Below are 72,089 nucleotides of genomic sequence, written 5' to 3' on the forward strand. Positions count from 1 at the left end.
ATACTTTAATTTTGATCTCAGCTGTTTATAGTATTTCGGACATGACGGTTGCTTTCTAAGAAGTCCGGCTCCTTTTTTTCTATATCAGTGCTTTCAATTCGCGTAGATTCTATAACGTTGCATCTGCAAATTACGTATCGTTTTCTCGAATTATTTTACCTCTAGCATTCGACAGCTGTTTAAAATTCATATGAGATCGGATGCGTCCTATAGGAGATATTGCCCTAAAACGAGTAGCTGTTTCCCGCTCAATTGATTCAAGATCCCTTCCCTCCTTACAAGATGTTCCCCGTAATTCCGGTGATTTTTTTGCGGAAAGCATCCAATCTCACGGCCGTCGCACCCATTCCGAGCCTGATCACTCAATCGCTGTGCCTCCTACGGGCGACATGATGGCAGGCAACCAGCCTAAAATGTGGTGCACGTGGTGATGGTTCACCACAAGACTCAATCGGATTTTAATAAGAGTAAAATTATCATTGATAGATTAAATTACTCTTGATCCGCATATTAAAGAAAGAAAAAATATCGATGCTTTTCTCCGTCATCTGCTTCAAAAATGCTTATAAATTGCCTAATTGGTAAAAATCGTTATCGAATGATTATTGTTATGACATCCTTTTGTAAAAAAGTACATTAATTTCATAATTTCTTACTCACCTGCGTTACAAATGACTTTCGCCAGTCACTAAATACAGATTTTCTGAATACAAATAAAATTAGTGAAATCTTTGGTAGTCTCTGCCCTAAAAAAGTGTTCAAAAACGCCTCTTCTATTGCTTCAACTGCATCTGTGGCCAATTTAAATTTGTATTGAATCATTATGCTGCAGAATAAAATTCGTCTATTCGGCCGCTTCCGGCCTCGAGGAGCTTTGTTGATCTTTTGCATCACCAGCCTGGGCTAACATTTGGCTTCTGTCTTTTGTCCTTCGCCTGCTGCCTTTTTGTGAAAGAAACTCTGTTTATCGCAAGTTTGCTCTCATGTATCTCCTTCATTAGCTGCCTATTGTTGCCACCCTGATCGGCTTGCGTACAATGCAAGCCAACGCACTGCACCAAAACACAATTGAGTATGTGCATCAGCATGGTCAACTACTGCACTGACTTGGGAGATTTTTATCATCCTGATTATATTTATCGTTGCATAGTATATCACGTATGTATAGTTAAAAATAAACTTCTGAGTAGTTTTATTTATGGCAATATATAATAAGTGTACCTCCAACGACGTGAGGAAGATGATGAAGTATGAGGATTGAACTACTTAAAACTTTTTCTTCATTATTTATATACCAGTATAATTTAAGTCACTCAAAATCTTAAGTTTGCAATTTATTTTACTTTAGAGTTGATTTCACTACGAATTGCGATTGCGAAACAATTGAAACAATTATAAATCACAACAGTGTTACAGTCTACTTACAGATTTAAAAATTATATCAATAACGTATTTTACTTACCATCTTCGTCTTTTTATAGCACGGCTAATGTCCCACAACAATAACTGACTTCATATCAGTTCAAGTAATATGAACCAATATCCGGCGAGCCTGAAAACTAATATCAGTTCAACTAATATAATATCAGTTCAATTAATATGAACCAATATCCGCCGAGCCTGAAAACTAATATCAGTTTAACTAATATAATATCAGTTCAACTAATATGAACCAATATCCGCTGAGCCTGAAAACTAATATCAGTTCAACTAATATAATATCAGTTCAACTAATATGAACCAATATCCGCCGAGCCTGAAAACTAATATCAGTTCAACTAATATAATATCAGTTAGACTACTATAGATGAACCAATATCCGGCGAGCCTGAAAAGCACGATCATAAATCTGATTCTGGGCAATGCGTCGTGTCGGCAATGCTTCTAGCGAGCGGTAACGTTCAACTTGACAAATACGAGCTTGGCACGCAAGTTTTTTCCAATCTCAACAGATGGGAAGCAAAATTAAAAGTTAACTTCCTTTTACATTTAAGATTTTATGATGTACAATCAGTAAATGCAATAGCACTAAAAAAATATCGTCCCTCAGAACCCAAGTTTAGTGAGAAAATCATATGGAAAGTGATGAGGTTAACTTATATTTGAAGTTTATATATTCCACTTCCGTTGCAGAGCTCTAAATTTTAATAGTTTTTGGGTTCATTCCATGTTAGTGACTACAAATACACCAATATTATGAATGTGGAAACATTTCTCCTTCATTACCTGTTATGTTTTAAAATTTGACTGTTTATTATAATTTTTTATTGTGGCGTAAATTTTAGGTATAGTTTCAAGTTTTGTTTATACTTTGCACTTCTCTGTCCGGCACTAAACTCGAGGGTTGTTTTGATTGCGACCAAACTCCTATGTGCACAAACTTCATTCAGTCTTGGGGAAACCCAACACCCGAAGCTGATACAGTTTATTCATTTCCTTCGCATCATCTCATCATCGTCTGCGGAGGCTCTTCATCAAAGTTCGATCAAGCTAATAATAAGATGAAGTACAGAGCCATTGAAGAAATGATCAAAGTCGCCGCTGCTAACACGCAGCCAGGATAGCTTGTTGTCCTGACCATGTTTACGTTACTGCGCTTGTATTCACCATTGTCTGCACTCGCTTCAGAAAGTCATGTTTCTTTCAGTTCCGAATGTATTTCCGTCGTACAAAATGATGATGAAATCTTCGGCAACGAGTCGGAAATAAACAAATACTGCTTTGTATGTGCTTCGTGTATGGTAAAAGAAAGTGCGATCTAAACATTAATTTTAATTGTTGATTCTTTATATTATTATAAATATTCTGTTCGTTATAAAGTACTCCTGTAACTGTTGGCCATTAGCGAAACACGGGCAAATTTCCTGTTTCGTGTAAAAAGAAAAGTTTTCTCCACACGGAAGTTGAACATGTGTTTGCTCGCGGCTAATTTTACGAGCACTCGTCGGGAACTGTTTTTCAAGACGCTACCATTCAATGGCACTTGATTAAAGAATCATTGAGATTCTCTGAGCAGGTAAAATCTCATTATTCCTTCACGTAGCTGAACTCGCGCGCCTTGATCCTTGTTGCGGTCTGGTGCTGAGTGAAGCTTTGTGGCAAGATACAAAAGCTTCACTGTTAACTCCGAGACATGAACAGCTACAATGCAATTTTACTCACTTTCACTAATGCTTTGTCTGAATGTTAGTTGTTATTAGTGTATCAGTGATACCATTCACGACATACATTTTCGACGTAGTCGGTATCATTCACCAAGGATAGAAATTTATTGAAACTCGAGTCTCGCTGCCATATATCCAATGGACTTTCCGATATCACAAGTGAATAACTCCCCAGCGACTCATACGCAAAACGCAAATTTTTGCTCAACTCAACAGCCCATAATTTTCATAATTTGATCGTATATATGTGCATGAAATTCCGAACATATGTAATTATTAGTAATACGTCGCGATAGGAATTATTACAGATTTTCTAGTCAATGATTTTTTAAGTAAAAAGGAAAAACGCAATTTAGTGCAACTTAGCTGCGTACCACAACGCAATATTTTGAAGGAATTGTCTTTAAATTAAGAAAAAATATGTAGTTATTTGCAATACGCTGCGAAAAAGCTCGGCGTTCACATGCTATCTAAATTAAAATTAAAGCTCGGCTTCAATTGTATAAATATTATACATACTAAAGATGATCTGGTCAATGCTGTTTGACTAAAAAGTAAAAGCGCAATTTTTGCGCAAATTAACAGCTGATATTTACTCATATTTTATTTATTAAAACGAATCTTACAAAATTTTGTTAGGTTTGGTTAAAAAATGGTTTGGTTAGGATTGGTTGGGTTAGGCTGTTTATTATTACATCAAAATGATCTAACCTATCCTAGCTCAAACTATCCTAACCTAATTTTTTGAAAGTATCTTTTTAATAAAAAAGAAAGAGCGTAGAAATCCGTAGTAATTTTTATCTTGGCGCATTGCTGAGGCATTTATATTCTGAATATCATGCAGATCCGTTCAGAATACTGCCAGAATCTTGAGCCACCATTCATATAAAAGATGCCTTTTTTGGGCTTTAGTTCCAAACGAAATGTTCCAATTATCTGTAAAGATTTCTGTCGCGGCAGATTGCTAATAATTACTCATGTACGGAATTTCTTTCAGGTAAGTTCAGAATTGTAGGAATTATGAGCGGTTCAGTTGTGCAAAAGTTGCAATTTTCCTTTTAGGCCGTGGCGAGTTCGCGGGTGATTTTGCAGAAGTGTCGACTATATATGTATATGTCTGCCTTTTTTTATAGTTTCTTTGCAAATTTGACGCCTGTAAGTTAATTGGCTAACTCACTGTTCCTGAAAACTAGCCAGGAAAATAAAATATTTCGCAAAAACTTCCCTTCTTCCTATCACTCGTTCAAATAATTCGGTAGGCCTCTCAAATTTGTTTAATTAATTTTTCATTAGGAAATCAGGAGTCAATAATCTTTTACCAAACTCTATTAATTATATGAGGTGGAAGTAAATTTTAAATTTTGATTCAGTTTAAAATTCCTATTCAGTTATCTATTTGTCGACTAAAATTATTGTGCAAGCTTTATCAATTTAGCAATTCCTTTCCCTAAAACAATTTTTCACATCCCATATGAATTGAAAAAATCTCGAACATATTTAACACTCGATTAAGATTTTCTCCGTGCACATCATAAATCATGATATATTTGAGCGATTCCAAAGGCACCATCGTCCACCAACACGAATTGTTCAACCAAACAACACGGATAATCTGGCCAAAGCCCACCGTGAACACGGCTTTTTCAAAGGCGGAACACGGGTTCTTTTGTGCCCGATTGGACTCGCTTTAAAATTCATGAGAGTGAATGCAAAAAAGCTGAGCGGCTTCACAGAGATTAAGCTTCGTAGGATAAATGTTTAAAGTGACAATTTGTGAAGCTTTGGAGGGGGATGAGAGATGCTGGGGAAATGGAAGGGATGCCAAACAAAGAAGGAAATAAAGACTTACCCTCGGTTGAGGGTCTGATTACAAGCCTGCGATGGATAATTGACAGAAAATCTATGCAGTAGACTATATGCAACTCGAAATAAACAAGTCTACTGTTATTGCATTTAAATATGAACTTTATAATAAATAATATGGAATATTCAGAGGATTTAATGGGTACCTTAAAAATGCGAAATAATTAGGAAAACCAATGCTTAATTCGACCAAAATATGTAAGGTTCGAATATATTGAGTTTTAAAGCTACGCTACTGAGTCGTTATTAATATCATTCATAATAAAAGTCTTAGTATTCTTTATAAAAGAACATGAAGAAGATAGCACGAACTTTGAATAATATATTGCAATTTTTCATTTAACCTCCCCCATGCAGTTCTTACCCTAAAGGGAAACAGACGTAAAATTTTTCTCGTCATATGACGCACCCTTTCTGTATAAGGAAAGAGTGACAGGCGTGCAAGGTAGAAGGGACGGTACAATACTACGATGTGTCAGCGTATTTACACATCCGAGTGACACATCTGGTCACTTCCATCTGACTATCAACAATGAACTGGAACATTTTTCTTTTGCTACAGTATTCTGAGATTTTTGTTAAAGGATTATTCTTTGGCTTTCCGTCGATAAAAACAAGTTCAGGAAACAAGGCGAAAAAATGCAATCGAAATAATGTAAGTTGTGATTGATGGTGCCTTTTAATATAGCACGGTTTTTGAATATAACATATCACATAAAAGTTTGCAAGCAAGATTACTGAGCGCTAACAAAATCAATATCAAATCAAAATTAAACTCTTGTTCTGTGGCGAAAACAATATCAAGATAGCGCTTCATATTTCTAGGCCAGCTGATACAGAATAATTTGGGTATAATCCTGATAAGAAATGCCTGGCTTCCTTGTAGTGAAGTAAGGGAGGGCAGTCACAGTGAACAGTTTTTCAATCTTCATGCGGATCATGAATACGAATGATAATAAATATTCAATAAGTGAGTGTCTTGGCTGACTTCTGTTGTTTGGCAAAGTATTTTTTTAATGTATTTATCATCATAAAATAACGGCAATTTGAATGCGTGCTCATCTATGTTGGTTATAGTAAACGGAACAACGTGTGCAGCTTTGAGCTATTTGTTATTTTTGGAGTACTTGGGTTGTTTGAGAACTGGACTGTTTTGAGTATTTCAAATGATGAAATCTTTGAAGAGCTGTCGTGTACGATTTTGGTAAGGATGTAATTTCTTACCAATTGATCGATGCTTCTGAAAACTTCTCGCTAACGGGATGGAGCAATACGCTCCATTCATTTATTTTATCGTTTTCGCTTATACGATATTTATAGTTAATGAATCCTCTGAAACAACCAAGTGATGGGATTAAAGATGAATTTTTTAAATAATGTTTATTGTGTGTAAAAATACATGATTTTTTTGTTACAAGAATATAAAGCGGGTATTGAGCTCAGGGCCTTTCCCATTATTTAATTGTAGGAGTTTCAATTGCGAATAATGCACCAAACAAGCGACAGTCTGCAATAGGAAATTTTTATTAACATTTTATAACTAGTAAAGTTTCGTGATTTTTCTGATAATCGTCCTCCCTTAATTACAACTGGGTAATCAGTATAAATTTCATCAAACATAAGAAAACAATTATTAATGAACATTGAACTACAGGCCAAAACTTTGAAATTGGGAGCAGTAGTCTTGAAAAAGTATCTATGATAATCTAGAATTCCTTTACCGATCTAGAATTAATAAGTGGAATGTAAAGTTGAGATGCAAGGTGTTAGTATTCAAGATTTCTCGAAAAAAATTTTCTTCGAGTATAAATTTTATATCTTAACCCTATACCGCTGTGTGCCACTCTCCGGGACATAACTTTCAACTTAAATTATACGTAAGCTATTGAGTGTAGCAACCTGAGGATATTTGTATGCAAGAGAGAATATTTTAAAGTTGTCGTACGTGGCGGCAACCTTCAGTGCAAGTCATTTTGCGCTCACTAGAACATACCCTTTATAAAGGGTATGTAAGTATATAGGCTTGTGACAATATTGCTCCGGTTACTCGTGTCAGGCGGTAAGGGTTAAAATAAAACAAAAATTAAAGAGAATGGGAACATTGACATTAAATCTTAAAAATCAAAATCAATGGAAGTTGTTCCATCTGTGAAGAACATGATGAAAATTCATACAAAAATAAATTCCTCGTTGAATCTGCTAAAATAAAAGTTAAAACTGTTCAATGATTCAGTTAATCACGTGAAAGAATTGATGTCTTGACAAGAGTCTTGAGCAATTCGTTTCTTAAGGCTTCTGTTGGTTTCATCAGACTTATTAATTGCTAGAAATACTTATATAACTCCTAAATGTCACAGTCTTAATCTGCTTAAAATTTCAATTAACACTAATTAACGATGGCGATAATTGATTTGAGCTCATTCATGATATTCTCCGACGTTTCATTAATTTCTCCCTGTAAAACTTATATTATCAATTTAAATACGCTTAATTATCAAAATTTTCACTCCGCAATAATCTTGACAATTGTGACTTCTCAACAATTAAATCATCGCAAACTTTATGAAATTAAAAATGAATACTCATGCTTTCCGCTCCTGTAAGGTTTCTACTTTGTAGATCGAGATTGAAACGAAAATTGAAACATGCATTCATTACACTGCGGTTAGGACTTTCACAGCGGCTCCTGATGTAGACTAATTTTAGAGTTCTGAGTCCTGATATTAAACTAATTTTGCTCTACCGGGTCAACTTTGTGGGATACACTGATGATATATAAACATACCTGTACCTGACAAGCTATACATTTCCTAATTGCTGGGGCTCTAAGTTCTATAATATTTTTCATGATGAATATGTCGAATTAAAATGCTGAGATATGAACGGGACTTCTTAATTAATAGATCAATGGAAAATATTTGCAAGCAATTTTATTCGATTTAATGAAAATCATTGGACTTGATAAGGATGCGGGGGAAATGGAGAGTAGGTTGGTGGGTGGGTATTATATGTGGGTGGGGATGAAGTCATGGTCCCCCAGCCTGCCATCCCCTCTCGTGGGGAAGTAAACTCGCATGGTGTCTGGGGATGCAGGGGAGCGTTACTAACCATCCCAACATTCAAAGCAGCCCCCATCTCATGACACTGCGGTACTTCTTGCGTTCTGAAAGCCCCGTTAGTATTTGAAGGATGATAAAATCCTTGCATAGGGTTCATGTCTTGTCCGCTGGGACTCATTCCATTTGATAGAAAGCCCATGTGGAAAAACCCATTTGGATTATCCATGATACTGCCATTATGGAAGTTAGCGCTTGAAGGCAGTCGTGGACTACCACCCATTAGGTCGCAACTGCGCACCATTTCGCTCAGCGTCCATATGTAGTTGTAGGCGAACCGCAGCGTCTCGATCTTGGTGAGCTTTGTGTCGTCGGGGGGCGTGGGCAGTGTCAGACGCAGGCGTTCTAGGGCAGTGTTCAAAAGGTGCATCCTGTGGACACATCCAGTGGGTTGTTAGAATTTTAATTTCTTACTATAAAGATCAAACAGAAAGTTTAGGTTACAAAATTTAAATTAAAGGAAATTGATTGTCTTCCAATAAGCCATTGCCTGTAATAACAACAGATCGATCATTGGCAAAAATGGGAGAACTGTAGTTAAATCACTGGTGAGCTCAGCCAGCAAATTAATTAATGATTGGATACAGAAGATGTACTCGAAGCTTCATAATTTAAAAATTTCTATATGAAGTTTCAATCCGGATAGCTTCTGATCGACGGCTCGTATCCAAATTAATGCATTGGGCATCCTACTTCCGAAGAAGATCTGATCGTGAATTACAGAAAGCCATATGAATATAAATAAAGAAGAGATTAGTCGACTTACTCACAAATTGAGAAATGGTGAATAAAATATAAAACAAATTATCATCATACATAGTGTCAGTCATCATTCATCCTTACCTGTTTCTCTCTCTATCGTTGGCTTTCATCCTCCTGCATCTCTTCACTCTCGCGACTTGGGACGGACTCCGAGGTCGTTTTCTACTGCCACCAGAAGACTTATTACCGGCCTCACTACTGCCATTAATTATATTCTCGTCATTAACATCTTTATCCTCAGATTTAGATGTGGCGTTGCAAGATCCAGACTTCCGACTTCCAACAAACTGATGAGAATCTTGTGAGTTTTGCCCATCATCAGTCGAGAGCTCGAATTCTTCACATCCAGATTCACCGCTCCTGTCGCTGCCGTCGTCTTCACCTTCTTTCTTTACCAGCGAGTCTAAAAATGATGAGAATTTCGTGTCGTGGTGCGACATTTCTGCGCTGCAGCTGCTTGCGGGCCTCACTTTTGGTTGAGTTTCGGGCGCAGATGAAGAGGAATTTAATATTTTGGCTGACGGTGGTTCTGTTTGAGGAAGAGGATGCGTAGGAAGAGTAGCAGGATTCGTCATTGAATCATCGACTTTTTTGTGCTCGGTATTGGGAATGGAAGAGACTTTACTTGGAGAATTAGTTGCAGAGTTTGATCCAGACGACATTATTAATTTTGTCTGCGCATTTATATTTTTTTCTGCTGGTTCCTCAGGCTTAATTTTGATTGAAATTTTTTGCTGGTTTTGTGGTGCATTTATGCTCGGAGATTGCAAAACTTGTTCATTGTTGAAATTTTCATTGCCAGAAAATATTGGCTTGGGGAAAGATTGTGGGGAGGATAATTGAACGGGGAAGAAACGCGGGCTAGGATTGGGTATCGCATTATTAATGGAGTTGGAAAAATTTGCTCCGTTATTAGGGAAAGAAAAGTCCCCAGCGTTGGGGATAGGAGGAGGCTGGTGGACAACTTGGCCATATGGAGGGGGAGGAGGTCGTACGGGGTGATGGAGGAGCTGTTGGGGATCTGTGGGGGAGCCGTGGGTGGGGGTGTGGGGAAAAGGATAGAAGCGATGCGGTAGCGACGGGGAGTTTGGGGTCGAAGAGAGGTTCTGAACTGGCGACATTTTCAGAATATTCCACGACCTGAATAAAAAATATTAGATAATTTTTTCGAATTGAGCTATCAAATAATTTACAATGTTCATGTCGTGTATTGCTAGTATCTAAAATAAATTAAATACTCGTCTCAAACCCCGTAGACTTTTTGAACAAGCACATGCCCATTAGAATCACAAAGAAAGTAATTTTTTGATGGAGAATAACTATGAGTTTATTAAAAAAAGTTGCACATATTCATATTTCAGTGGTAAAAATTCAAAACGAAAATACAAATGCAACGGCTACATTTTTCGAAACACTGCAGAATATTAGCATTTAGAAACAATTAGAATATTGAGGATTTTGATGAGAGAAATTATACAAGGAAAACTTCCAAATGAAACAAAATCCTTAACACATTAAAACTATAAAAAAAGTAAATTCATGGCAATTCTATACTTTTCTAGAAAAAAACACAGTAATTAATAGTTACACGTTTCCCTGACGATTTTTGTCTGTTGTAAAAACGTGAAAATTATTCAAGCATAGAGTAATTTATGGACAAGATTAATTTTGTATAAATGTCGTTTTACTTCCATAGTTTAGATTGAATGCCGAGGTACTGCTTTAAGTTTCTTAGTCAGAGAGCATGGATTGGCTCATTAATTATCTTAATGGGCAATTCCAATAATTATTCTGATTTTTTCAGGTAATAATCCTCGTATCAGTTTGATTTTCATACTACATAGCAATTACTTAACATGTCCATTAGATAATAAATCGTAATGATCATAAATGAATTAACTTACTTCCTGAAAAACTCGCGATTTGTTCAGTTCATTATTCCCACAGGAAGTCACAGAGTTAAATAGCCGGCGTGAGAGTCAAATCCATGAAAAAGCCAATCCAGGTTTAAATGCCCCAGGAATTAAGTGATGCTGCACAGTACAGTAGCGACACAACCTGCCTCCTCAACGCCTCGTTACAAACTGGAGTCTGGAGTGGCGTGCGTGCCGTCATTCACGGCCTGGTGAGCCTACAACACGCGCACGTGCTCCGCCATACAGTTGCCAAGTACCAATTTATTTACACTAGCGACGAAAAATTTACTGTTCACAGACTGAAATCTTATCAATTAATTAATTAGATAACATATAAATTGGTTCCATTGGTTTCCGTAAAATGTAGGCTTTAGAGTAAAGTACACATTTTTAAAGTTTCTTGAGGAACAGGTATAGGACATTCTTGATTTAGTCAACTCACAAATGAACAATAAAGCAATATCTTAATAATAAAAAATTCGTCATACAATAAATTATTTCATTTCTCTTTCCACGATGGATCATTTGCTTTGAGTCTAATACACCTAAACTAACTAGTGAATTAAATCAGTTGAATTCTACAAAGCACCAGCGAATTTTCAGCGCAGCGGAGTTGTTGGCATCCAGCGGGTGACCCAGCGGAGCCCCGCCCGGCCCTAGCACCAGCAGCCAATAAGGGCTGCGCCATCTGGCACCTAGGACCAGGCTATACCAGTCCTGGGTTACAGACTTACAGCAGGGTCTACATTAAGGGAAAACTAATACTTTAATTGCATCAAGTTCTTCAATGAGTAATCATTCGTAATAAATACACGTGGTGGACAAGATTGATCGGCAGTTTTTTCAACTATGGGCTTCAGGGTTTACTATTTGAACTCTTCTGTAAATGGGTCTAAATATGAAGGGAAAACTAATAGTTCATTTGCTTCAGGGTTTAATATTCAAAATAAATGAAAAACGGTTATATTATTCGTACTGAAAACCTGTTATGGCTAGAAGAATTACGCGTGTTCTGATAGCGGCTACCCCTGGAAGCGGTTTATATTGTATACAAGATTTTACTGTCATTTACTGTCATTACATCTTCTAAATTCTTGAGAATAAAAATTTAATTAAGATCATATAGAGCAAAAAAATTTAGTTAAAGGATTTTAGTACTGTTGAACAGGTACCTCTCTCTTATTTAATTTTGAAGTTCCCAGCATATTTGCTCAGTGTTATACCTGAGCTCGATGATCGCTGCAATTTTATTATATTAGTATATATGCTGAATCCCGTTATACCTGGTTTCCTTTATAAAAAAAATGTCCTTAACGTGTTTATAAAATACATCTCATGCATTCCAATTAAAAAAAAACGTTAACCCAAACTTTCCATAAAAATCTCAATTGTCTCGTCTTTCAAAAAATGAAAGAAAAACTATTTGCGTGTTGCAAATTTGACTATATAGATACAGATTTTTAAATTCATTGCTAACTAATGGTCCAATCCTCTCCTCCCAGGTTCGCAATGCCTTACAATCATTGCAGTAAAAACAAATTTTTCAGTCCTGTTATATCCCGACACGATACTCTTGGATCTATGCGTAACAGCTCTTATATATATTTAAGCTGTCAGGATTATAAAACACAAAAACACACTAACTTCGACAAATATTTAGCAGATAAGCGAACAAGCGATCACTACTGTGTGAGAAATAATTATTTAAGTGTCTGGGATACTTGAAAAACTTGACGGTTCTAGAAGTAACAGTATCAAGTTTTCGAGGTGGCGGCTCCAAAGTTTTATTAAGGTGACGGAATCTAAGATCTACGGTAATCTCATCAAAGTTTTAAGGTAACGGCATCGGAGTTTTTAGGTAAAGGTATCAAGGTTACTAGGTAACAATATGAAAGTTTTAGAGTAAGGTTATCAGGTTATAAGGTAACCTTAAGATGATGAGCCAAGAAGTCGCCAGCTTAAGAAAACCATTCTAAGATTTGCTAGCGATTACTAGAAAGCCTCTAACACCAATATATTCGGATTTAAATTAACCAACTTCATGCTTAAAGTTTAACTCTCAACTAGTCTGATGTCTTATAATAATCAGATAATCAAACTGATGATTATCAAAGTAACCAGCAGTAGAGTTACCCCTGCCATCTGTGTTCCCGTTACCATGTGTTCGCACCAACAAGCCAACTGCTCCTCAAACGCCCGCCTGCTCTGAGCGCGCGTATATAATACGCCATCAATCGCCTCTGTCTCATTAGCCTTTCAAGGGATTCCTATTCATGGCATATCGGGGCCAGCATTTTTATACACACGCAAAAATAGGAGTAGATGATGGATAAATTTGGTCGCGTATATATTATGTTGTGATACAAGTATCGCAATAAAAGCGTGATAATTAAGTTTCAATAAAAATCCGATATAAAAATACAGAATTTAGGTAATTTTTTTCTCGTCTTCAATTATTAAAATCTGCATGTGAAATCGCGTTACATATTTATATAATTAAACTTTTTTCTATGTATTTTAAAATCGTGCAAATTATTTTTAATTTTACGATATTATTATTCTTAATTAATTTAATATTAAAAATGTGACACCTGAAATCAACTTTCAGTACGTCGCTGCAAAGCCGAGCATCAATTTTAGACTAATTAATCGTGCCAAGAGCCCCCTCATAAAATGGTGAACAGAACAATGAAATGTCGGAGCACGGAAATATTCTATTTCATAAAATAATACTAAAATAAATATGATGAAGCGCACTCCACGTTCCCATCGATGCGCACCGGCAATGGCAATCATAAAGTCGATAATTTCATCAGGCATCACAATTGAATGCTGACAAGACCTCGATTTCCGACTTTTGCACAGCTTTTGGGTCAGTATATTTACATAGCATAGCTACAACACATTTTGATAGACCAATATACAGTGGGGGGAAATAAATATTCGTACACTTGAAAAATCGTATTTTAATGTATGTAGGTACACATACTTAACAGGAAAAGTGATTTAAATTATGTATAGAGACGCATAGTATTCAAAAATACTATCAAAAGAAATTAAATCTCAATGCAACAACTTTTTTCACCCGAAAAGTGAACATGTTGCATTGTTTTTTGTTGCATTGAGATTTAATTTCTTTTGATAGTATTTTTGAATACTATGCGTCTCTATACATAATTTAAATCACTTTTCCTGTTAAGTTTATGTACTTACATACATCAAAATACGATTTTTCAAGTGTACGAATATTTATTTCCCCCCCACTGTAACAGTTGTGTAGTATCATGGATACTTCTAAATTCCGCTTAACCTATCTAAAAGTCATACAATAAAATAAGATCAAACTTTCAATCCGTTTATGATACCAACTTAATCAACGCAATCAACTAGAATTATATAACTCAAGACTTGTAACAATTTCTCTATCGAAAAGAAATTTTTAACTATAGAAGTGTTTAGTAAAAATATCTATTACATGTGATTCTCGGTGTTAAAGTTTTGCTTATTATACTCTTACAGAGAAAGGCGATTACAATTGCATTATAAACATTAAATACTACTCACTTCATCGTCACTATTGAAATACACGTGCGAAAACAATTCACACTCAGGTTAGTATAACATAAACCTGATCTTTTAACTGCATCCAGAATTGTTTCCAAGGTTAGAATAACTAAAAACTGATCCTTTTAATGCATCCATAATATCGTTTCCAGTAGAGCGACGAAGAATCGTGAAAAATACTGCTCACTCTATCGTCACTATCGAAATACTTGTGCTAAAACTATTCAACTCAGGCTAGAATAACCAAAACCTGATCCTTTTAATGCATCCAATATCGTTTCCAGACGAGCGACGACGAATCGTGAAATTCTCGTAATGCGCGGCTTGGTTCACGCGCGATTACGATCGAGCGCCGGAGTTAGTCAGGCGTGCCATGTGTGCTTCCTAAGTCGGGATTACGACGGTGGGTCCGATCGAGAGGGTCGCAGTGCGGTCGCGGGCAGGTTGCCGGCTACGGATAAGAATTACAAGATTGGGTTTGTCGCAAACTTAGACGACACGCACTGCATGAGGTCAAGATGTATGGTGCTGGACGGCTTCAGTTCAGCATCAGACGAAGTTTATTATTTAGGAATCGGAAACTGTGAAATAATTGAGAATGAGACTTGTTAAAATATATACGAATTAATCAAATATATCATCAATAATCAGACAAGGTACAACAGATTATTCAGAATCCAAAAACGTCTTCCAAAGGATTCTTGGTAAGTCTTACAAATGATTAATGACGAGAAAAAATCAATCGTAAGGATTCAGAAAACGCCTAATTCATGATTTAAAATAAAAATGTGTGTGATACGTGAAATTGAATAATGTTTTTATAGGATGAGGAATCAGAATATTAAAAATATAAAATTCAAATAAATAGGCTTAATATGTGAATCAGAATAGAGCATGAATATGAAGGGGGATCATGATCGGGCTTATACGTATGTGATTAAGAATCAGAATTTGCCGTATAACATGAATGCTGCATGAAGCATTTACATACATATATACTCACTAGGTACATTTGGGCTGATCATGGGCGATTGTTAATTGGCCATGGGTGTCGAATATGAAAAACTAATAGAGGTTAAATATTGGTCAAAAATCAGGAATCTTAAAAAGTAGTAGAATTATTTTTTCTAATATATTTATTAACAGAAACATGTAACAAACAAGAAATGTCAAATTCCTCTAATTCTATACCCGTCTTCACTTCCAACTTTTTACCCTTGATCTTAAATTTAGTTCGTGTCCTATATAGGGTCGGGACAGTAAGGCATGCGTGGGAGGTATAGAGTTTGACGTAACGCGTTCAGTTACGCACGTTAGGAGACAAAGCGGCGTGACGACGGTGTTGACGTACCAGAGACGTATTAACCAATCACTAACAGGGACTTAAGTGTAGACTAAAAAACCTCCACAAAAATTGCTGCTCGTTTAGTCTGGCACAGCCTGACTAAGTGATGCATAGAAGGATACATATTAGAAGAATTTTTGTGATAGTATTAACGCTCTTATTTTTAATATACTATAAAAGTGAGACTAAATATAAAAATGCGACTAAACATTACTAGTAGAAGCTCTCCCCGGTTTTAGACTGACAGTGAGAATCAAAGACAAAAGTTATTTATTTAAAGGTTGAAATGTAGTTTATCAAAGAAATATCCGCGAAAAATTATAGAATCTCCAAACACACTTATATTTACTTGAAATCTATTGAAATAATTTACAAAAATATTTAAATTCTATTTAACCATCACAATGGCATTTAATTGTACCAGTATTTTTTTGCTCTACTTGCGCGACTTGTCGGAATACAATGCATATAAATTAATTTCCAATGCGAACATGCTTTTTAAAGCGAGTTGATCAGTACGCTGGGAGTTTTTCAATTTACTGCATTTGAGGAGGACGGCAGTTCATTTTTAGTTTTAATTAAGAGGCCCGCCTCTTGCGGTTTGGGTTTTGGCCAACGGCTAATTTGCGTGCCTATCGTAGGTAAGGAACGTGGCACGCTCCGTATATCTTCGTGTTACGCTAAGTGCTACTTAGTACACTACTGCGACGAGTACGAGTATGTTTCACATTCTCGTCGTGCTCGAACTCAATAGAAATTATCAACATTAGAACCGAAAAATTAATTGATTTTCTTCTTAAAGGAAAAATCAATGGAAAGTTTTTCACTGCATTATTAATCGTGATTGATGGTCATAAAAATCGCCAAAATATCATAATTTTAAACCAATGTTGACATATTATGTTGCCAAATAGCTGGCTTAACAAAAGTTCGATTTAAAACTATAATATGCTGAAACAAATTTATCAAGAATACTGATCTTAAGATACGAAATAATTTTTTTATTACCGAAGAGACTCTAAATTTCGGGCCACACCCAAAAAATTTAAGATCTCATCCGTGAATTGTATTAAAAAATTTCACAGAAAATAATATTTTGTATATTTTATTTCAAGCGGAAATGCTGAAATTTAAGTAAATGTATTTGCTACAAATTGAAAATTTATATTTCGTGAATATAATACCAATTCTTATGTTTTATTAAAAAACTTGGATGAACTACTCCGGTGAGGTCCCTTATGCTAATTAATGTTGGTGTTTTTTAGTTTGAGTTTTTAAATAAAGAGCGAGTAAACGAAAAATGAACAAACAAGACTAATTATTCAAAAATTTCTATAGTAAGGAAGCAGAAATAGGTTAAGAGTGACACGAGTACCAATGAAAAGTTAACGAAACAATAATTTAATTTCTTGTAAATTTTTAGCAGAAAATTATATATTAAATTTAGCAAAAAATATTTAAATAAATGCTTTTAATCTCTCGAACGCACCTGCGAAAGGAAGCTATCTGGAATGAATACTGCTGGAATTCAGTTTGGAATGAATACTATTGGAATTCAGCTTGGAATGAATACTTTGGGAACTTAGTTTGGAATGAATACTTTTGGAATTCAGTTTGAAATGTATACTGTTGGAATTCAGTTCGGAATGAATACTGTTGGAATTCAGTTTGGAATGAATGCTTTGGGAATTCAGTTTGGAATGAATACTGTTGGAATTCAGTTCGGAATAAATACTTTGGGAATTCAGTTTGGAATGAATACTGTTGGAATTCAGTTTGGAATGAATACTTTTGCAATTCAGTTCGGAATGATTACTGTTGGAATTCAGTTCGGAATGAATACTGTTGGAATTCAGTTCGAGTTCCCGCGGCAGCTAGGGCGAGTCAGAAATAAACGCGACTAATTCCCCCAAATATCTGGTGTGAACAACAGATCCTGAAGGAGGTTTGTCTACGCGTCACAGACAATTCCTTCTAATCCTGCTGATGAGTCGCCCACTTCGCGGTCACGTCCTCTGCCTTAAAGTGACCAACCTATATGTCAAGACAGCCCACACAAAGCCTTCACAAATTCAACAGTACAATTGGAACATAATTTTAAAAATGCAAATGCTACGCAATAGATTTTTATGTGAAATCTTTGAGTACACAAAAACTCAATGCGATGTAATCAACTGAGACGATGATAAGCGATTTGACGTTTGGTTAAATAATGTGAGAAAAAAACGCTAACTTAAAATGTTAAAATTAATCAATTAGCAACAAGCATGTAAAGAACCCTGACCATGCATGTAAGAAATTTTGAAGCTAAGAAACATGTCCAATCATCACTTAAAAGAAACACAAACAGGCAAAGTGACAAATAAGCTACTAGATGAGAAAATAAGGAGGATGCGGAGATGAGAGGATGCGTGGCAAATTGATAAGAAAATGAAAACCGAGCATGAAAGCAAGTTCTAAAAAACTAAAAAAAAAAATCCGCTATATCAAATAATTGAGCGGGTAAGTGCATAAAAGTAAACCAAAAATTACCACACAGGCAGAGGTTGCAAGGAAAAAAAACATTATTGACGACTGTGAGAATGACAAATTCTCGTGAAGCCCCCGTAACATGTAATATCAATATAAAATTAACAAAAGTAGAAAATAAAAAATGATAGACGATTAATAGGTTTTAAGTGTATTCTAAAAATTTTTTTGAAGCCTGATATTCCACGAACGCGTGAAAATAAAGCAAAATAAATCAAACCAATTTGATAATTTATATTAGAGGAAAAAAAATTCATAAGCAAGTTCGTCCCCTTGCTCCTGCGATTGGCTCGAAAACATTTTCGATGTGTTTCGAAGTGTTTACGTAGACGAATTTACCAAAGAGCATATAATGGAAAAAATAAAACAAGTGGTCATGATCTGAAATGAGCAGTGTTTAATCTTGGGATTTTGGTCTCTTGTGTGTGTCTTTTGTGATCGTGATCTTCGAAGACACATTTTCCTAGTTTGATCTGCGAGGTAAGATCTTTGTCCGCGACCACCCGAAGTGAGCCATGGAACAATGCATGGCTTGTCACAGGCCCAACGCTGTCTTTGTGTGGCCATCAGCGCGAGAATTTGTCGCCACGGGAATGTCTTTATTTGAAAACAATGGCAACACCAACTATAAAGTAACATCTTCAGTCAACTTTGATACATTTGATATTCATGCACATTAAGCCGATAAATTGTCCACTTTAACACTGTTAAACGTCCTGAAATTAAGAAAGATATAAGGAATGAATTATCCGTAATCAATTCGATTACCGTAAGTCTATTAAACAGATGCCGTCAAAACTTCAAATATTCCCCTCCATCTTAGAGAATATTCATAGTTAACAAACGCAATAACATTAAGGATACCATTTTTCACAAAATTATCAGTAATCTCAAACATCGCTCTCTAGGCGAGCTGATATCCTCCGTGCAGCGTGCCAAGTTAGTAGCGAAAAGGAATCACGGCTGAGGAAAACAACGTGTTTTCGGATAATTAGTACATGATTGGAAAACTTGCATTTATCATATTACGATTAATGATTCTACAACTTTATCTTGAAAGTAATAAGAGAGCTGATAATTACATGGAACGCTTCACGATTTTGTGAGAGATCCTTGGGCTAATATTCAATGTATTGTACACATTTTAGTACTTGTACCGTGGAAGCAGATACACTGAGTGACATTCCTCCATCAGGCGCATGAAACAACAGGCATGCGATCATCTGATTATGTCCGAGTTCTGATAGTCTCGATATGTCACTAATTGGAAACACATATGAACAGTCTCTCATTAAAATGCAATTGACGAAAACGACTTGGACGCAGATTTGTTTAGTGAAAGAATCTGCGAGGGATGATTGGTGTAACGCTAAAGAATATGCATGCATAAAACTTGAATTCAACATTCAAATTCTATGGTTAGATCATTGGTACATTTGTACGAGCATTCTCTATGACAGATGAGACCTTTACCTTTAAGTCATACACTTAAAGGTAAAGTCATTCCTTTACCTCTACTTTTTACCATTACTTTTTAACCGAGCAATGTCAGAAAGTCATATACTTTCTGACATTGCTCGAATCAAGACGCAATCTAAAAGCAATTTGACAAAAAACTAAGAGAACTAATGAAAAAGAACTTTGTTTAAATATTATTATGCAAAGAATACAATCGATTTTAAAATTGATAATTGTGAGAATATTATGAGAAAAACAAGTTATATAATCTTTATTAACAAATTTTTACCATTATTGAGATCCCTAATTGTTAAACGGTAATAACAGTCGCGATATTCTTTGAAATTGCAGTATTCTCTGAGCTGCTTCGAATGTTTATTGTAAATTTTTCAGTTCATAAACATAGGTTCGGTTACATATGGTCCACAATTTGGTCACATCTAGCGTACCTGCTTCGGCGGTACATATACTAAAATTGGAACGATACAGAGAAGATTAGCATGGCCCCTGCGCAAGGATGACACGCAAAATCGTGAAGCGTTCCACATTTTTAACCGCACTAATCAACTTCACTAAACTCCTGTAGCACGCACCAATTCTCATAAATTACACTGAAAAAAAAATTCAAATATAATTGTGAAATTCTCAGTCTTTACCCAATACTCGCGCTCGGCTTAGAGCGCCGGAGCCCGGCAGTGCTGGCTGCGGTGCGCGGGTTCGAGGCTGGGCGGCGGCGGTTGTTTTGAGATTCTGTGTCCGGGTCCGGCTGTGTTTACGAGGTCATTGAGGTGAAAGAAGGAAAAATTAAATTATTTTATATTAATTTGAAATGTTCTAGTAATTGTCTAATATCATGAAAATAATGTTTTAAATTATATAGATTTGTAAAACTTAAAAAATCCAGTTTAATAATAATTACGCGATATTCTCTCTACTTATGCTTTTAAAGATATTCTCTCTACTTCTCTTTTTGCAATTAATATAATTTTTCAGTTAATAATTAAAGCAACTGCCCCTTGCACTGATCATTTGGTTTGTAACGCGGGCTCCAAAAGCTCACATTGTTTTACATTAATGAGTGATCGTGATTATGGTAAAAGTTGCTCGGTAATATATCTAAAAATTGCTACATCCTTGAAGGACGAGGAAACGACTCAAGGTTTAAAAAAAAAATGTATGTGCTACGTTCACAATTCACCTTCGAGATAGACGCATCACAACCAACACGAACATTAGACTCAAATATTTGTAGCAGTTTACATTTATTGACAAACTTATTATTTTCAAACAACCTCAAAACAAAATGAGGAAAGGTCCCTCAACAAAATTTCAGAGAATAATATTCAAATCCGTACCTTGAATTGTTGCGGGTTTATATAATAATGCGTGGTCGAGGCATCTTATATCAAACAACACACGTGGTTAACGACCTACACAACTTCAGTGCAACATCCCAGTTATCCCTTTTTCCTCGGTTAAAACATCATTATGAAATTATACAAAGAGCCCTTTACGCACGTCTTCATTTTTCTGAGCAAATCAATGTACGAATGTAAGGGATGCTCTGAAGCCACGTTATACGAATAAGTTGCAATTAGAATTTTTACCAAGTACTTATAAGACTTACTCATTGTAATTAAGTCTATTCTACTGCAAGCCAACAGGCCTGCGGTGCAAATAATATGCATCATTTGTCATTTGGTCTTATTTGGTGTCAGCATCCGTAGCATTAGTGGCCAAACAAAAATGTATCTGACTTTCATCAGGGATAATTTTGTTATCATTAAACTGACACAATTAGGGGATGCTGATTTATCTGGCCCTAATGCTTTAATAAACAGCTTAACAAACGCGAGCTTCTGGTGCAGTGCATGCGTCAATATTACTTCCATTGAACTAAGAGAATTTGCTACTAAAATGTGTTGCACTGCTGATTTAATATCGCTTAACTCAAAAAGACAAGGAAATAGAGGTCCTAGCAGAAATGCTTTAATTCCGAAGACTTATCACATATCTTAAAATATTATTGTCTTATTCCGTTTAAACAGAATGATTAATCGTAACGGTTGCATAATTTTTTCCACTGTGGATCAATACAACAAACTGAATAGAAATATGTTTGAGTTTTAAAAGAATAAACGCAACTCAGTAGGGTAACGCAACAAGTGCATATTTCAACCTTATCTCATGTGGCATCAGAGCAGAAAAGTTGAAAAATGCCGACGAAAACTTTAAAAAAATTGAAAGACGTCATCACTTTTGGAACTAAAAGCCATGCTAATAAAACATAATAAATTATAACCATTTAAACCATATACCTTATAAGTTTTTATAGTATGGATGATATCCATATCTAAAACAGCTAATTTTAGATATAAAGCATTTTGCATCAGCTTCATAAATTTAACAAAAACAATAAACATTTTTTGGTTTATTCAGTTGAAATATACTGTACGTAACGAGCATTCCGTTTAAAAAAGAAGATTTTGGAACACGTAAATCTTCACTGCACTGCAATGAAGCAAGTGAAGATAGAACCCAATAACTTTACTTATATATTAATTATATTATATACTTCTATTATACATATTTTTCCACACCGACATGTCAGGCACTTCAAGAAACACAAAAATAGCTGCTAGGCAACGGCGTAATAATTATTTCAGTTTCAATAATTATTTTCAATAAATTATAAAATTAATAATAATTATTTTCAATAAATATTTTCAGTTTCGGTCGACGGCTTGCGCAACAAAGATGAGGAACATACGGTCTGTTTCGATCACCATGGACACGTGAAAATGAACACTATATGAAATGGAACATTTGGATCCATGCGAAATGTTAAATTTGCTTTACTTGGGGCCGAAAGGGAATTTCAGACGTGCCAGATAAAGGCTAAAGATACACGAAAAATATTACAGCCGATAACACAAAACTATCTAAGAAGACAACAGTAGCTGTGCTCAGTTGTAGGTTAAGGGCGAAAATTTCAATAGAAAACCGTAAGTAAAAGTTCAATTGCGGAATCCCGAACAATGACCCCATAAGAGTAGGAAAATGTGTGGTAATGCAACGCTTCTAAGTTTTAGAATTAAACCTTACGACAAATTCAACCTTCTGCAATTCAACAATATAAGCTTACAAAAAACTTAACTACCCCGGCAATAGTTCCCTACGCAGTGTAACATTCATTGGCTTGTCTCCGTGTTTCATTTGGTCGAGAAATTTTCAAGTAACAGTGTACCTGCTTCGGCGGTACATATACTAAAATTGGAACGATACTGAGAAGATTAGCATGGCCCCTGCGCAAGGATGACACGCAAAATCGTGAAGCGTTCCACATTTTTAACCGCACTAATCTACTTCACTAAACTCACTGTAGCACGCACCAATTCTTATCAATTACGCTGTAGATAATTCAAATATAATTGTGAAATTCTCAGTCTTTACCCAATACTCGCGCTCGGCATAGAGCGCAGTGAGTGTTTGCCGCGGCGCGCGGGTTCGAGGCTGGGCGGCGGCGGTTGTTTTGAGATTTTGTCTCCGGGTCCGGTAGTGCGGATGTTGTGAAGCGAAGGAGATGAAAAGTTAAGACATTTTCTGTACAAATTTTTTTCAGTTCTTTCATTCATCATGAAGTAATCCAAATAATAAAGGCCAGTAAAACTGCAATCAAATTGAAACGATAGTAATTGAGAACGATAGAGAAAAAAATAAGCGTTGCTCCTGCGCAAAAAAGACTCCCCGAATTCCGAAGCATTCCACATTTAACTGGACAAACTTGATTCATGTAACCCAACTGAATTTTCATTGAACATTAAGAAAGAAATAGCTTTTACGTCGAAGAAGACTTGTTGCATAGGTAGCCATGTGCTTCGTTCATGGCTGTTGAAATACGACTATGAACAAATTAGTTTAATTCAAAGTACGTTCCAATCTCCCTATTGATTCAAATCTTTAATTTCTCTCGATAGTAGACAATATGACTAAACAGAATTTGATTTTATTTCCATTGTTCACTAAATTAAAACTTTTTCCTTCATCCGCGTGGCCGGATTATTGAGCCAGATTCTCAAAAGCACACCAGCCTCGCAGTCTCGAACTCTCACGGTAAGCACTGCTTTGACAGTGGGAATTTTTTCCTGGCCAATCTGGGTAGCCAAAAATGCAAAGTATCTACGTTTAGATATTACTAGTTGTATCTGCTCTAGAAGCGAATACAGTGAGTTTGGTAGAGTAAATTAGTGCGGTTAAAAATGTGGAACGCTTCACGATTTTGCGTGTCATCCTTGCGCAGGGGCCATGCTAATCTTCTCTGTATCGTTCCAATTTTAGTATATGTACCGCCGAAGCAGGTACACTATGTTTGGAATATTTATCGGTCACAAGAAACGGGTGTTACATAAAGACTGTTTGATCAGTAGTCTATAAAATGAACTAAGTAGGAAATGGAACGTACCAATGCAACATGGCTGGTTTCCAATGGATTGTTGCTGCAATGAAGAATTGATCATTTGTATTCAAAATGAATTGATCATTTGTTTTCAAAATGAATTATAAATTATTCCATCTACTGTCATTTACATACCAGACAATTGCGTAAAATTGATGGCACTACTGCAAATCTCTGAGCTATTTTACATACTCAGTGAATATGTCCGGGTTTTACTAATATAATTTATAAATAATTCCTGTTTTTGGATGTTATAAAATTTCCCTCTCTAAAAACTTTTCTTCAGCTTAGCCTGAGGTCTGCAGCTCCAACGATGGGAGAACTGAAACCTATTCTCGAATTCAATCAACGTGGCTCGCCTTCTGTAGACATTTACTTCGCTCATGCAATCACCTAGTAATTTCAAATAAGGTGAAAGTTTTGAAGCTAACGTGGCCACAACACGAACATAAAATAATGACGCTTATCACGCCACGGTGGATGCTTTGTTGCCGAGACTGATATCCAATATAAATTACATGTGTATGATGACAAACCTCTAACGTTACAATAAATGCTGAAATTTATAGACTAGCATGTTTAGTATGGCTTCTGCGGAAAGATGCAACGCAAAATCTTGAAGCATTTCACGCTTCTATAGCCCCCAAAAATCTCACCATACTGTAACTCGCTTATTTCTCTTGGGCAGTATAACAACCAGGAAAAATGATAAGAACGTGGAAGGAGAATATTAATAAATTTTTTCTTCTAAGCTTGGTTTTGAGATCAGTGTTACCGTGTGCTTAATAGCTAAGTTTCGGGGTTGCAAAAATTCAGCTGAGCGCAACGAATCTCAGTAAAATATGTTCCGTGAAATTATCTGTAACAAATTCAATTCGAATTAAGGAAAAATTTCACAAAAATGATATCACAAGTATTATTGTCGACAGATGTATAGTCTGGATGATTTGAATCAGTTTTTCATTGGGGTTAAAACCCCGAAAAATCCACCGAAACGTACTTAAATTTGTATTCCTCAGCTTATATTCATCCGCATCTCTGTGCCAGCTTCCCAAAACCACTATTGACCGCGCCGTTTAATTCGAACGCGCGACAAACTGAGCCCAGATGCTGTCTCTGCCGAGTATTTGATAATGACTGAGAATTTCACGCTTATGTTTGAATTAAGTCCAGTGTAATTTATAAGAATTGGTGCTTGCCACAGTGAGTTTGGTGGTGTAGATTAGTGCGGTTAAAAATGTGGAACGCTTCACGATTTTGCGTGTCATCCTTGCGCAGGGGCCATGCTAATCTTCTCTGTATCGTTCCAATTTTAGTATATGTACCGCCGAAGCAGGTACACTTATATTTAAAATTTTTTCGACCACATGAAGCACTGAGATCAACTAGCTAAGGAATGGTACACTGTGACTGTGGAGTGATTTTAAGGTTGTTACAGTCTAACATGTTTATAAATTATAGTAACCATGCTGATTGCGAACATGAGTTTGGCTCAGTCCAAGATTTGAATTTTAAGAAAATCGCATGATCGCACATTTCCCAACTCAGACGGGGGACTTTTCTGTAATTTCATTGCTGAACTATGTACCTGCACCATGTGATTGAGTTACATACCCTTAATTCATAAAAAATTACATCAATTCCAATGTCATCTTACACAGCTCTGGCTCCCTGTTTTAGAAATTGCTGAGTGCGTGTCTTCACTCTTTAATTAGGCTCGTTCTGGCACGTTTGATAATTCTCCATCAGCCTCAGGAGTATTGTATATTCATCAATTCACATGGATCCTACATTATTCTCGTACATGAAACAGATTTGCCTATCGTGGGTCGTCGATTGACATCGAAAAAGTAGCCATCCGAAACCAATGACGCAAGTTTTTCATCCGGCACTGGCAACGTGTTCCAAGCCGAGCTCGAGTATTGGGTAATGACTGAGAATTTCACAATTATGTTTGAATTATCTCCAGTGTAATTTATAAGAATTGTTGTGTACTACAGTGAGTTTAGTGAAGTAGATTAGTGCGGTTAAAAATGTGGAACGCTTCACGATTTTGCGTGTCATCCTTGCGCAGGGGCCATGCTAATCTTCTCTGTATCGTTCCAATTTTAGTATATGTACCGCCGAAGCAGGTACACTGATATTAGAAATTTTCTGGACCAAATGAAACACGGAGACAGGCCAATGAATGCTATATATGGTTGAATTGCAGAAGGTTGAATATGTCTTAGGTTTTAATTCTAAAACTTGAAAGCGTTGCATTACCGCACATTTTAATACTCTTATGGGGTCATTGTTTGGGATTTCGCTATCCCAAAAAACTTAGTACTTACGGTTTTTTTTACGGCCATGCTAATCTTCTATTACGGCCATGCTAATCTTCTCTGTATCGTTCCAATTTTAGTACATGTACCGCCGAAGCAGGTACGGTATGAGATGGCCAATTGTCGATCAAATGAAACCGGGTCCATATTATTTAGACGATGAGTACTGATGAATATCAGGTGATAATGGAAGCTTCAAGTTTGATATCATTTTGACTAACTCTTTGAGCAACTCAAAGCATTTCTAACCTGTGTAGTTTGTTTATTTCCCTTTGAATCAGAAATAAATGATTGCTTAGAAAATCACTGGGAAATTTTATATTATAAACAATTTAAAATTGAAATAATCAATATCAATTTATCAATAATGAAAACGAATAAAATAATTATATTTGCTATGTTGGTGAACCTATATATCTGTTTATTATTGTACAGTCGCTGCCCACGAATACGAACATTATAGTTGCTAAGCAACAAATGAGGCCCGACGGTGACTGTATGGTCCTCGTTGGATTTATTTATTTTAAACCAATACTTATATATACTTCATTGGCAGGAGGATGCTCCATGCGCGCCTGAAATATTACTGGTTTCAATAGATTAAATTGTGATCATATTTTGTCTGTCATGGAAGAGAAATTTCGCTAAAACATGCATCTTTAAAACTATGGCGAACAAGATTTTTTCCATTCTCTTTGTGAATACACCACATTTGTTGTCAAATCCTATAGGCTTTCTAATCAATTTGAAAGTTTTAGACATTGACACAAAAATATTGTGATAAAATCAGTTTTATATTTTCATCTTATAGCTCGGATGTTTTGCTGCTGAAGCAATATTCCAGAGGCCAGACCTTCGATGCCATCCTTGAAACGTTTCATGTGATCCACTCAATGCTGCAATCACTCGTACCTGCTTCGGCGGTACATATACTAAAATTGGAACGATACAGAGAAGATTAGCATGGCCCCTGCGCAAGGATGACACGCAAAATCGTGAAGCGTTCCACATTTTGCCCGTTGAAGTATCAGGAACCGACATTCGTCAATTAAACTCAGTAAACGTATCAAACTTCTTTCTAAATTTAAAAAAGATTCATATTTTATAGAAAAATAACAACTGCGGTTCTAGTCCTGGTGAGGAAGGTTGTTTTTGGCTTGCGCGAGGCAGGCGTTGACGCATCAATGGGAGGCGGAGTTAGAACTTCACCGAGCGCACTGCATCGTTTACGCGCAACGTTTTGAGTTATTGAATTATTATTATCTTATTATTGAGCTTTGTTGAATTATTACGCAAGTTTTTTCAACGTAACGTATGATTCTGTTATGTTGGTTCTGTCTCTGTGGCGTTACTTGTGTTTGAATTGATACTGTCGCTTGATGCGATAAAATTTGTGCTGACCGAGGCGAAATTGTGTGCAAAGTTGTGTGCAACGGAACTCGTATAATATAACATAACGTGTTTTTCCCAGTTATGTAAGTTTTTCACATAACATTTGTTATGTTTGCAGTGCATCTTGTGATGAGTGTAAGGCGGTTCTATCCCGTGGCGCAACGTTCGTGCGGCTTATCCATTGCATGCTGTAATTGAAGTATGTAGAAAATTTGTATTGTCGCTTGTAATGAACAAGACGGCAATGATTTGGCGACAGTTGTTGCAGTGAAGCAGCAACATAGAGAAGCAGCTTACAAGAGTTGCTGTCACCCAAAAACTGCAACCCACGGACACTCGAGCTCATTTGCGCTCAAAGTGGATGACTTAGGGCCAAAAACTCACCTCTACCTGCATTTACTGAAACTCACCACCTCCACCTATTGTCATTGAATGTCACCACCCGTCGTAACCCATCCTTACCACCACCACCTTCTATCTGCTATAGTTTGTACCACAGCTTACATATAAGTTACTTTTCAAGTCGCATCTTCATTAACATCAACTTTGACAGGAACTCACAATGGCCACGATCCTCTAAAATCTAAATTATCATCGCCTCAACCCAGTGTATTCAACCAGTCATTCATTTTTACTAGCACTCATATATTTTTAAAACTATTGCTTCTACACCATCGTCAACCCGCGACCAGTAGACCACCCACTCTATGAAGCCTCTGATGATTTCCGGTGCAAAACCATCGGAGGGCAACCACAACCACACAATCTCAACCAGATAACCAACACTATCGGAGGATCAAATACCATCACACAACAACCCCTTCCATCACACAACAACCACCACCATCACACCACAACCATCACCATCACACCATAACTACCACCATCACACCACCACCAGTATCACCAATACACCACCACCACCATCGCATTATCACCACCAACACCATCACCATTACAAAACCACCACCACCACCACTACGGCGGACCACACCCAAGCAGGGAGCAGCTGCCGTACGCTCAGCTCTCATCTAGTTAACTGGGGCATGAGTAATTAGCTCAGCTACCCGGGCATCCATATAAAGAAAAGTAAGATGGACTACATAAACTTACCTTGGGTACGCTCGCTAAAATACACTGCTGTCGGACAATCCCAATTGCATATGAATAATAATTGTATTGTTCAACCATGACGCTCAAGTCAAGCGCCGCAACTTCTGAGAAATGTCGTTATACATTGGGGATCTATAATCTATTTTCCGGGTCATTATGAGAAAAAAGTCTCACTCAATTAGCTATTTTCAAGAATATTCTAAATCGATAAATTTGATTCATTAATACTCGCAATGCCATAGAAACATTCCAAGTCCATTCTAAAAGTTTATGTTTTTCAAAGGGGTTTCCGTTTGTGGCAGGTCATTACAGACGCTGAAAGGCCCCGACATGAGGATATTAAGCCGAGAAATGACTTCCATAAGGAGATGTGGCCGCCTAATAAAGGCTAATATTACCTGCCTACGCGACCAGTGACTGATCACGCGCCACTGCCCCATTTGCTTACGAAATTTACCGAAAAACGGATAGTGATCTTAAACGTGAATTTGAATGAAACGGAAATTCATTCTTATTTTCATCGCAATGGAGATGAAATTAAAAATACTGCATTCTATTAACATACGCTAATCATACACGCAAAAACAGTGTTATATTTTTTTTAACGCCGTAGCACTTGTATAGGAAGTAGAAAAAAATGAAACCTATGAATGACTTATTCAGTGCATTTGAATGAATAAAAGCAAGTAGCTTCAAATTCATATGTATACTAATTTTGTATTTGCAAACTTATTTGGATCACATAAATTAATTTGTTTATTTGCATTTATTAAGTACTATATACGAATTGAACTGTTTGTGACAGAATACTATTATTCGACGAAGTAGATATTTACATATTTTTAAAGTATTAATGTCTATCTTTATATCATATATATCATCAATGATCATATTATTATGAATTTCTTTATTTCGAACCCTATAGAATAAAATAACCAAGATATTGAATAATTGAAAATACATTTATAGGTTTGAAGAAGACCAAATTTTCGATCGATTTCTATTTTTCTGCTTACTATCAAGATGAGTTCCTACTATTAATGAACAGATTTAACGGAAGCTAATTCATCTATGAAATGATTTGCATTTATTATGCTGACTGCATAATCTATTATATATTTATTTCATTTGATTGTTTTATATATTATTATTTTAATATCTTCCATAGATATTTTATATTTTATTTCAAACATTTCAAATTATAAATCAATTTAAGTGTTAATCTCATTTCTTATATTAATACATTTATTATGCAGAAAGAATTGAGGCAACTATAACTTCATTAACCGATAAGACCAGTGCTGCAATTAAGATTGAAAACAATAGTACATCATAATTTATATTGTATATTATTATATTATGTATTAATTATAAGCCGCTCTCACATGTCTTTGCCATCACTAACTTCTGTTCACTCAAGTACGCGGACTTGTGATCCTCAGAGGCTGAGATCAGTTCCAGAAATTCTTGTCTCGTCATGACAGTTCCGTGGGAAGAGATTTTGTCTCTGCAGCCTCTGCCTATTATTAGAATTCATCGTTCAAGAATGCATTGTCTTGAGAGATTAGTTTGACCAATACTGCAAAACATTCAAAATTCTTAAAGATATTCTTCAAATTTCGTAAGTTTCGCATCTGGTGAAGTCTTCCTCTCTGCATAACAAGCTTCTCGGATTTCGAACGTCGACAAATGTTAGCTGGAAGAAGGATACTCTGTTCTCGAAAATAAATATATAGTTTATCGAAGGATGGGATATTTTGTGATGAGCTGCACGAAGTCTTCATATAATTTTCACTCAGTGCTTTTCCAGCTTTTAAGTACACAGATTATAGCATCAATGGGATGCTATTCGTTTAAAATTTCACAGCTGAGTTTTGAATTTCAATTAAAAATCTAAAATTTTGCATTGAGGATTTATTGGTATCTTCAACACATGCATGCGTAACAAATATTAAGGAATTTTTGTAAATCTGATAAACTCAAAGCAAAAAAAAAACTGGAAATATTACAAATAAAGTTCGAGTAAATTCTCCACGGTCACGGAACCGACAACGCCTGTCTCCGCAAGTCCCGATAATTAGTGCCATGTATGGTCGCGGTCGCGTCTTGATAACGCGTCCATACTTACAACTCAATCAGCCTAGCAGCTACACTGCTCTTCTTGCCTACAACTCAATCAGCCTAGCAGCTACACTGCTCTTCTTGCCTACAACTCAATCAGCCTAGCAGCTACACTGCTCTTCTCTTCTGCCAATTTTTGACGCACATTCGCTCGCCATCTAATCGCTCGCTGATGTCTGCCGCTACCTCATCGACAATTGACTACAAGTTTATCACGCATTTTTAACTACCAAGCTGCCTTCGACAATATTAAGCAACAGTAGATAGTATCAGGGAATTTTATGTTTGAAATATTCTTGGAATGAGGTTAAAAAATACGAGAGTTAGAAAACACTTTCCTGCTACAAATAACATCTATAATCAATTTAGAATTTTTCTCATTTTGGAAAATGTACATCACCATCGAAAAATGACTATTTTCTATTCCATATTTTAGCAGAATGTTTCTGATGAAATTCAAATTTTTTTAACTATTAAGCGCGAGCCTTAGATTAGTTGCATTGCGCAGATCCATGGAAAGTTTTATCTTTTTTTCGCGTGTAATAACTTTTGAAGTAAGCTATGCATTCAAAACCAGTATATATACACGCGTTGTTCCAGCGAGTCATGATTCCTCCTTCACCCTATTAAGATGCACGAATAAAAGTGAATAATTAATTAAGTTAATAGGAACAAAAATATGGCTAGAATGCATTCTGGTCGTGACTTGGCATGTAAAAAAGAATAACAGAAATCGGAATAAAAATAGGAATGAGCAGCTGCTGGGGAATATATGTACTTTTATCTGTATAGCTAGAATGGCGCAATTTGTGAATGTTTTTATATAAATGAAATATTATTTTACATTCAATTTGTAACAACGTCTAATTCAATATTCATTGAATTTTTTTTGTACAAGATTAATATCAGTCGAGGCATATACAAAGGCGCTAATTTTCATGCAATTTGGAGTATAAACCGCGAAGTTATTTATCTTGACACGTCAGTAAATTTGGATAAATCGTCAGGAGGACTTTCGTTTTAAGGGATCGTGTCCGTCTGTGCAACAAATGGTAATGTTTATTGTTGCCAAATGATGCTTTATTCCAGGTTGGAGAATGACTAATGGATTTGGTTATGACCACGTGATTGCGGCAAAGGTCGATTAACTCAACGCCTAAAGGGAGAATCAAGTTTCAGAGTTATTCAAAAAGTCTCTTTGGAGATATAATTAATAGGTGCTTCAAAGATGAATTGGCATGAAATTGCGTTTACCCGTTTTGCTTTCAACGAAAATAAACGTGAGAAATTTAGTATCTAGTGTCTAGGATGAAATTGTGTACTGCGTATCAATTGAATATCAACTGAAAAGAGTAGTTAAGAAATGTCCATTATTTTGTTATGCCATTTGACTCAAAGCCTTTGACTTACATTTTAAGATTATGCTCTGAAGCGGAAATAAATGAATTCTAAATTCACTTTAATCATTACGAAAATGTTAAATTGGATATAGAAGACCATAAAAAATAATAAATAGAATTTATGCAAAGAAATCTTTTATAAAAGATGAGAGATAAAGTTTTCTAAAAAAAAACATTACTTGGAACGTAGGGCACACACAAGCTATCCATGGTGCACGGCCAAACTGCCACAGTATCGACGCTGCACAAAAATTCTGTCAGAAATGGGAAATTGGCGCAGGCTAATCCAGCGCAGATCAGTTTTGGGAGGGACCAAAGCTGCGATCTTTTGTTGGAGGAAATTAAAAAACGATAAAGAGTGGCTTAAGTGGCGTACTGATGTGGCTGGGTGACTGGCTTACAGGAAAACTGGTGACGTGGTTTGTCCGAAAACGGCGAGTTTCTCGAATTATCAGCGACATAGGAAAAAATTAACCTCGGACGAAAATTACTATGATGCATTAAGAAGTGATGAAACATTATTTCAACAGCTTGAATAACCTATGAATAAAGCCTTTATGCATCAAGGTCCACATAAAATGTTGAAGCACAACGATGAACCGTTGATGTAATTAGTTTTATGAGTAGATGAGATGTTATTCGGCTTTAACGCCTTTACTTCCAGAAAAACATGGGATGTAGTTGTTAACTATGGATATGACTTCCACTTTAAATGCTTTACATTATATTTTATATATTAACTAATTTGAGAATATGATATTGTCATTTCGCTGCTCTATTTTAACGTACAGTCAGTTGACGTATGCTTTTGATTTTTGAGCTGTAATAACAAAGTGCATGTCCAATATCTGTTGCAACAGGCGCTGCAGGAAGAAAATTAATTCAGCAGCCATAGAGACAAGCACTGCAGTAGAATACTTCATCCAGCAGCTGAAAGGACAAGCACTGCAGTAGAATACTTCTTCCAGCAGCTGTAAGGACAAGAACTGCAGTAGAATAGTTCATCCAACAGCCGTAGAGCACTGCAGCTGTAAGGACACCAGCTTCCAGCAGCTGACAGCTGTAGGAACAAGCGCTGCAGTAGAAGGGTTCATTCATCCAGCAGCTGTAGGAACAAGCGCTGCAGTAGAAGGGTTCATTCAGCAGCTGTAGAAGCAAGCGCTGGAGTAGAAGGGTTCATCCAGCAGCTATAAGAACAAGCGCTGCAGTGAAAGTGTTCACCCAGCAGCTATAGGAACAAGCGCTGCAGTAGAAGTGTTCATTCAGCAGCTGTAGGAACAAGCGCTGCAGTAGAAGGGTTCATTCAACAGCTGTAGAAGCAAGCGCTGGAGTAGAAGGGTTCATCCAGCAGCTATAAGAACAAGCGCTGCAGTAGAAGTGTTCATCCAGCAGCTATAGGAAAAAGCGCTGCAGTAGAAGTGTTCATCCAGCAGGTGTAGGAAGAAGCGCTGCAGTAGAAGTGTTCATCCAGCAGCTGTAGGAACAAGCGCTGCAGTAGAAGTGTTCATCCAGCAGCTATAGGAACAAGCGCTGCAGTAAAAGGGTTCATTCAGCAGCTGTAAGGACAAGCGCTGCAGTAGAAGGGTTCAATTCTGAGCAAAAGTTTGATTTACGAGCACAAATAACCGAGCCCAAGACCATAAAATGCGGATAATTTTTTAGGGAGACGGGGGAACTGTGAATTTTTTTCGAGCTTCAGTAAAAAGAAGGCTTGTTATGGTTTTTTTATTCATCTGTTTCCTTTGTTATTGATTTCGTCAGAAAATTGTGCGTTAGGTATAGAGGGTTAAGGGAAACCGAAGCTCGAGAACGATTTCCCGTTTATTGAAAAAGGACGAGTATTCTTATCATACAGTTCTGTTATATGGCGAATGATTAAGTCCATGTTGAGCGAATTTGCATACTTCATTTAAAGAGTTTAAAAAATTTAAACCAGCGCTGCCGTAAAATACCCTCGACAGCTCTGTGTTTCATAATGGCAACAATAACAACGAACTAGAAACAACTTTTTTGAGAGCTTTCGTTCTCATGCTCTCTTTCCAATGCAGATTTTTTTTCTACTATTGCAGATTTTTTATTTATCTATATCCCCTTAATTTGTGTTTATTATATAATTTCGATAGCGTATACTTCGCATAATCGTCATCGCCAGTCTAACAGAATAATGAATGTTCTAATTGTTAATTTACTTGTTCGTAAAGAACATGACACTATTCTTAATAATAATTATTCTATATCAGAATATTACTGATAAACAATGAATGTATCGTGATCCTGGTCGATGTGTGTAGGCTGGAGGTGCGTGACAGATCGCACGATATTTTACGACGCGCGCAGGTCACAGTAGCAGCTGAGGCAGCAGTCGCGCCCAGCTCACCAGTGGAAGGGTGAAATTGCTCAATGGCTACTCATGGTTATAGGCTTCGATCTTCGGTGTCTCAGGACAATGTCGTAGCAAGATTCATGGCTTAAAGAGAAAGGGCTTCAGCTCGACATATTTACGAGAAATTATTTGTAGTAAAAAAGTTCTCTGCCTAGAATGCATTTTCTTCGTAGAGAAATTGGTGCCCGTTTTAGCCTCATGCTCGAAATTGGACAGCAGTCAAAATTGTCTCCGTTATATGTTAGGCATATATTTGTATAAGTTTAAGTAGCTTAATGATAAGAATATAACATTTTGTATAAGTTTAAGTAGCTTAATGATAAGAATATAACATTGACTACTCATTCCCGAAATTATAACCTAACAAATAATAATAATTCCACAACCGGCGTATTTGCTGGTTTGCCACGTAACCTTCGGTGCCCAACGACAAAATTCTATAACATGTACAAAAAGTTAATATCGACGCGTATTATAACTAAAAAAATGACTTCCTACGAAAGGATTTTGTTTTACATCGTACTTCGTACAAGATTTCTCCCGTGCTACTCTCGCACTAAATTCGTTACTGAAACAGATTGCGCTCAAAGTTAAGGTCATCGCTCACGCCATTCACGTTTAATGTATGCGTCACGCCGTAATGTATGTCACGCGTTAATGTGTCACGGTTCATCCTTTTCTGGTCTCATAAGAGGTCTCTTGAACTAGGTCGTTAATGGCCGCTTGGTATACATACACCATTTCCGTACGTACAAGACCAACCTTCATGCAAATGATACCAGCCTTCAGCTGGCGTGCTTTTTTGAAGAGATTTTTTTCTGTATTTCTTTCCAGCATCAAAGTTTCATACTTGTATCGGTAAAAGAGTATCTGTGTAAGTGCGAAGATTTATGTTCCTATGATCACTTTAATATGCATACATATTTTAAAATTATGGATATTATCTTTCTGGGATTTTAAAACTAGTACTTCGAAAACTCATTTACGAAAAATATTGAACTTTACTAGTCACTAAGAAAAAGTATATCTGACTAAAATCTAAAACTCTCAGCGTTTTTTTAATCCATTCACCTTTGATAAATAGGAAGACTGTTTGCCTGATGACAAACACGCACACGTTGACCTGGCTGCCCTCTGTTTGAGGCAAACAGATGAGGTCAACAGAAGGCGTCAAGAGGCTCGAGAGGCACTCGATGTTACCTCGAGGAGATCGATCCTCAAAATACGGATCGTAATCATAAAATTCACGCCGTTCCTTGCGCTCGGCAAATAACATGTACCATGTTCGTATATTTTATCGCATGAGGAAAAATTAATCAAGATTTTCTGTCTCAGATGCCTAGAGTATGCATGATGTTATGGTATTTAAATACTTATTTCTATGTTGAGCGTTTGTGGAAAACTTAGGGTTTTAGTCCGTGGAAAATTTGGCCATGTAGATTGCCAAAAAGAATTGCCTGAAATTCATTATCTTGTGTTTTCTTATTCTATAAAGTAATATACAAAAATGCTCGGAGGTGGAAATATTCAATTGACAGAAATGAGTGGCTTTGCAGTAGCAGTTTATTTAACCAATGCATTCATCTGAAAAAGACGCATCATCTGATAAATTTAAAGCACAAGACAGCATCTGTTGGCAGGGAGTGATAAACAATCTGTAATTCTTGTCCACAATTGACCTACCTGTGCGCGTGTGCTGTCCAGCAGATGTGCCCCATCTGGCGCAGTGATAGCGCCGGGCATCGCGTGCCCAGCTAGGGCATCACTCGTGCCCATGGTGGTACAGTCAAGAGCTCTGTGTGCCCAGACAGGGCATCACTCGTGCCCATATGCTGGTACAGGCAAGAGCTCTGTGTGCCCAGACAGGGCATCACTCGTGCCCATGGTGGTACAGTCAAGAGCTCTGTGTGCCCAGACAGGGCATCACTCGTGCATATGGAAGGGTAGAGTGAGAAGCAGCACGAGGACACCACTTGTGATTTTCATGCAGGCGAACAAATCATTAAAATGGCTGAATAATTTTTAGCTATAGACGCTAGAATTGTTGACGGATGCTTGGTGAATAATACAGCAACATTTGTACGCAAGTCTAATTCTTGCAGAAAAACTATAGCTTGTTTGCATAAAGCTTATATAAACAAATATTCTTAGCGCTTATATCACCCGAATTGTTAGAGATGTTGTCCGTGAATATTGTCGGTGATAACTGCCCCGAATTTAAAAAAATTATGAGAACAAATTCGTTTGTTCTTACTTCATTTTTTTACCAACTATAATGGAAGTAAAATTTTTCGTGTATGGCAGGAACTGTCCACTGACAAACCAAAGTACCTGTATATAGATAAATGAAACAATCATGCTAACTTGTTGATATTTATTTCTCAGACTTAATTATATTTAAGACCAGAGGAACTGCGTACGCTTTTATTTCATCAATTATAATAACTCTTTATGTTTTCGTTTATTTCAAATTTACACTGCCATTTGGGAAATCAACATGTGTTTATATGAACAAATGTAGAAATGTTTTCATGTTCCTATTTTTATCGTTTTCGGTGGCTGGTTTTTAGATTTTGTCACAATTTAACCCATTTCGACTTCAGAGTTAATTGTGTTAGTTCGACACTTCGAGGGCACTGAAACTCGAAGTTAAACGTAATTTTTTAAAAATAATTAAATCTAATTTGATTCTAAAGTACAGTATTTTTGGCCGAGATCTCGCACTTTAGCTTCATTTCCGTAGAACGAAAAAGGAAGCGGTCAAGTCGAGCAGAACCGCAAGCATTACAGGGCCACCACAAAGTAGTACATTAGCGTAAGATCCACAAGACACGTGGCTAGTTACTGTCAAGTCTAACACTCATAACTCGAGGCAGGTAAAGAGAGCAAGTTAGGCTCGTCAAGTAGAGGTGCTTGAAGCAATCAAGTCTTACACGTGATTGCTTTTATATGCGTGCTTCGACAGCAAGAAACCGTAATACTCTACCTACGGCTCATTTCTGACACATAAATTTGAACGAAAACGAAGCATAGGTTGCTCTAGATTAGATTGGAATTATTTTAAAGAGTATTTTAAAGGCACGAGTGCATTTATAATTCTCGTACGATGGTCAGGATCAAGTCATATCTCGTAATACTACTTTAGCATCAGCTGCTCACGTGACTCGTAAACTGAGAGATATGAAGCTAATTTATGTTCACAACTTTATATTTCCTTTTTGACATGTATGACACTTTAGAAAGCGTATATTACTCAGCACCCATCATTATGCACAAAAATTTCAAGCTCATAATTAAAAGATTTTATTGCGCATAATTATTAAGTTTTCGGTGAAACTCTTGGAAATTCTTTAGAAGATAACAACCTATAATATCGTGAACAATCATAAAGTTAATTGAATCAGTATACCATCTTAGACACGAGTGGAGGCTCTCTGTGAGAAAATTTTCTTATAGAAAATTTTTGATGAGAAACTATATAATTTTAAGAAATCCCAAAAAAATCTAGCTAGAATTATCACAAAGTCACAAACGAGAAATGATGAATGAGTGACGAGAAGTGATGAATGGGTGACGAGAAGTGACGATAAGTGGTGATGACTGGGTGACGAGAAGTGAAGACTGGGTGACGAGAAGTGATGACTGAGTGACGAGAAGTGATGATTGGGTGATGAGAAGTGATGACTGGGTGACGAGAAGTGAAGATTGGGTGACGAAGAGTGATGACTGGGTGACAAGAAGTGACGACAAGGTGACTAGAAGTGATGATTAGGCGACGAGAAATGAAGACTGGGTGACAAAAAGTGAAGACTGTGACGAGAAGTGATGATTGGGTTATTGACAAGTGATGACTGGGGGACGAGAAGTGACGAAAAAGTGACGAGAAGTGATGATTGGGTGACAAGAAATGAAGACTGGGTGACGATAAGTGATGCTGGCTGCTGGATGACAAGAAGTGAAATTCTCATACAGGCTGGTTTGATAAAATTACTGAGGATGATTCACGGCAAATTTTTGTGTGCGTTTATTCCTGCAAAGTTACAACGGTTAATAAACCATACCAAAGCTCCATGAATTATTTATGATGCCTAAAGTAACGCCCACAATTAAAAAAACTACAATTCATTACAATTAATAATTGATGTAACAATAAGATGGATGTATTGGTGAGCTACATTATTTATTCGCGTCAGAGCCTTTTTACAACACTTCTCTTTAACTTCACTTCTTGTTTGTCTGTCTGTCTGCTACAAATCTTATAATCGAAATTTGACACACTTCTACTTATCCTATCGATCTGAAATTTTGCACATTTGCGTAAAGTTGCTGACAATGCAAGAATCAAATGATAAAATAAATGATTTTTAAAAATTAAATTTTTTTTTCAATATTAAAAAAATTGAAAAAATAATTTTGTCTGCTACAAATCTTATAACTGATATTTGACACACTTTTACCTGTCCAATTGATCTGAAATTTTGCACACTTGTGTGAAAACGGAGGCAATGCATGAATCAATTGACAAATAATTTTGAAAAAAATTTTATATATTAAAAAAAATTAATTTTTTTAATATTTGAAAATAAAATTAGAAATTCATTGTGCATCTGTAACATTGGAGACACAGGATTCTTTAGAAGTGTTGTTTTTAAAAAGTAATTTTTAAACGTATATTATTATTACAACACTTCTCTTTAACTTCACTTCTTGTCTGTCTGTCTGTCTGTCTGTCTGCTACAAATATTGTAATCGAAATTTAACACACTTCTACTTATCCTATCGATCTGAAATTTTGCATACTATTTTAAAGTTGGAGACAATGCATGAATCAAATGTCAAAATAAATGATTTAGAAAAAAAAAATTTCAATATTAAAAAAATTGAAAAAATAATTTCGTCAGCTACAAATCTTATAACTGATATTTGACACACTTTTACCTGTCTAATTGATCTGAAATTTTGCACACTTGTGTGAAGTCAGAGGCAAAACGTATATTTTTTTATTACAACACTTCTCTTTAACTTCACTTCTTGTTTGTCTGTTTGTCTGTCTGTCTGTCTGCTACAAATCTTGTAATCGAAATTTAACACACTTCTACTTATCCTATCGATCTGAAATTTTGCATACTTGTTTAAAGTTGGAGACAATGCATGAATCAAATGCCAAAATAAATGATTTTAAAAAGTAAAATTTTTTTTTCAAAATTAAAAAATTGAAAAAATAATTTTGTCAGCTACAAATCTTATAACTGACATTTGACACACTTTTACGTGTCTAATTGATCTGAAATTTTGCACACTTGTGTAAAATCAGAGTCAATGCATGAATCAATTAACAGAATAAATAATTTTGAAAAAATTCATATATTAAAAAAAATTATATATATTAAAAAATTGAAAAGTAAATTTTTTTAATTTTCGAAAATTAGATGAGAAATTCATTGTACATCTGTAAGCTTGGAGATACTGAATTCTTTGGAAGTGTTGTCTTTAAAAAGTAATTTTTAAACGTATATTATTTAAAATTCAGCATAAAATTAATTTTTAACGATATTCAGACGTAAAATTTTTTGAGAAAGGTAGAATTTAATATTAGTAATAAAGGTCAGTTTTATCTAAAATATTTTAGAAAATCACGCTACTTATGACTGCCAATTAATAATTTTAGCAAATAAAAAATTGCTTTGATTGTAAAAATAATATACGTTTAAAATGTACTTTTTAAAGACAACACTTCTAGAGAAGTCAGTGTATCCGATTTGACACACGGACAATGAATTCCTAATTTTTCATATAATTTATTATTTTTAGTCTCAAAGAATCCGTAATCGTTATTTCATGAACAATCAATACAATTGCAAAATGGATAGATAAATGTCCTTAGTATCAGATGATAGTGAAGAAGCTAGTAAATAGAAGAAGGATCTTGTACAACAGGGTGAGCCCAGTGCGCTGAGGTTAGCGCTAGCGACGTATCATGTTTACCAATTCTAATGCCATCAAGCCATCGGCACGCTAGACCATATATTAGCTCGTGGCGTCTGAACTGCGCGACGTCTCAACTTCTGGGAATTATCTTTAGAATACGGAGCCCAGTATAATGAGCAGATTTCCTTCTTTTGACTATTTAAAAACATGCGTTTAGAAAATTACTTTCTAAGCAGCCACTTCTAAAGAGGCCGGTGTCTCCGATGTTACATATGAACAATGAACTTCTTATTTTATCTTTATTTAAATATTAAAAAAAATAATATTTAAATTTTTTTAATTATTTTTTTATTGTCATTTGATTCATGCATTGCCTCCGACTTTACGCAAGTGTGCAAAATTTCAGATCGATTGGACGAGTAGAAATGAGTTGAATATCAATTATAAGATTTGTAGGAGATAAAATCGTTTTAAAAATTTATTAAATTAAAAATTTTTTAATTTTTAAAATTATAAATTCTGTCAATTGATTCATGCGTTGTCTCCAACTTTACGCAAGTGTGCAAAATTTTATATCGATTGGAGAGGTAGAAGTGTGTTAAAAATCGATTATAAGATTTGTAGCAGACAGACAGACAGACAGACAGACAGACAAACAAACAAACAAACAAGAAATGAAGTTAAAGAGAAGTGTTGTAATAATTAAAGAAAATTAGGCGATGAAAAATCTGTTTCAATCTTTTCCAACAAAGAAATTTTGAACACTAATTAATCAGACAAAAGTTATATGTTTGTATTAGAATATAATATTTCTCACTTGAAAAGAAAAGTTCATCGACGTCATTTTTGAATCACCGTAACGTCTGCCATTTCCAAACGCATCTAATTCCCTCAGTCCAAATATCCTGCAATTCGCGGAGTCAGCCCTCAAATGCGGCAACCGGAGCCTCCAGCCACCCAATATTAAAGACAGTTTAATTAAGTCTAAGACAAAGATAGAACTCATGTTTTTATTCAATTTAAAGGAAAGCTTTCGAGGTCCTTTGCAGAATACATAAGCGATATCGACGATCAATCGAGGGCGCTTCTTACTCTCTTTGTTTTTAAAGGTGAGAGCAGCTTCGAGGTTGGAAACAGTGACAAAGTTGGTTGAAATTTATTGAATTTTAAGAAAATTTCATCGAGGGCTAGCGAGCATTTTTTTTTTAACTTTGCTATATAAAAGCAGCGTAAAATATGTGGATCATAGAAGAAGTACTTAATGTGGTAATTTTGAAACTATGGAATTTTGAAGAAACCACGATTAACAGTGCTTTACTACTCAGTGTGTGCTTTTTTAACAGTGTTTTTTCAAAATTTCTTCAATCACAAAAATTAATTCAATGCATCCAAAAGCTCCCACAATGACGGCTCGTGAATGTAGTATTACAAAATGCAAATAAAAACACGAGGATATTGGTAGGTTGAAAATATAGAAAAAAGTTGTTAGTTCTCCATGTTAATGAAAATTAACTTATAAGAAAATAATCTGAATAAATTTCAGTCGTAAGAGAAAAAATACCACGGCCAAAAATATCTCGGACTCATAACAAGTCTATTAGCCTGCGCGCCGAAGCAACTAAACATGAGCCAAATCATGAGACTTTTGAGTTCGTGAGTTTTGTGTTTTGAAAAATAGCACAAGAGCTCAGCAAACAGGTTGTTTACGTGTCAGAGTGAGCGCTACCACCAGAGCGCAATGGAGGCACGCAAAGAATCAGACGTTAAAATTACCATCAAAGCGATCCGTGGCCTTATACACATGTGGATCGAGTGATATTCCTGTGATACAGAGATCACTCCTGTGATACAGAGATCACTGCTGTGATACAGAGATCACTGCTGTGATACAGAGACCACTGCTGTGNGCTCCATAAGTAGACAGGGGATGGAGTGGTGCAGAGATCACTCCATAAGTAGACAGGGGATGGAGTGGTGCAGAGATCGCTCCATAAGTAGACAGGGGATGGAGTGGTACAGAGATCACTCCACAAGTAGACAGAGGATGGAACAGGGAGTTTTGGCAAGGTGAATGCAGTCAATGGAGACGAACAACAAGTAATTATAATTCAAATAATCACGTGAGAAATAAAACAGTAATCAAAAATGAACATTTTTGAGCTAGCAGCAAAAAATTTTGTTTTGTTCTTCGAGGTCATTGCAAGTATGAAAATAAACCAAGTAAAGTAAGTGCATCGATTAAAAAGTAAAGTAAGTTCATCGATGCATAAAAATGCATCGATTTTTGGAATCAAGCGACCCGTAACACCAGCGGGTGCGCATTCGTCACGCTTATGATGGATCGCGATATCGACGACTTCTCGGGTCAATCCTTGTGACGACGAAGGCATCAAGTCACCGCCTCTGCCGGGCTGCTTGTCGATATTGGCTGACCAAGATAGCTTTGGTCAGGAATAGCTGGCAGGCCGATAAGCCATGTATGGCTGGCCGATAAGCCATGTATGGATGGCCGATAAGCTATGTTTAGCTGGTCGATAAACGATTGCCTACAGCGTTTGTTACTGCTTTGACAAGACAAATGCAGTTAAGAAAGAGTGGCTTGATCATGTATGGCATAGTTTGGCAGCCGAGAAAGGTTCTTCGTGTAATGATGAAACTAAGTCTTAATCTCATGTGGATGAGATTAAATAATTCACGAGTATTTAATGTTTGACGACAAGGATTGAATGGGCACCGATAAGGGATGATTGGGAGCCAATAATTTTATAAGTAATGGATACCTGGGTTTCGATAAGTAATGACTGGGTGAAGATCATGGATAAATGAATTGCCGATAAGTCGATAAATACACTGGGAGCCGATAAGTACGAACTGGATACCGATAAGTGTAGGCTGGATAACTATAAGTGGAGTAGGCTGGGTGCCGATAAGTAAAGGCTCAATGACGATAAGTAGAGCATGGAGGCTGGGTGCCGATAAAGACCATGGCTGGGAGGTGCCCGATAAGCCGTTCATTGTGCCGTGCCAGCGCACGCCAAACATTTCAGCTGCGAGTCGCAATCGCTTGCCTCAGGGGAGGCGGAGGCTCACGTTAGTCTTGGAGAACGAACAAAGAAAGGAATTGCAAGCAGCCCGTAATATGTGCCTAGGGAAATTACTAAGTTAGTCTGCTTAGCTACACTGTTGGGCCAGGAACTTAGAACCAATCGCTCACTTGACTGTTTTTGAGGCCATTGAGTTTCAGACGCTAACACTCGCACACGTAATAAAGTGCGAGCTGATAAAATCGGGAATTTGATACGAGTTGTTTGGGCGAGTTGAATAAAGGGCAAGTTGAATAAAGGGATCTCAATTTTGGTGGATCATGAATAAGAAAGTGAGCTTTGACCAGATGGTACTAAACTACATAAGCTAATGCGCTGAGGTAACAGTACATTTACGTTGCGATTGGAAGTACATGTTTTTTCATTTTGAATCCTATAAATCTGTACTGTGAATAATTTTCTTTGCATTTCAATAACGCAGAAAAAATTAGTTATAAGTCAAAGAAGAAGAGGTCAATATGCATACCAAACATTCAAGAATATAATTCAAGTCTCGAGAGATTAAAAATATAAATGAGAGCTTAAAATAGATGCATGAGGTGTTAAACAAGTGCCACGTTTTTACAGTACTATGCGCCTTGTTATTAATACTTTATCTAACACATCCTGCTTTGTTCACCACTAAGTTGGCATTCCTTGTAGTCCGATACTCGCACCCAGTGCCGATAATGAGATCATCGATCGCTTGTTGTCCTGAAAATTCTTCTGGAATATTCAAGCTGCCAGACCGAGGCCATATTTCCCGCGAGGTATGGTGTGAGGTTGCCAATAAATGAATTGATTTATATACGAAATTGTTACGTCACGGAAAGTAATATTGTAATCATGGCGATTTGGAGTTGGTTAATGAATTGAATGCTGAGGTCACTCATTCTTAGCAACTCATTCCCATAAAGGAGAAAAATCATTGGCTCTAGGAACACGCATGGAAATTTTTTTCGCAAAAAAGTAAGATTATCAAAATCTCCAATAAGAGACTGCATGCAACTCACTCAGGTGGTGATAATCACGCACGACAGAGAACATCCAATACACCACACCGACTACAAACCAAGAGGTCGATGCAATTCACAATGATACAGGACGGCATCAACGACCCTGCCGCTGATTGCTCTCGCTCCGGACCAAATTATAGTCCGTCCTGTGAGCTAAGGGAGTGTTGGTAATATTTGGGAGCTGCATGTGTAGACGAGACTAGCCTGTCAAATGAGGTTTTACGAAGTGACGAAAAGCATATTATAAATGTGAGTGAAGAAACATGAAACTAGTATACAAAAAATAGGAAGAGAGCTTATTGAAGGGTGAAAAAATAATCGGGATTCTAACGCACTTGGTGTACAAGCTATGATGCTAGACACGAGAGTGCAGAACTTAATTATTGCCAGAGAAGGAACAGGATTGCACTTTCGAGGTGCAGGGAAGAGAAATGCTCTCATCTTACGCACCGTGAATTACAAGAGGGAGCGGAAAGATTGCTTTTTTAATTAGTGGTAATGATATTTATGATATTTATCATCTTCGGCGAAGAAAAATGAGACAGTATCGTCAATGACGCTGTAGGTAAAACTGTCGGTAAATATTATAAGATAATTATTCAAGGAGGTTACGCAAGAAATTTCCTAAAATATTTATTAAAATTTAGGGTATCTAAAAATAATACCATAAAAGATTCCAGCCAATAGAGGTGAAGTTTAGCCTATCGAAGAAAGACCGTTAACGACATTAGAAAAGTACTTCATCATAATAAAGTTAACGTTGTAATAACGTTTGCATAAATGTTCAGTCTAAACTTTATGAAAACGGAAAAGTAAATTCTAAATAGTCGAGATTAACAAATTCGAAGTGCGCAATCTGATCAAATATATTTATAAAAATAACTATTAAATCCTGTGAAACATGACTGAAAGTTGACGCATATTGCCCACCGGAGTACATGATGGACTTTTTTCCAAGAATTTTCGCAGAACTGCTTATTGCCATTTTCATTTAGGCTAAGATGCCAGCTAAAATGAAGAGACAGACAAGCTGCTTTCGGCCTTCCATATTAATTGTCCGACTGTTTGTTGGGTGCTTTTGAAGACGGACTCAAGAAAGCCTTCTCACTTTCTCTCAAGGCGAAAATAATATAGAAGGCTGAGAGGAGTCCATACTCTTCTAATTATGAGTCGCTCTCAGAGTATTCTGGAAAAAACACGTGCAAAACATCATAATATAAGGCGGAATTACACGAACAGTTATAGAACGTGTGTTTATTGCTTTCGTTTTTCATCTGGGTGAAGATAGAGTTGCAATTTGCAGCAAATGAAGGCTTTTTTGTGCCTCTTTTGACAGCGGATTTTAATTATCAATTGAGAAATGTAATTACAAATCATGAAATAGTTCCATTATGGATCACTTATTATTCGACAACACGGAACACATGGTGTAAAAAAACAGTTATCTTCCTTTGTACTACCGTCATTTGATCATTCTCATCGTTATAAACCCGCACGACAAATTCAGACTTTTTCAAAGTCCGCAAGGGCCCCTTTGATGTGAATCCGAAACGAACTAAGTAGCTACAAGGAAAGCTACTCATAAGCGAGTTGAATGAAGTGCTGCCCTTCAGCAGTAAGCAAGAATCTAATTATAAGCGAGGGATATGACCTACTGACTCTCGGCACTAAACAGGAAAAATATTAAAATGTTTTGCGCAATCTTAACAAATTCCTATCTCATCCAAAACATGTGTCATGAATTAATGTAAATTACATCGCAAAATGAAAAAACGAAAAACCACAATTCCACCCACTGTTTATTTTAAAAAATACGTTGGCAGTCCCGGAATAGGGCATTAAATTTTTTAGTAAACAACCAATATTTGTTGTAGAAATGAATATCGAACAAAAAATAAATTTCGCTTATCGTACAAAATAAATATTTTTTACTCTAATCCTTTACATTTCATCTGGCTATGAAAATAGCATTTTGGCATTGACATGAGTTCATAATTGACGTTCCTTATGCCTCGAGCAACTTCAATTTCCTTTTTATTTACAAGACCAGAAAACATCAAACAATTTCCGTTGATATGCGACTCTTGTGGTCTCTCATATGAACCTTGCAGATTCTGCTGAAGTAAAAAGCGAGGCTAGCGAGGTAAATTCCACGGGAAAACGCTCCATGTTCCAGAGGAATTCGGCGTACACAGCTGGACTCTGTTTATTGGTCATGGGTTCTTCATATCTTTCTCCATATATCTGTTTTATTGCTCTCTGAGCTCTACTTCACCCATTCGTTTCATTAATTACGGGTTCGGTGCTGAAGTCTGAGCTTTTGAAGTGTTTATGAGAGACTACCTCACCTTCCCGAGGTCAATTTTAATGAAGTTCAAAAGCTTTTTTTTCATCTCAAATGCTTTTAACGTTCGTTCTCCAATTTCGTCGAAATAAATTCACTTTTCGACAGCGAAAATCTTGCATGCACTCCATGGGGTTTTCCATTTTGAATAGTTTTCGGGCATTTCTTTTATAAAGAAAAGAGAAATCTTGAAAAATACGAGCGATATCGACAGTTGCAAAGGTTTTTATTTTGAAATCCGTCTGTATTGAATTGGTATTCCAAAACTATTCTCACTTGGCTTAAAACGCATACGTCTGTCATATATGATTCAATTATGTCAAATTACCAAAAATACCGCGAAGGAATAATTTTGTAGTTGCATATAAAAATGTTGTGAATTATGTTACGAGAGCATATTTATTTATATTAATTAATTATATAACCTTAGCTATAATTTAATAACCCTAAAAATGTTGTTAGCTGGAGTTTAATCATATATTAAAAATATACCAAATAGTGATGAGCAATTATGATTCACTCGAAAGTTTTGCCCAGTTAATTCAAACAAGAATAAATCAACATTCATTTATGAGTTCGTTCCGCAAGAATAAATTAAAACTAAACAATTTGATGAGAGGGAATATAGTTAAATACTGGTTGTGACATCCGTGGACTTTTTCATCCAGTTATTGGACTTTATTTTCCAGTTACCTGAGAAGCTTTTCCGAATAAAATAAAGAAAAAATAAAAATAAAAACGAAAACTATGCGACCAGCGATAGCCAAAATGAAAAATTTTTTAATACCGGAATAACAGTCTCGATCCACTGTTGTCAACGCTCAGCCATAAATTTATTATGAATTCTTCGACAGAAAAGGATCTAAATCAGTGAATGTGGTGCTGGTGGAGAGGAGGAAGCTTTGACCAAAGTAACACGGAATATTTTGCACTTCAGTCGACGGGCGACGGTCGGGGAAAGAGGTTGTGTTGGTTGCTCGCTCCTGCGATCGTGTGAGAGTCACGTCCTGTGTTTAAAATTCCATCACAATGGCTTCATAAAGAAGTTTTTCATTGTTCAAAATAAACGCGGAAGGGAATTATGAATAAGAACATTATGAATATCAATTACTCAAGCATGCTATCGAAAATAAATGGTTAAAAAACAAAAGTATTATTGGAAAATTAAACAATATTTTTTTTGCAAATCTTAGCAACTTCTACGACAAATATTTTCCTTCTCGTTGCATATTTATGCGCTGCGGAAGTAAGGATAACATTGAAATTAACATGTAAATGAGTTAATATGTGACCATATATAAAGTGAACAAGCCAAGTTCCCCCTTGCATCTTAAGTTTGACGAAAGTCTTACGGCTTTCAATACTTTTTGCGCCTAAAATAATTGTAAAGTACACGCGTCGCGGGAAAACGCAAGTTCTGTAATAAAACTGATCAAGTTTGAAGACTTGAGAACTGCCGTCCTCGTCTAGGAACGAACTTTGCGAGCCACTATGGCGTTACTGGGAAACTTTCTGAACTTGCATGTGACGGCACTCATTTTTTCTCTGTAATACTTTTTTTCAATTCTGCGGCCCAGCCTAAGCCTGTCCTCACAAACTATAAAACTTGACCAGCCAAGCTTTGGCGACTACGGCACAACTTTTCAATAGAAGTTCAAGGAAAAACGTGCACTTAATTTGCAGGAGAAAACGTGAAGGAAGCAACGTAGCTATTTTATTTTACTTTCGGAGTGGCCGAAACTGAAAGATCAGCAGATTGAATGCGCCTGAATACAATCGCTTTTTTTTACATTATTATACACTTTTCAAATAGAGATTCTTCTCTAAATTTAGTTCTGGTTTATCTTTAAATGCGTGAAGACGATGTGTGTAGAAATCTTCATGCATGAATTTGCGTTGATATGCAGAAACATTCATATATATTCTTTTTATAATAGTTTGTTCAGATATTAGAACCCGATATGAAAGACTACACGAATGCAAAAATTTGAAACCATAATTATTCGGTTCATTATCAGCAGAACTTGTAACTTGAATTGGTTTCGGGTAATTTGTTGAAAAAAGCTCTTAAAAAAGCTCTTAATTGAAATGATGAACCTAACGCAAATAGTACCATGACAAGTTGACAATAACCAATTGATAATTTCAAACTTGACTAAAACAATGATCTGATTACAGTGATAATTACAACTTTGATTCCAATAAGCCTAATGGAAATGCTGCCAGTGGATGAGGTATCAAGATCAGCGTACCGACGCGTCAAGTCCCTCGTCCTATTGCTTGTCTGTGCGCTTGTTGGCGTGGCGGCCACTCGCATATCTCGGCCGACCAGCCCCAGCGGACTAGAACAGAGTGAGTACATTCATTTTTTCGATTAACAATTCAATTCGAGTTATATTATTCGTGGATATACTTGTTACGACTAAACTGTCGGTAAATTAAAACTGAACTAACTAAACTAATTTCTAACGGAAAAAGAGAAGTGTATTTTTTCACATATATTATGAGGCACTCGTTTTGAAAAATATTGAAGACAGCCTATAAACTCTTGATTATATGGAGGTGTAAAAAAGGAGATGCGAGGCTTTAGCGAATTTGATGAATTATCTTTTCACGACGCGGTGCTGTGCATATAAGCCTTTTGATGACCTGCCTTAGTCCTGTCTTAATCTCGCTTCTATCCTATCATTATCCTGCTTAAGCCCAAACAAGCTCCCAGGGATGGCGGTTCTTCGGCGAAAGGAAGAGATGCGTAAATCTTGAATAGGATATGACTGGGGAAAGTATAATATGAATATAAATTAATATTTATTTTAAATAATAACCAATATATTTTTTAATATTTTCAGTCTATAGATAATAAATAATATATTAAATAATTATATTTTAAATATCTTAAGGAATAGTATTTTTCACGTCGTTGATTGTTGTTGGAGTATAGGCCGGTTTTATTCTCGTATTAATGGTTCGTGTGAAGTCCGAATGATACGACCGTTCTCCTGATGGATGAGACTCCTATTGAACCGCTCGAGCGAAATGAATGTTTTAAAGTTATGGTGAAATCAAATACAACTAGCAAAAATTTTTGCTCATTTTATTTAATGATAATAGTTTTATTGTTTCTAACAAGAATACAGAAGTTAATGAACAAATTAGCCGAGTCAAGTCCTAGCTTGCCTTCAGGACGCTGGGCGAGATCCTGTGTTATCCTACCTCATAATCCTGCAATGACTCGCAGCTCTGCCTCGACTGGAGCTCAAAAGTGGAGGCAAGAGCCGTAGGCTAGATACGCATACGCGCTAAGCGCTCATAATCCGAAGAAAGACTTTCTAATGCTGAGTTTTATCTTAAAAAATATAACACAGTACTCACTGCAGTGAGTGACAAAGAGCGCATTTTCTCGTCGACGAAAACGTGGTCAGGTACGGACGGACGGACAGACAGACAGACGGACATGACGAGCACAATAGCGCCTTTTTTCCATAAATGAAAAAATGCGCTAAAAAAATTAAAATTTGAAGCGCAAATCATTATTTTAACTACAGACAGATAATAACTTTATAAACTTGGGAAGTTATTTGAATTCTAACATCAATTAAAAGAATACTTATAAAAATGAATTTAAGTACATTCTATCAATCACATAGTAATCTTCAACTGTATTTGTAACCGGTTAGGATCAAATTATTTAAATCGAATGTTTCCGGTCTTAAAACTCGTTTCATAATTTTAGTCACGGCTTTTTCGTAAGAACAATTAAAAATGTATGGAATTCGTATGGAAACAATTAAAATTCCAGATGTATGCCAAGCACATTTCTGGAGTCTAAACTCTAGAAAATTTCCCAAAATGCCGTTCGAGTTCACGATTAAAACAAATTTAAATAAAATTTCCTAAAAAACAGTCTGCGGCAAATAATAAACTTTTCAATGTAGAATATTCTTCATTCACCGGTACGGGAAAAATTTCTTGGGATATCAAATCCGACCGAAAGCAAGAAAATTCTGTTGTTTGGTTTAAAAACTGAACCTAAGTTTTAAAACATTCTTGAGTTTAGAAACCAAATCCGTCCAGACATGAAATCCAGCATTTTTTAAGTAAAAATGTTCAGTTTCGTGCCACACTGGAGTAAAAATGGCGCGTTGAAAGGACTCTAAATCTCGGAAACTGTTTTTTGGACGACTACTGACAGTTCCGGACATGAGGGTTCCGGAAAAATGAACTGAGCCAGGACTTGAATTTCTATTCTTAACCTTCGCTAGTGTTAGGAAGCATGGACCTAACGTCTCTTTCTGAAACTTGGTAAATTTTGAGTAAGAACAAGTATATAATTAAAGCAAATTGGAGATGGAATTTTGTATAAATTTGAGTGAAGTGGCTGTACTTCATTAAGAAATATTGTTTTCCATTTTAAATTTAGGCATCGGGAAAAAAAGACCTTGCCTGGTAAGGAAATTTGTTTTTAACTACTAATTTGGTGTTATTAGTTGCCTGCACTCCAGGCAGTTGTCAAGAATTCGTAAAAACCTCGATTTTGGCGCGCTGGCCACGAAATAATTTTTTTTAGAAGAAACGCGTTCACGCAGCACCAAGACATACGTCACGCTAACCTACGGTTGATGTCATCTGATGTCTAGTTTTCGCTCCTCAGAAATTCTGGGGATATATCGCTAACGAACTGAACATGACTAAGACGCATAAAACTATGAATTGTTTAAAATATGCATAAACTATTTCTTTCCTTAAATGAAGAAAAAATTTAATATCTCCTGAGGCAATTTCTACGTCTTAAAATTAAAAGGACACTGCCTGGAAATGTTATTCATCGCTGAATTACTGAAAAAGTTAATACTGTTAATTTGGTCGCTGATAGGGCGAATGAAATTATGGTGCGGCTGTCAGCAACTATACTTACATTTGTTAGGCTAAAAGCGATCTAGCTACAAATTTCGACTGCAAGTGACATAGCTGAGCAAACAAACTTAGCCACTAAAATAAACGACCAATTAAGTTATATTGGTCATATGACAAAAATAAGTTAAATGTACAAAAAATTGCATGAGTAACTTATATAAGTAAATTTAACTTATATAAGATAGTAATAAAATTTTTGGCATAGAATGAATAACTTTGATGTTAAATAATTTGCAATGGCAGGAAAACCCTTCGTAAATCCAAGCTACCTTGTTAATTGAAAAATTTCCTCATGGGTGCCGTAAACATGCGAGCTAAAAGGCACGCAGAAGTAAAGGGCGTTCCTTAATTACGCCAAGAATTCGGCTAAATTTGCGATGCCAGGATAGCAGCGAAGCTTCGTGGGATGACAGCCTAATTATCAACACAAAGCGCTCCGCTAAACTTTTGTAGGGAAATTTGCTTGCTTGTATAATTATCATTTCACTTTTGTATTCTGTTGCTCATTAAAATCAAATAAAAACACTGATTGCACTGTTCAGGAAAGTTTTAGAGGCTGTAAAAGTTAACAATATTTTCGTGATTTTTTAAATTGGTTTATATTTTTGTAATTGAAAAATAGGAATTTTTAAATACTTAATAATATGTCAAAACATCACAAAAAAGCAGTAAATCAAAGTATATCCTCATCTGCTGACGGAAATAAAAAAATATAACTCAGTACTCACTGCAGTGAGTTACAGAGAGCGCATTTTCTCGTCGACGAAAACATGAAGTCACGGACAGACAGACAGACAGACAGACAGACGGACATGGCGAGCACAATAGTGCTTTTTTTCCGTAAATGAGAAAATGCGCTAATAACAGTATAATAATAATAGGAGTAAATTTTACGCGGAGTAAAAATGCATCAATTGAATATAAGATCAATGGCAGCCCGCAAACCGTTACAACAAGTTTTGAATATCTATCCTGAAACCAAAAGCTCTCAACATTATATTTTGGAACTTTCGAGCTCCTGAAAAGTTGAGTCGCTAAACACTCATCTAGCGCCAAGACGCATAGTGTGCCGTGGATCTCTGTAACAGACGCGCCATTTTTCACGACACAAAGTCAATGTATTAATTAATATTATAGCAAAAATGTCCTTCAACTAAGCGGTATGGTCATCAGGCATGCATGCATAATATAGTTAGACGTCGCTTTGTGGCATCTCTTTTAATGAAAGTTGAGATCTTTTATCACTCTGAAGGAACGCTGCAGTTTACCTACAAGATTATAGTTGCGTAGCGCCTGACTGCAACGCCGTCATTAACCTTCGCAATGGAAATGTTGGCGGGACGTAGAAAAATGAGATGCCATTTCCGACTCCGGCTTAAGTCTCTTCTATGCAATTGAATTCTGCCAGCATTCAAGGCCGGCAGAAAAACGAAATGTTTTTCAGCTGTGCGGAATGAAGACGAGATGCGAGGTATTCCAGAGGCGGCATGCTTGAGATGACTTGAGTTCTTCAAGGAAATTCTGGACTCGACGTCTTCACAAGAAACTGAATTGAGATCTCGGAAAGTGGCACGCGCTCCCCACAACTGAACATTCTTCTTTGCGGGAACCTTCAGTGGGAGGAGCAGTTAAATTCCGTCCAATACGTGTTCGATGCACGTAAAATATCGGACACGCAAATAAATGAAAAAATTAAATATATTTTTTTTAATTGCAAGCTCAAGTGTTCTGGATGTCATGCAAGAAAGCATACAGAATATGTCTCAATAAATCGTGATCATTATACAGGATTCTATTCCTCTAAGACGAAATAAATATAATTATTTATCCAACATCAAATAAGATGTACAATTAACGAACACAGCTTGCTTATCTTGCAGCTGACGATCATAAATCTATTAAAAACTACCTACGTATAAAGAGCATTTAATCAGTTAGGCAATTTCTCGAGTTAATTAGTCTCTGGCTTGCAGATTGTCGTAACTTAATTGGTTATTCACTGCACAGGAATGCAAGCAACAACAGGTTCAGTTATAGTGTACATGAATAAATACAGCTAAGCAAAATGTCTGCGCTTGAAATGTACCTTTTAGATACCTGATGACGGCAAATAAACTTTTGAATTCCAATTTCTGACAGGTGCAATGCTCTTTCAACCTACACTTAGAGATTCCTGATCAGCATTCAGTAGCAGCTAGTTTTAGTTGAATTCCATTCAAAACGCGTCCGATTCAAGTTAACTATATGAGACTTGATCATTCACAACGTGAATAACAAAACCCATTCTGTACAACGAACAAGTTGAGGTCGCAGGAGCACTATAGCAAAATAGACACTAATAACACCCTTCTCAAGAGATACTGAGGACCAAAAAGATTCATAATAAAATGAATGATGATTTGCCGCGATTTTCTGAGCAAGCGTGCGCTCGGGAGATGCACGAGAGCCACTCGTGGCGTGGCTGGCCTGGTAATGCATACCGATGAGGGCCGCATCCTCTAATAAATAATGCACCATCTTTCAAAAGCGAACCACGGCAGGAATTTTCACCTGTTTTATTCCCATCGCACTGGAATGTGAAGTAATGTCGAGAATAAAATGGATTTTGCTTCACGATTTCAAATCAATTACAGGTAAACCATCGTTAAAAACATTTCTAGATTTTATTTATCCGCGTAAAATTTGCAATTTTTCACTTTTAAGTGGTACCGACCATGAAATTAAAGGAAAGCATTGACGTTGCGAGGTTACCGAGACAATCATCGGCAGAAGTAGTGCCCAATCCTGTAAAGTCCAGTTATACGCCTTGAGTTTCTGTTTCTCTAATCTTAAATTTACTTCGATGAACTGAGTCAGAAGGGCTTGAAAGTAAAAATTTTTTACTACTTTTTGTGCTTATTTTATGAAATTTGTGCTGTAAGATTCAACTATTATAACTTCAGAAGGTAAAACATAACAAAAAACGCGAGTTAAATAGAACTTAAATCTTCCATTTTGTATCTAAAATTATTGACTTCGCTGTAATCAATCAAGCATCAATAAGATTATTTTATTTTTCACATGTTAAAGCATTCACTTATTTTTTACATCAGCGGAATTGATGGTTTTGTTCGCATTCAAACGTTACTCTTTGATATTATTTTCACTCACTTATTCTGGCAATCCCAATAAATTATATTATTGTTATCGTATGCATTTTACCTATAATATTTGCTGAAATTGTTCACTGAATTTAACAGGTTTGTAAATTGTCATTCTTTATTTCTCCTCGCGTGGAGCCTCAGAGGCGAAAGCGTAGTTCCTGGCCGCCTTTTGGTTGAAATAAAAAATATAACTCAGTACTAATTAACTGCAGTGAGTGACAGAGAGCGCATTTTCTCATCGACGAAAACGTGAAGTCACGGACGGACAGACAGACAGACGGACGGACAGACGGACAGACGGACAGACGGACAGACGGACAGACGGACAGACGGATAGACGGACAGACGGACAGACGGACAGACGGACAGACGGACAGACGGACAGACGGACAGACGGACAGACGGACAGACTGACAGACGGACAGACGGACAGACAGACGGACAGACGGACAGACGGACAGACGGACAGACGGACAGACGGACAGACGGACAGACGGACAGACTGACAGACGGACAGACGGACAGACAGACAGACAGACAGACAGACAGACAGACGGACAGACGGACGGACGGACGGACATGACGAGCACAATAGTGCATTTTTCCATAAATGAGAAAATACGTTAAAAAGCTGCAGCGACGTACGCTCCACCAGCGGCACTTTTACAAACAAAGCCCTGCGGTGGGAGGTCGTAAAGCGGACCCGCCACATCCACGCCCTCCAGGGCAGCAGGGACCGAATTTCCGATTGGAAACTGGAAGGAACGAAAAATTCCTGATGAAGGTGAGGGTATATGTTCGAAATTGTGAACATAAACTCAAGAGCGCAGATCTGAACTAAAAATATTGGGATGGAGAACGTTGTAGGCATCTTATTCGAAAAAGTTGGATGACAGTTCGAATTAGTTTGGCTCGCCGAATAAGAAATTAGAAAGTCAATATAGTTATCAAACGAACTAAAATTCTTGATAAATAAGGTGACAGGAAATGCCTTTAGCACTAAATAAGTTTTGTACACAGTTCTGTGTAGTTTGTGCACATGCCAATTAAGTTAAAATATAACTTTAAAACTAAAATAAAATGCGAACGTTTAATCACTTCGGCGCTGCTCAGTTTGGCAATGCCGTACGGTCTGCCATTAAGTTGGCGTTCATCAAGATTATACTTTTTGCTCTACGCGGACAATATTCTCGCACGAAGATCAGAGCTCCAATCTCAGCAATTGCCGGAGCAGGTCATTGCCTTTGAGAAAAAAATAGCGACATGGCAAAAAAGGGCAGCATGAAGAAGCGAAGGCGAACCCCAACTGGAGACAGATGGCGAGCGTTGCCAGGTTGCCACAGATCGGACCCATTCGCATCAGTCACACGGACAAAGTTCCTTCCAACAATACAAAGAAAAACTCTCCTTTCGTCTCGTATTGACGAAGATGGCAAAAGCAACTCCTAATAAATACAGGTAATTTATGAAGGCAGCCTGCGCACTATGGCCCGCCGCGGGGTTCTGCTCAACACTAAAACTTCGAGTATAAAAAGTGTGACTTCCTCAAACCTTGAACAAAAATTTTTAAAATATGTTCTTTTTTGCAGATATGGAGCGTGGTTCTAAAGCTTCTAACATCTACCTTTATGAACAATGACGACAAGGTTTTTATGGGCTTTTAAAATGGTAAACTTGAACATTGAAATTTTTTTTATAATATCCACGAAAAAATTTTGAGGAGGATACATCATGTTATATTGGACATGATGAAAGCCATTTTATAGCTCAACCGGTAAGGAGCTTTCTCAATCGTCTTATGAACAGAGGAACATATACATCATCATTAACTAAACACGATCATTAACTAAACTAAACATTAAATAAACACGTATAAAATTTAATTCATCTCTCATATAGATCGCAGTCCTTTTTAATAATAGGAGCAAAAAAATTCAGATGAAAGTAATAGATAACCAGGACTAATGACAACATGACCATCACTAATAAAATTTGATCTCTCACGCCCGAATATTCAGGGGGATTCTTTCAAGAAGGTCCTTTGTATCACAATGTTTTTCTCAATATCAATTTATTGGCTTAGCCGCCGGCACGACGCCTCCCTAAGTCTGGCTCATATTCACTACTCAGCTGCTGCTATGTCACAGCTCCCTGCCGGAAGCTTGGTCCATGCATTTCGTATACACTTTATGGTACACTTAGTACGCTTGTGTGACCTTTTCCTGACACCATTCAAAACACACAACACATACAAAAAATACAGGCACGAAATGCGAGTCGAAAAAGTATGTATATGTATGCACCAAATTAAAGTAACAACTGATGGATTTTTTATGAGTAACTTTGTTCGAATCTTAAATAAAAGATTACAATAATATTAACCCATATCAGCTGCGTGCACACGCCCAATGATACAAATTTGGAGAAAAAATAGCTATAGTAACATAGAAACATAAAGTCTACTGATCGGTCGATATAAATATATAGAACAAAGTGTTGTTCGCAACATTGATGAGAGCAGTCAAAAATGTACATGTCATCCTTTGAGCTGAATTTTCAGGGTTTATCTACAAGCTCACTTATGGCAAGATTTAGAATGGTAGCAGTGCAGAGAAAATAATTGACGATCGCATGCGCTGAGTTCGTTGTCTTGTTAGGCAACAAACTCTCCCCCTTGGGGTATTTTGAATTTGAGGTGTGCATAGAGCGGCTAACCGCCTCTTTTGCCGGGGCTCTTTGGGGCGGAATGCATGGAGCAAACACAGCGCTTTGAAGTTGCCTTGGTGTAGAAATAGTAGAACTACATCCGAAAGCAAAGTAATGGAAATCAAGAAATACAAATTATGCAGCATCCAACAATCTTTTATTTATATCAGAATAGTTTTGATGAATTTAAACGCACAAGTAAACAATAATTCAAAATTTTTAAAAGAAACTGTATTCAATGCGTATTTTTTTAAATTACCTGCTCTCATGTAAGCAATAATTTTTTAACGTATAAGAAGTTTCAAATGGAAGCAAATAATATTATGATCTTCTAATGTTAACAATATCTTATACCAATCAGGTTCCTTTCTTTCATCACAATCAATAATGAAATTGCACATGAACTTCTCAGTAAGAGTGGCGAGAGAGTCATACATGTGTGAACGATGAGGTCAACGAGCAGATCGCTAGATTTTAACTTCATTATTAACATTACTACCTCCACCAAAATTCTATTTCATGTCATTTCCACACTTAAAAAGTTAACTCAAGTGCACGAATAAACGAAATTTTGGGTTTATTTTGTTGCTCTAGGAGTCTAGGGGTTTGAGAGTCTGGTATGAATGCCATTCTCAGTTGAAATCGCTCAATTTGGCCATATTGTTTTGTTCGTACATGTTATTTGTAAATATAAGCATATAGCTCGTGTACATATAAATCTTTGTACACAAACATGCGCATGCACATACCATCATATTGTTTGTACTTAAGGACAATTGCCGTGCAACAGTACATGTGTGCAGCGCGTAGCCGTACAACCGTACATATAAGTACTGCACGTAGCCGTGAAATCGTACAGCTTATTGCCATGCTAGAAGCATCAGACGAAGCATCGAGGCATGAAAGTTCATTATCCAATGATGCCCTTTAATCACCGGTATAATGTTTTATGAACCTACCTAATGACCTTCAGCAGCGAGAAGGGATGGGACTGCGCATCCTTAATTAACACTTGTGATTCATGTCAGCAATTTGAGGATATTAAATTGTAGTGTCGGCAGTCGCTAGGATGCTGTTTCGGAATACATGACATGAAAAATCCATGAATTCAATTGGATTAAAAATACTGCGATAGTTGAAAATATTTTAAGTTGAATGTGATTTATAGCATTTACATACAGTATATCGGTTTCAAGTTTTCTGCAATACTAGGTTAAACTTCACTACTACAGTTGTCGATTTCACTTCAAATGTACAACTACTTCAGCAAAATTGAATTAAATTTTCTGGATTTTCATTTTGAATCCGTTCTCAGGCTTCCTCTATAGAGGCACCTGGCTAACACTCCTAGTTTCTCCAGTTACCTTGGTCGGTGCATCGCCATATATTAACCATGAATAAGTCATCTCCAATATCTCACTCGGTGTTCAGCTCCTCTGTGTAAGTCTATTTTCGGTGTTCCAGCGCTACCCTCTGAATGGCTAGCTCGAGAGTTATTCTGATATCGATGATCATTCGTCGGTGGATTGTAGCCGTCACGACGGGTTGAATTCACCACGTCTGTGCATACGGTGGAGCCACCATGCAGCCATCTCTAGCTTTAGCATTCAGTGGCTGGCTAAGCAATACTGTTCTCCAAGACTTGAAATTATATGAGAATGTAGCATATCATAATTCTAGTCAAACATTGGAATAATCTTATTTGATATATAGATATATTGTATAAAAATCAATATATAGCAAGTACCCATGCAGAATAGTTTCACAAGGCGGGATATGCCCTCCATACAATTTATAAATTTATAATGGATACTTGGAATATTTGAATAACTTCATTAGAATAAAAATGTTTGATTGATGTGAGAGATCAAGACATATTAAATTATCCTGCTGCTACTTTACCAAATTTTTTTTAAGAATATCTTATCGCTACTATTATTTTTTCTTTTCCATGTAATCACTTTTACTGATTTTAGCAAATTTTTCGGCTTTTGTGCAGCGGCACCGAACGGAACTACATGGGCTCAATCACATGTGGAGCTCGCATGGCACAAGTTAGGAAGGGGGGGAGGGGGTTCATAGCCCAATAAATGGTGAGCCCAGTTGGGACTCGCCAATCTTATATGCATCATTTTAAATTACTTAATTTATTCATTGCGGGAAAGATATTAAAGGAAAATTGTCCAATTAATTCGTTCCATAATCATCCCATTTGCATCGATTCATTTAACAACGGACTTTAAACGAATATAAGGCATCACAACTATTGCAAAATTTTGTGTGATGATAAGGTCAATTACTTCTCTGTTTTGCAGGGTGAATCGAGGAAACTTCCTGTTTTTATTTCACGCCAAGCAGCCAGATGTTGTAGGAAAAGGGCGGGAAGTATTTCATATGAAAGGCAAGGTCATGAAGTTATATGTTCCACCAAGTCAGTTGCCACTATGCATTGTACAAGTGAGCAGCGTGCGTTTGCTCTCGAGGCGCACATTTCTAATTGTCGTGCCATTATCGCTACTCAACGAGCATTCCGTACTCGGTTCCGTATTCGCCCTTCATTCCTGATCGGAAATCGATTGTTACGTGGGTGAACACATTTAGGTTAAGTGTAAGTGTGAATGCAAGAGGGTCTGGAGGTCAGCGGACTAGGTACCACAACACCCGAAAACGTACAGAGTTGGAAAGGCGTTTCTGCGTTCTCCACACCTTCAGAGACAACATTTTGCAGAGCGCCTAATTGCCTTGAGAGGTGACTTTCTTTGTCCGGTCCGATCCCCCGACTTTTCTCCGGATGATTTTGTATGGGGTTATTTTAAAGTAATTGTTAACAACGACTGTTCAATTAAGGACCTTACCTCATTGGAAGAACAACATACGCTAAGCCATCGCCAACATTCCCGTCAATATGCTTCAGCGAATTGAACGGAACTTCAAAAATCGATTAACTGAATGCATTGACAATGGGGGCCGTCATTTGTCCGATGTCATCTCAAAAACTAAGTGATACAAAAATTCTGGTAATGTCTTTTTTAATAAAAGTTATATTGTAAATCATTACAATATTACTTTGCAATAGTTCTTCTATATGAGCTTTCAATTCAGGAAGTTTCCTTGAATCATCCTGTAAATTATTGAAATGCTTCAAAGGGAGAAGAGTTTTAAGAGCACATTAATTATCGGCTTCTGAGACACAGAATAATCTTTTGTAGTTGAAAGAGCTCTAAATATTTCGCATTTGCAAAGGAAACTCGAGCTCCTGGTGTTTATGCAGCAAATTCGTGTAAATCTTCGGCAACTTTGCTAAAAAGTTAAAGATTCTTCACTCGAATCTTCAGGCGTCGAAGTTGAGTATAAACTTCTAAGCTCATCCTCATAGTTTTAGAAAGAAGGAACATCAAATCCTTTGAAGTTCATAACCGAAAACTTGACGAGAATGAATAAAATGGAATTCCGATTCCTTGTCGGCTATCATCCCAACCTTAATCACTTCGATAAACAGAGAATATTCGAATATTCTGAGTGCATTAATTCAGAACGTTTTCTGAGGTCGCGATTTGAGTAATTTTTATGGAGAAATCAGTGTATGATTCATGTGCATGAATCTCTAGCTGGCTATAAGCGTGCATGCTTACCTTACTGGGAAGCCAGCAATGTTCAGTACGTGCATCGCACGAATTCAATGTAGACCCGGAGCGAAACTTTTCAAAACGAGCCGTTTGAGCTTATCTTTAGTAGTACTAAAGCTCTAGAGCCACTTCCTGGCTCTCTCTATAGGGAAACTATAAAATATTCTCTGAGCTCGGCTAGTTTAGTTGCGTTACGGTAGATTTTCCAAAGAATTCCCTCTCGTCCTCGACCAGAAAAGAAACTGCAAGAGCAACAGCAGCTTGCAATGCAAGCCAGCAATTCTGATGAGACTCACCAGCATGCAAATTATCGTCGCCATATCTCGGAGAACTGAAAGACTCGTCTCATTTGCCTTAAGTTTTGATGATCTTTATTTCTGTCTATTCAAATGGAGGGCGCACAGCACTAACTCATCTAGCAAGCCAATTATGAGGCAGGTAATATTAATCATGTAATGAGAAGCAAATATTAATTGAAGGTTTATTTATTTACATATATCTACTTCATTGATCCCATTTTTGCTTACATCCCCTCATGTTACTAATACAATATCTTACATGCATAGCATATTGCGAGTATCAATTGTTTTTGCATGCAGAGGGTTAGTTAATACTTTATAAGCACAGGTATACCTTGGGTCCATGTAGGCGCATTGCGCAAGAAATGAAATCTCAAATTAGTTACGTATCGGAAAAATAAAGTGCAGAAATCCGACGATCAGGTTAGCTGCCAAGGTCATCGAACGATTTTCTGAATCAGAATTGGTTCATGGCAAGTAGATTCAAGGTAGGTCGAAGGACTTTGCTGCGGGACTCGTCTCTCTAATACTCGAGCTCTTCATTCTTTTTATTCTACGAAGCACCTATTGTGTCGTCTGGTTCAAAAGAACTTCGAAAATACAAAACACTCAAGTTTAATAGTAAGCGAAAAATAAATAAACACGACAACGGATGAGCACGTATAGAAATTACTAACTGCTTAATTCATAGGCTCTAGGAAATCTCTAAGTTATTCTTCTATTTTTAACATACGCACTTTGCACCCAAGTAAGACGCATTTCTTCTACAACTATCAATTTTCGATGTAGCTTTTCGATGATTCTTGTCGACTCAAGTTTTCCTGAGTCGGATTTCAATCGCGCGTGATTGACTGCTCCGGTGCGCATAGGGGAAAATTTCCATGTAAGTTTCAGTGGAGTAGAATGGCGAATATTTTTCTCGATTATATTCACTTTAAATTATTACCGAAACCAACCCAGATTTCTGTTGCTCTCTCTCGCCAGGGTTTGTACTGAAGAGAGTCGATTCTTTTTGCGGAATTTTTGACATGTTCTCCCTCGGTTTTATTGATTCTTCTTCAGGCTGCGGCAAATATTATAGAGAAGAGAAAGTTCATCTTCGCGATTGGCAAAAATGGCATTTTGTGTTGTTCCTGCTACAGGATCCTGGTCGTCAGGTTTTTGCGGATTTGGATTAAAAAAATTATTTAAGGGTTCAGTTTCCAATATCCAACTTTTATTCAAAACTTTATTGCTTTGTTGTCGATATAAAAAACTGTACTTCACACATTCTCTTTTGTCTCCATTTTACATACATATATATGTCGTGCTGAAATCGCGAATCTATTCTATGGAATCGGCTGCCAGTTTGCCGAATCTGTAGAATCAGCATTTCGTTGCTGCATGATTCAGAAAATTGGACGTTAGAGTTAGAGTTAAAACATAAATCGACAGTTAGAGTTGGAAAAGGTTAAGCCAAGTTCAGTCAAGTTCCTTTATATTTAATTATTTTAAAAAAGAACTTGGCTGACTGACCTAACCCCACATTCCTATAGTATAGAAATGTTGATTCTACAGATTCGGCAAACTGGCTGCCGATTCAACAAAATCGACAGTTCCGCAATTTCGGCACAACATGCAGTATATTATGTATATATTTAGTTTTATTATTTACTGGTAGCAGTCGGACGCTCAATACACAGATAAATACAGCCCCGTTCAATGGGTTAACATATATCGTTAAAAAACTATTATACAAACTTAATTAACTTACTTAATTAATACTTTACTTAACAAACAACTTACAACTTAATTAACACTTACAAACTTAATTAATACTTACTTGATTAATTCTGATTGTTAAATATGAACATTTGTTCTTCAGGTTACAAACTTAATTAATACTTATTTAATTAAGTTTAATTAAGTTGGAAGCATTTTGCATTTTTTCTTTTAATTTTCGATGGTCTCTTGTTATGTATATTTTTGTCTGCTCTTCTGTGAATAAAGAATAAAGAATAAATTAATTGTGATGGTTAAATATGAACATTTGTTGTTGAGGTTACAAACTTAATTAATACTTACAAACTAAATTAATACCTACTTATTTAATTGTCAGTGTTAAATATGATCATTAATAATAATTAATATGACCATTTGTTGTTGAGGTCCGCTGGTGACGCTACAGGCGCTGGTGGGGGGCGAGACTATGCTGCCCTGCGACGTGGCGCCCCCAACACCAGGGGACGCCCCCCTCCTCGTGCTCTTCTTCTATGGCAACAAAGCAACTCCTGTCTACAGGTCTGTCAATTGTGATAATTTAAATTATAAGGAAATACTAGATTAGTATAAGTAAAACTAGAATTATAAGGGAATACTAAAATTATAAGGAAATAATACAATTATATGGAAATACTAAAATTATAAGGAAATACTAAAATTCTAAGAAATAAATACTCGAATAATTACACATATATTCAATTTCATACCATTAGGACCTAAGGCAATATAATTCTACCGCTCAAATGTTCTACTTGCACTAAACTTTGATCAAATGACAATGTAGCTAAATAATGAATCAATCACGCGTTTAATGCTTATTGAATGCCTGTTTTGCTTTAATTATTCTGAGTTAGTATAATGAGGCGTTTTATCACTCCAGATAATTATAGGTTTCATCTTTTGCTCTAAGATTCTTAAAATCGCGAGAGATTCCGCTACACTGAAAGACTCAGTGTTGCTGAGGATAAAACACTCATCGCAGGGACAGTCTATGTTCGATGATGCTTGAACACACGAATTCTCACAGCCCGACTACGCAAAGATAAGCTCAAAAAGTGAACCTAAGCGAGCCCATTTGGCGAAGAATCATTCAATGCTATAGAACCGACTGAGCATCATTTCTTTAGGGATCAGTGATGGTCCATTGACGACCATTGGAGGTATATGCGAAGGATGCCATCCTGGGAAAAGGAAGCGATGGGCCGAGAGAGAGAAAACGATTCCACAGCGGTCGTTTGAAGCATTTTGCGCAAGTCGTTGCTGGCATTCGCCGGCTTGTGATGAGTTTCAACGGAAAATACGAGCGTCGTTCAGCCGAACATTTGCAGCTAATGCAGACATAGGGAACACTTTGGCCTGCACTTCTTCTTGCGAGTTTTACTCATTTTCTCTATGAAGGTACCGAGTTCTTAGAGTAAATGTCATTGGCTAGAGGCAGATATGATGTCATTTGCAATAACATTTCTTAGCTATATGACAGTCAGATTTCAAGGAAAATTGGTAGGATAACGAAGTTAAACGTCTATTATGAGCGAGAATGGGCCAGCAAATTATATATTGGCATTGAACCATAATTTAAAAGATGGGATGTCTACGTCACTACAATGAAATTTAATTGAGCTGTATTTTCATGCTCGACTTATCCTGTTGCTTCAATTACAAAATATTATCAGGATATTGTAGTATAAATATCGACATTATGAACAATTTGGAAATTTAAATTTTAATTCTTATTTGTGATCTGGATTTCATGTTGTTTTATTTTCACTATGAAACGCAAGTCATTTGAAAAAAAATTAAAACAGCATCCCATGACGTTTCCCACACATCAAGCGACTGGCGTATGAAAATAAAAAAGCTAAAACTTGTCAAGAGTTCTGAGCGCATCCACTTAATAGCGCTTGAGAACCTTGAGGTTGCCGTCAAGCATAGTTTAATGGCTTTCAACGATTCATAACGCCGTATAATCGGATCAGCGGAGCGTTGCTGGGTCTTCTGAGACCGCCAGCTTCCACTTTTGTCTGATAATAATACGTCGAGCGACAGATCCCCGCGCTTTATAATTACAAGCAAGAAAATAATGTGCCAGAGGCTCTCAACTTTGGTCATAAAACATGCATACGAATCAGGTTTAGGCAAAATGATGATGCATTCAAAAAATTGAGCAAAAATGCAAGAATTTTCGAGAAAGAATATGTCAACGCCTACTATGCCGTGTATCTATTTCATAATAATTGAACCCGAATGCATAATTTATAAACATCAAAAGAAGGCTTGTCGAAACAATTTTAGCAATTTTGGTTAAGCAAGACAACCTCAAACGCCGCCGCGACCACGAACCGCCGAAAAATATTAATTAAATAATATCTGAATACATGAATCAGTATTCTCTTCTATTTCATTTCCATTTAGGTTGTTATTTTCCCTGGTTAATTTTTTTGTAATGAAATGGATATCTACCGCTCAAACTGATGAATACTAATAAAGTTTTTATTTGTATTCATAACAATTAGCGACTTGTTCGCAAGCGACGCGCTGCAATTTACACTGAAGAATGCGTACTCGACGCGTGTTCTCGTTCAGCGAGTGCAGCTTCAAGCGACATCTGGCCGGGCGCTGAAGCTAAAAACATTTTTACAGGGATGCAGCTTCACAGAATAATTGTCAACACGGTCATTGGATTAGCCACGTGCATGGTGAATGAACTATACCAAGATCTCCACAACGCGGTGCTGTAAATGGAATCTGTAGCTATTTACTTTTTAAACAACACTTACGGTGATATACTAAAGCTTTAACGAATTAACAACTGTTACATTAGCAGTAATTACTTCTAAGTGCATTGGCAGTAATGGCTCGCAATTGCATCGCAACACAATCTTTCGTGAGTCGAACACAAATAAAAGTTGAATAATTACCCTCATGTTCGAAAACGACTCCAAATTCGAAAATGCTGTCCACAAATAGTTAACCCAATATGTCGATATTATTGTACACAATAATGCATACATGTTCGAAAATTTTACACCAACTCTGTAATGTTTACAGTTCAAAACCGCAAGCTTATTTTCATAAGGTTAAAACAAGTTGAATGATGAATTCAGTTTACTGTTTTCCTAAAGCTGTTAGGGTTTCAGTAAACTGTTCGTGAATTCAGCTAGTAAACTGATAAATCAGTTTACTCCGAGAGAACACTGTTGCGATACTCCACTTTACGCAAACCGAATTCTTCGTGAACGTCACAAGTACGAAGGGTAACTCGGAAAATCTTCCGTTCTTTCGAAGCAACAAAAGACGAGTGACGATCATTGGCTACCTCTTTTCCGATGCTGTGATCGCAGCAGAAATGCCCCACTTTCTCCTCTCTCAACTGCGCTGGCTGATATCTGCGTGTTTTTCTTTCAAACCAAATGGATGATTGGGATTTTTCTCGGATTGTATTTGGATAAATCTTTAGGGAAGGAGAAAGAGGAGATCGAGCGTCTAGTCCAGCAGATTGCCTTTAAGCAGATCAGTAGACTGCGTTGCTTTTCAATTTTTTTCTGGCAATACGTGGTATAGGATAATTTATGGTGAGCATTTTGTAACCATGTAATTTTTGAAAATAATTCTAGCAGTGAGAGTCAGATGAATAAATCAGCTCGGTTCATCTGGTCACTCGTGCTACCAGACATTCAGGGATGAAAAGCATTTGCGACGGTCAGCAGCCACAGGGTCCAAAAAAAACGAAAATTCACATTTTTGAGTTTGATTGTTAATAATTGGGCTTATAACCCTTTGAGTAAATGGTATAATAGTTTTCCAATTTCCTTAGCTATAATTTTTAAATTGAGATAGGGCTTTTGCAATGGATTCCATCCCACTTGCACAATAAAATCTTCCATAGACAAAGAAAGAAATTTGATTTTGAAAGCGTCGGCTCCGATGACAGACAGCGCACGAATTTAATTCACTCTGTGTATTTTAAGAGAACTGGCCAGTCAGGCAGATTATTCAAAAGCCTTCACATCGCCAAGAAAATAAGTCGAGCCCGACGAAACTTTGACATCTTTTGAGAGCATTTGCATGCAGAGGCTCAGCGGCGCACGGATCTGCAGCTTGTCTGGCAGATTTTTCTTCCGTATTGCATTGAAGGCAAAAAACGCGTGAAAAAGAGTAAGAGTTTCATTCAAATTCACTCCATGGCCTACGCATTAGAATACATTGAGTTCAGAAAGTTAAGAATTTTTTACCTTCATACGCACTCTAATATTTACAATGAAATTTTGAATTAGTTAGGGAGGGAAGTGTGTACAAGAATTTTTTTTGGTAATTGAAGAAATTCATGATGACTTTCAGATATATTCATCGTCCGATCCTTACTGAATGCGAGGAGAAGGTGGATTCAAACAACAACACGCACGTAACCCAATCGTACATGCGAGTTTGAAACTTTTTAGTTGTCAGTATTTTATTTCGCCGCCAGAGATTTGTTCAACCGCTCATGGGAATAAGATTCCTCGAAGTTATTCAGATCGTGGATATCGTCAGAACACTAATTTTTACTCCTTCGCTTATTCTGTGCAATTTGAACACTACAAAAAGTCTGCCAAGTTCCAGAATGAATGATAATCAAACCTCACGTAAAAATTGATCGTTTTTGTCCTCACCAACACTTTTTTGTTAGCGGAGAAACTGAAACGTCCGTTCTCTCAGAACGAGTCGGAAGGAAGGCGTCAAGTTTATCAGCATTCGGAAGACTAACGGCGACTATTCTCTCACTAGCTTCCCATCTGCAGTAATGACCTCGCCGACAGGCTGGTCATTACTGCTGGTTATGCTGTTTCCTCATTTCTCCTGTCGTCATAACCACTAAAATCTGAAACCAACGTAGTTAATAAATCTATAAATGATCTTGGACCAGAGGCCTGTTTACAGTGTTTAGGGCTCAAATAATCTTATTGTGAATTGGGAAACTTCCAATACAAAAATTCGTCCCTAATTCGGACCAGTAAAATTGTACAATAAAGTTGAAAATGCTCTTCGAACCTAGTAAGTCCTCACTCAACTCATCAAGTCTTGCAAACAAATTGTACTATGCAAATTACGCATGAATTTTTGACCCTGCGATGTAAAACAAGGCGCTTTATTCTAACAAGAACCTCATTCAGCATCAAAACGCATTCTTTTCTGTTTGAATGTATTCTTCAGTGGGCATTTGTCTCACGCCGCGCGTAAAGTCCAATAAAGGACTCAATCTATGGCGTCACTCTTTTTATCGAAACTCTTCTGGTCGCGTTCACAGTAATGTCACATTCCTTAAACAAAGGCTCTGAACGATCCGTTCGGAAGCGGGAAACAGCTTCCAGTGGGAGAATGGAGCGTGTGTCATAATTCCAGAGCTCGAGATAAAACGCTTTTGATGATGACTTAGCGGAGCGCTGCTCGCTCCTCCAAAATGATGGCTACACAAGTTTGAACTGGAACGCAAAACTTGAAGAACTTTCTGGATGCTTTTTTGATACTTTTTTATGGTCTCCATTTCAGCTGCATGAATACGTTGGTTTTTTGAAGTCCTAGTTTCGAGCAGGAGGCGGCCTTTATTTATTCTAAATATTCCCATATGTTCTGTTAATTAAATATATAATAAATAAACACTTGTTGTTTGGAAATAATCGAAATAATTGTTGTATAGTAAAAATGGGCTATGAATAAGATACATCAAATGGGTATCCTCGAAGATGTTATTTAAATTACTTAATTAAAGGTCAAATGACCGTTTTAAAAAATGACGGCAATCAATAAGTGGCATCATTCAATAAGTAAAATTATTCAACAATTTGCTGCATTCAACAAATGATGGCATTCCACAAATGTCTCCTCCCATTATTGATTGTTTCAAGAAAATTACCTCATTCAACAAAAGGCGGCATTCAACAAGTGACGCCATTCAACAAATGGTCGTCTTCAACAAACCGCGTCCTTAAACAAATGACGGCCTTTAAGGACTTTAGTGAGCCATGAAGTCGAAGTGCTGCGTGTAGTTTTAGGCAAATATACTCAACGAAAACGTAAACCTGGCTGACTAATTAACGGTACACAAGCAGCATTGGCATTTGATGATGATACAATACAAGACAAATTGAAGCACCTAACTCTAAATATTATTTAATGCTGACTACTCAACTTGGGAAACATTTTAACTAAATTTCCTGCTTAATTGATAGGCAATTTGACAATAATTATTGGATTCTGACGTCAATATTTTATTAATGAAACATAATTTGAGCCTAGTAGCGTGGTGTAGTGTTAGAACTTCAATTAGTATTTAGTAATTATATTCGTGATTTTAAACATTTAAAGTTGCCGCGTTCTTAGCGCATTTTCTCATTTATGGAAAAAATGCACTATTGTGCTCTCCATGTCCGTCTGTCTGTCTGTCTGTCCGTCTGTCCGTCCGTGACCTCAAGTTTTCGTCGACGAGAAAATGCGCTCTCTGTCACTCACTGCAGTGAGTACTGAGTTATATTTTTTAAAACTACAGCCAATTCCTGTGCCCCATGAATTACATGTTCTGCAAGATACCAAGCGGTTCACTTACCTCGCATAAATGCACGAACAATGAATATTCTTATGCATTTCTTGTTGCTGACATACAAGGATTAGCGAATTTAAATAGTACAAATATGTGTTTTATTGCTCATAACTTCTTTATTTATCGGCCGAGTTACCACAAATTTGTAAGATGGTTGGATTTCTAAATGACAATAAAGTAAAAAGAAATATTTCAACAATAATTTGGAAATCTTTTCAATAAAAATTGATAGCAAATTCAGAATTTTCAACGGCTAAGCATTCCGTGAATGTCTTTATTAAACTCATTTAACTCATTCATAATTTTTTTCTTGTCAGGAGTAATAATACACTGTTTCTTGTGTTGAGCATCGAAAATAATGTTAAAACTCGCAAAATTAAACTAATTGAATCTATTTAATGACTTTTGTCCTTTATCACGGACGCTTAAATCTTGTAAACTTCCCCTTTCTTATACCAACATATTTCTTTTAATATTTAATTCAGTGGTATCCGCATCGATAACTGATTACTGTAACTGATAGAACTTATAATTAGGATGCAAGGTATTTACTATATTTATACTATAATTAGTATTATATTAATTATATTATAGTAGTATTATATCATTTTTTATAATTATATTATTTATACTATAATACTATAATTATAATATTTATAATATAATTAATTATAATACTATAAATTTACTATAGTTATAACCTTTGAAAATCAATTAATGGCACAAATTTCGTGCACCGAGCAGCGTGGACGCGCGTGGGTCGAGCGTGTACAACGGCTACCACTGGAGCGACGCGGACCAGCTCGGGGACAGGGCCCACGTGAAGCTCTCCCCCGGTGGCAACAACGGCATGGTGCTGGCCCGCCTCGTGGTAGAGGACGCGGGACAGTACAGATGCCGAGTCGACTTCCGGGCCTCTCCCACCAGGAATATGAGGATAAATCTTACTATTATAGGTATGGCAGTTGTGAGGTAAAAATTACATATGTAGCAGTAAAATTATAAATGCAAATTTACTGTAACATTACATATGTTACAGTAAAACTGTAAATCTTGTTTAAGACTTTGCTGTGAGCAGTGCCTTTAGTGTTTCAAGAAAAGCTTGAAGCACCGCAATTTGAGGATCTTATTGTCCCGAACAGAGTAAACAACTCTGGAACCATGTAAGACAAAGAAAGAAAATCCCGTTCGAAACACTCATTCAAGAAACGTTAAAATAAAGTTTACCGACAATCTGAATTTTTTATTAACTAAATTAAATTTACACTTACCAATTGAAAACCACTTACCAATTTTTTAGTGGCTGGCTTCACACGAACTTTGACACATATATTTATTTATATCTACAGGTAATACTGGCATTATTGAAAGAAGTACTAATTGCCTGGGTGCTAATTCATCAAATATTTCTCTATTATCAGTCCCGCCCCGGCACCTGCTGATGTCTAACAGCTATGATAAATATACTTTTACCAACTTTGACGTACATATAGTAAATAATACCAGCATTACTTAATCGAAAAATAATTTCATGTGCTCAATTACAAGGAATTATTTTCTATTATTTAGCAGTCCCGCCCCGGCACCTGCTGATCACGAGCAGCTGTGACAAATATACTTATACCAACTTTGACGTACATATAGTAAATAATACTAGCATTATTTAATCAAAAAATAATTTCATGTGCGCTAATACAAGGAATTATTCTCTATTATTCATCAGTGCCGCCGCGGCACCTGTTGATCACGAGCAGCTGGAACAAATATACTTACACCAACTTTGACGTAC

At 36.6% G+C, this 72,089-nt stretch overlaps 2 protein-coding genes and 7 non-coding genes across 9 annotated transcripts in view; 4 read left to right on the forward strand and 5 right to left on the reverse strand.

The window, feature by feature from the left end:
* Positions 1-7,848: 7,848 nt before the first annotated feature.
* Positions 7,849-9,613, reverse strand: LOC108677406 (neurogenic differentiation factor 1-like). The gene is made up of 2 exons (XM_018165625.2): positions 8,987-9,613; positions 7,849-8,514 (listed from the first exon to the last, which is right to left on the reverse strand). The coding sequence occupies exons 1-2, from the start codon at positions 9,565-9,567 to the stop codon at positions 7,977-7,979; spliced, it is 1,119 nt and encodes a 372-aa protein (XP_018021114.1). The 5' UTR covers positions 9,568-9,613; the 3' UTR covers positions 7,849-7,976.
* A 10,549-nt stretch (positions 9,614-20,162) lies between these two features.
* On the forward strand, positions 20,163-20,269 carry LOC125178441. The gene has a single exon (XR_007156896.1). It is a non-coding gene; the product is annotated as a U6 spliceosomal RNA (small nuclear RNA).
* A 2,691-nt stretch (positions 20,270-22,960) lies between these two features.
* Positions 22,961-23,067, forward strand: LOC125178442. Its single transcript, XR_007156897.1, has one exon. It is a non-coding gene; the product is annotated as a U6 spliceosomal RNA (small nuclear RNA).
* Positions 23,068-23,972: 905 nt separating this feature from the next.
* LOC125178444 lies at positions 23,973-24,079 on the reverse strand. The gene has a single exon (XR_007156899.1). It is a non-coding gene; the product is annotated as a U6 spliceosomal RNA (small nuclear RNA).
* A 1,327-nt stretch (positions 24,080-25,406) lies between these two features.
* LOC125178445 lies at positions 25,407-25,513 on the reverse strand. The gene has a single exon (XR_007156900.1). It is a non-coding gene; the product is annotated as a U6 spliceosomal RNA (small nuclear RNA).
* A 689-nt stretch (positions 25,514-26,202) lies between these two features.
* Positions 26,203-26,309, reverse strand: LOC125178446. The gene has a single exon (XR_007156901.1). It is a non-coding gene; the product is annotated as a U6 spliceosomal RNA (small nuclear RNA).
* A 180-nt stretch (positions 26,310-26,489) lies between these two features.
* On the reverse strand, positions 26,490-26,601 carry LOC125178443. The gene has a single exon (XR_007156898.1). It is a non-coding gene; the product is annotated as a U6 spliceosomal RNA (small nuclear RNA).
* An 804-nt stretch (positions 26,602-27,405) lies between these two features.
* Positions 27,406-27,512, forward strand: LOC125178447. The gene has a single exon (XR_007156902.1). It is a non-coding gene; the product is annotated as a U6 spliceosomal RNA (small nuclear RNA).
* A 21,975-nt stretch (positions 27,513-49,487) lies between these two features.
* The window catches only part of LOC108677407 (hemicentin-2), a 38,196-nt gene continuing 15,594 nt past the window's right edge, over positions 49,488-72,089 (forward strand). Inside the window, exons 1-3 of the mRNA XM_047882166.1 lie at positions 49,488-49,629; positions 64,113-64,245; positions 71,045-71,256. Of these exons, the coding sequence (XP_047738122.1) occupies positions 49,488-49,629; positions 64,113-64,245; positions 71,045-71,256 (487 nt within the window). The remainder of the gene's footprint in view (positions 49,630-64,112; positions 64,246-71,044; positions 71,257-72,089) is intronic.

This window comes from Hyalella azteca, unplaced genomic scaffold (genome assembly GCF_000764305.2).
Source record: "Hyalella azteca isolate HAZT.00-mixed unplaced genomic scaffold, Hazt_2.0.2 contig9815, whole genome shotgun sequence".
NCBI classification, from domain to species: Eukaryota; Metazoa; Arthropoda; class Malacostraca; order Amphipoda; family Hyalellidae; genus Hyalella; species Hyalella azteca.

Excerpts from the sequence above, each read along its gene's own strand:
- LOC108677406 (XM_018165625.2), bottom strand. The coding sequence starts at position 9,567 with ATGTCGTCTGGATCAAACTCTGCAACTAATTCTCCAAGTAAAGTCTCT. Across the intron at positions 8,515-8,986 it reads AACGATAGAGAGAGAAACAG|GATGCACCTTTTGAACACTG; the intron begins GTAAGGATGAAT and ends ATGTGTCCACAG.